The following is a 72,089-nucleotide window of genomic DNA, read 5'->3' as shown; positions in this document are numbered from 1 at the left end:
GATAGAACAGTTTTACACTCAATTCTCGACATCAATACAGTTTGTGCGTACACCTTTTATTTTCAGAGTATTACCAGCGCAAGAGCGTTTATACTTGAAAGGCTATGTTCTCATATTTAGTACTTACTTCCTTATTCCTGTCAACATGTTAACATGTAAAAGTATAAAGAGCAATGGAAGCGAGGCCTCACTTTAAAGCATTGCATTCAACCCGCGAGGTATATCGGGTCAATTCGCGGACATTCAGAGTTTATATACAGGTCATCACCGGAGTTGGCGGCCAGTAAAATAATCGTTATATAATAAAGACGCTATCCGTGAACTAGGTGACCTGGAATTTTCTTTAGACCAGAAATATGTTAAATGAAGATATTCAGCAATATAATTATGGTATGTAAATAATAGATTCTTAATGTGTTTTCAACAATACAATGATAAATATTATTGTTGATAAATTTAACAATAATTATTCGTCCATATTGCCTAATGTACTAAAGTGATATTATGAGCATGTAACAGTTTATAGGTGTCTATCGCAACCGTTGATTATTTTTGATGTTTCTACTTCATATACACTTATATTAATTAATGCAGCATCATCATACTAAAACAATATACCAGAAAGAGAAAAATAATGCATTTGAATATCAACCGTACTTTCGTTTGACAACTGATAATGCGTTTACGAGTTGAACCTAAATTTAGTTTTAGTGCAGATTTGTTCATACGACACAAAGACACGAAATTGTTTTACGGATCATTTCATCTTACAGGACTGGGTGGGTCACGTAAGAATATCGAATATAAAATATATTTTTATAAACAACTGGTAGCAAGGTGAGTTGCAGATAAATAATCAGTAACCACATTTTAACTAACTATTTTGACCTGTTAATTCTTTTCAGCTCAATTCAACAGTGCAAAATGCCCAAAATATCACTTTAAGCATTAGCCCGATGATAATTGATACTGTTAATAATCTAATCAAATAGCAATGCCCGACAGACCACTAAAACAGGTTTGTTCGAAGAACGCGCCTATAAATACGGATACTTCTCGCGTGGCCGGTTGACTCATATGTTTAAATTTCACTTCCATTCTTCTTTTGGTTTTCTGTTTTGTATCTATAGGTTTATGACCAGCAATATGTTATAATGTAAAATAAGCCGCGAAAACTCCCCGTAACATCCCGTACTGCGTGTGATGCAGCTAAGAACTGCACAGAAAAAGACATTCGCTATCCTTGATCTCATTCATTAAACTATTTACGCCGTATATCTTTTTTAAAGATATTTCTTGTTTATTTTGTTATTAGTTACCCGTTGTTTATTATAATGCATACACATACTAAATCAATAAAAACCTTCCGGCAAAACGTCTTCTTTAAAAAAAGATAGTTCGACTGTGTACATAGTCATATGACGTTTTGTCGGAAGGTTTTAATTGATTTAGTATGGAATGAGTGATGTATTGGACGTCATCATTGATGACGTTCATTCGAACGAATGATAAAGGGGGCTAAGTTTCATTAAGTTGGTGCATATAGCCGCGATTTGAGGCGCTTGAAAACTGGTCGGCAACTTTTGCTGAAATTTGAAATGTACATGAAGAAGAATGCGATCTACCTGTTGGCGTAGGCGTTATACCTGGCAAAAATCAAGTTTTTGATTAAATCACGAAAAAGTTTCGCAAGTTTGACAAAACCGGAAATATAAAATGCGGTATGTGGATATACCGAATCCCTACCGAAATTCCCGAAATCAAACTTTGATAAAAACAATGTTTCATTAGTGATTTCAGTGTATTTCGCAACAATCTATAAAATTAAAATACGCAGTTTTTCGATAAATAATCAATATTAATGGGGATTTCGTGGGATCTCGGGGATTCCTGGGGATTTTGGTAATTGCGGGAATGTCGGTATTTTTTCACACCCGTCAAAATGGCCGTCGGGCAGGTATAAAACCCGGAACTATCCGGAAATCTTTATGGTAAAACCCGGAACCGATATAAATGGTTATAACTTCATTATTATTCGTCCGATATTAATTATAATGGTACCGTTGTAAAGAAGATCCTCTACAGATTCTAACCATATCAAAATATTTTATGGCAGGGTCGTAGTCGGCCTGTAAATCGCGGACAAAGTCGGCCTGTTTTAACGTTTTTTTTTACACACGCAAATGCCGAAAAGAAAACCCGGAACCGATATAAATGGTTATAACTTCATTATTATTCGTCCGATATTAATTATAATGGTACCGTTGTAAAGAAGATCCTCTACAGATTCTAACCATATCAAAATATTTTATGGCAGGGTCGTAGTCGGCCTGCAAATCGCGGACAAAGTCGGCCTGTTTTAACGTTTTTTTTTAACACGCAAATGCCGAGAAGAAAACCCGGAACCGATATAAATGGTTATAACTTCATTATTATTCGTCCGATATTAATTATAATGGTACCGTTGTAAAGAAGATCCTCTACAAATTCTAACCATATCAAAATATTTTATGGCAGGGTCGTAGTCGGCCTGTAAATCGCGGACAAAGTCGGCCTGTTTTAACGTTTTTTTTTACACACGCAAATGCCGAAAAGAAAACCCGGAACCGATATAAATGGTTATAACTTCATTATTATTCGTCCGATATTAATTATAATGGTACCGTTGTAAAAAAGATCCTCTACAGATTCTAACCATATCAAAATATTTTATGGCAGGGTCGTAGTCGGCCTGCAAATCGCGGACAAAGTCGGCCTGTTTTAACGTTTTTTTTTACACGCGCAAATGCCGAGAAGAAAACCCGGAACCGATATAAATGGTTATAACTTCATTATTATTCGTCCGATATTAATTATAATGGTACCGTTGTAAAGAAGATCCTCTACAGATTCTAACCATATCAAAATATTTTATGGCAGGGTCGTAGTCGGCCTGTAAATCGCGGACAAAGTCGGCCTGTTTTAACGGTTTTTTTTACACACGCAAATGCCGAAAAGAAAACCCGGAACCGATACAAATGGTTATAACTTCATTATTATTCGTCCGATATTAATTATAATGGTACCGTTGTAAAGAAGATCCTCTACAGATTCTAACCATATCAAAATATTTTATGGCAGGGTCGTAGTCGGCCTGCAAATCGCGGACAAAGTCGGCCTGTTTTAACGTTTTTTTTTACACACGCAAATGCCGAGAAGAAAACCCGGAACCGATATAAATGGTTATAACTTCATTATTATTCGTCCGATATTAATTATAATGGTACCGTTGTAAAGAAGATCCTCTACAGATTCTAACCATATCAAAATATTTTATGGCAGGGTCGTAGTCGGCCTGTAAATCGCGGACAAAGTCGGCCTGTTTTAACGGTTTTTTTTACACACGCAAATGCCGAGAAGAAAACCCGGAACCGATATAAATGGTTATAACTTCATTATTATTCGTCCGATATTAATTATAATGGTACCGTTGTAAAGAAGATCCTCTACAGATTCTTACCATATCAAAATATTTTATGGCAGGGTCGTAGTCGGCCTGTAAATTGCGGACAAAGTCGGCCTGTTTTAACGGTTTTTTTACACACGCAAATGCCGTAAAGAAAACCCGGAACCGATATAAATGGTTATAACTTCATTATTATTCGTCCGATATTAATTATAATGGTACCGTTGTAAAGAAGATCCTCTACAGTTTCTAATATTATATAAAATAGTTTAAGGCAGGGTCAGAGTCGGCCTGTAAATCGCGGACAAAGTCGGCCTGTTTTAACGGGGTTTTTTTACACACGCAAATGCCGTAAAGAAAACCCGGAACCAATATAAATGGTTATAAATGCATTATTATTCGTCCGATATTAATTATAATGGTACCGTTGCAAAGAAGGACCTCCACAGTTTCTAATGATGTTAAAATATTTTATGGCAGGGACAGTGTCAACCTGTAAATCGCTGTGCGGTAAAAGTTGACCGAAAAATACCGTGTTTTTTTACACAGAACAATGTCTTGATGAAAACACGGAAAAGCTAAAAGGGGTTATAAAAGCATCCTTTTCCCAACCGACCATACATTTTTGGTACCGTTGTTACGGTATTCTTCCACTGTTTCTAAATATGTAAACAAATATTGTGAGAAAGCATAATATGAAATAAGGCGAAGCATCAAAGCGAAAATGGTTATAAATGCATTATTATTCGTTCGATATTAATTATAGTGGTACCGTTGTAAAGAAGATACTCCACAGTTATTAACCATGTCAAAATAATTTATGGCAGGGTCAGAGTCCGCCTGTATATCCCGGTCAAAGTCAGCCTGTTTTAACGGGTTTTTTTTGCTTTAGATTCACATGTTTGTTTTTTTAAGATATGAAAGATGCAAATGTGTCTAACTTATATTGTTTTCTGGTCTTTAAGCTATCTTATATATGTGACTACGTGCTATTTTGTTGGAGAAATGAAAGATTCAAATTTGTCTTATTTATATTTTATCCATGTATCGTGTGTATTCAGTGTCATGCGAAAATATATCTTATTTCTTAATTTCCACCTTCACACTTTATTAGCGCCGTCTTTAATTAGTTCATTAAATTAATTAATTTAATATAATGTGCAACGGTGAGGTGGATCAATGCTCGTTGTTAATTTAAATTACACACCACTTCAGCAATAAATGAAATCAGTTATTTTGGCTGTAAATCCATTTTTTTCCGTACAGTAGCCATGTTCCTGTGTATTGAGCTGATAAGATCACCACAGCAAGTTGCTAATACACAGTGTAGACTTAAACGAAATTGGTTATTTTGACTGTAAATCCAATTTTTCCAGTACAGTAGCCATTATGGCCATGTTCCTGTGTATTGAGCTGATACGATAACCACAGCAGGTTGCTAATACACAGTGTAGACTTCCCCTGTTTTATTATAGTATTTGTTATTTACCTGCTTGGAATAAATGACGTGTATTCATTCGGGTCTGATGGCGTTTTGTTAAAGGTCATTTAATGCAGAAAAGCTGGTTTTCTGACATAACTTTTCAATCATTTAAATTAAAAATAAAAATAAAACAATGAATGTGTAATTTAATTCTCAACTCTCGCTTAACTCAACGTTCAATGGGACGCGCATAGTTCTTTTTATAAATTATGTACAAATATAATATGCTATACATTGTTGTTTATTTACTCAAGAAGTACCAGAAAGAAGCATTGTTATGTATAAAGCGCTTTACTATTTCAAAATTCTACATTAAATAAAGAAATATCGTATTTTTTTGTTAAGTGTACGTGCTTGATATATATTCATAAAATAGCAGTTTTTTTAAACAATCGGTCTTTAACCTTTAATTTGATGCAATGAAAAGAAGAACTGCCTTTTTTATGTTTAAACTTAAATCAATATTTTACGAAGTCATTATTGACTAAATAAATATGTACATTTTTTCACTCCATTAAAATCGGCCCTTATAGTTTACTTTCATGTATATATAGAATAATTGAGTGCTTTTCGGTGATTCTATGCTGGCGCGATAGTGCTTTTCGGTTGCAAATAAAAATACTATTGTGCGTAATCTTTAAACTTAAATCAATATTTAACGAAGTCATTAATGACTTAATTAATACGTACATGTTTTCAATCCATTATAAACGGCACTTATGGCTTACTTTCATGTAAATATGAAGAAATTGAGTGCTTTTCTGTGATTCTGTGCTGTCGCGGGAGTGCTTTTCGGTCTTCACATGAAGTGCTTTTCGGTCGGTATATTGCCGATATTTATCCAATTTTGGGCATTAATACATCATAATAAACACAAGGTAGTATAAATATGCATGAAATATAACCATTTTTATCTAATTTAGTCCATTTACACACAACAGAAACGCAATTTTTAATATATATTGCGAGAAATCGAGTGCTTTTCGGTCTTCACATGACGTGCTTTTCGGTCGGTATATTGCCGATATTTATCCAATTTGGGGCATTAATACATCATAATAAACACAAGGTAGTATAAATATGCATGAAATATAACCATTTATAACTAATTTAGTCCGTTTACACACAATAGAAACGCCAGTTTTCATATATATATAGCGAGAAATTGAGTGCTTTTCGGTCGTCACATGAAGTGCTTTTCGGGCGGTATATTGCCGATATTTATCCAATTTTGGGCATTAATACATCATAATAAACAAAAGGTAGTATAAGTATGCATAAAATATAACCATTTATAACTCATTTAATCCGTTACACACAATAGAAACGCAATTTTTCATTTATATAGCGAGAAATTGATTGCTTTTCGGTCTTCACATGAATTGCTATTCGGTCGGTATATTGCCGATATTTATCCAATTTTGGGCAAAATACATTCATATAACCATTAATAACTAATTAAACCCGTTAACACACGCTAGAAACGATATATTGCATATATAGAGAGAGAAATTGAGTGTTTTTCGGTGCTTTTCGGTGATTGTATGGACCGACTTAAATACCAATAGAGCGTGACACAAACACAGAATAATTGTTTATTTCGGCAAACATTGTGATATTATTTGCTTTTAAACATAGCTTTTAATGACCATTGATAGATGAATAATGTTATACTATTATTTGTAATTTCAAAACATGTTACTTGGTGATGTTATTCACGTTCAATACATACATCAGTTATTCTTATTAACCTGATGCCTGTTGTCTGCTACTGTTACAATACGACGCTTAAAAATGTGGATTGCATAAAGTTAAAGGTCAAATTCCGTTTGCACTATAATACTTGTAATAATGCATTATAAATATGTCAAGCATGTTCACTTTAACAAATACGATACTTCTTTATGTAATGTAGAATTTTGCAAAGGTAAAGCGCTATATATATGACAATGTTTTATTTTTTCTTGTTGATTAAAAACAAAAACAAAATATACCAATACATATAATATGTGTACATACTTTTTTAAACAAATATAATGAATCACGTGATGTTTTTATAATTTTGTTAAGCGTGCGTGACATTGAACGTTGATTTAAGCGAGTTATGCGATTTAAAAACTGATACCACTCAGCTTGATTTATAATTCATGTTCCAACGCGCCAATGTATTTAATTAAATGGTTTCATGAAATTGTGTTCAAAAGCATAACGATTGAAAGTATGTAAGAAACACAGTTTTGCACATAAAATGATCGCCAACAGACCCGAATTAATACACTTCATAAATGCCAATCAGATAAAAAACAATTCCAATAATAAAACAGGGGAAGTCTACACTGTGTATTAGCCACCCGCTGTGGTTATCCCTATTTATCAGCTCTATCTCAGGCACCTGGCTACTGTTATGAACAAATTGGATTTACTGAAAATAACTGATGTCATTTATTGCCAAATTGTTATGTACATTTAAAATAAACAACGAGAGTGGACCCACATCATTGTTGCACATTAGTATAAACGTCACTGTAATTTAGGCGCCCCGTAATCTGTTCTTTAAATAGACATAGCCTTTATAAAGACGGCGCTAATTAAGTTGGATATTAAGAAATAAGATCCATTTTCGCATGACTCTGGCAGTATAGCATGTAGTATTATATCAATAAGACACATTTGAATCTTTCATTTATTCGAAAAAATAAGCACGTAGTCACAGGTAAAAAAGCTACATTAAGCGCACTGAAAAAGATGAATTGGACACATTTGCATCTTTCATTTATTACAAAGCATGTGAATATGTACAATACTTTTATTACTGACACATTATTCTTAAAGTCGACGGACAACTTAAGAGGGAACCACAATCAAATAAGATCCATTTTCGCAGGATAGTGGTTTTTTAGAAAGTATTCACATATTAATTTTATCTTGCATTAGTTACAATAATAAGTGCGCGTGCCATTGAACGTTGAGTTAAGCGAAAGGTGCGAATTAAAATCTGAAACTATTATGTCATCTGTACTAACAGCATTAACAAAATGGTGTCAAATCCTCTATAGTCAATTAAAGGGACATTTTCATTTTTTGAAGTAGTTAAAAACCAACTTGTAGTGAGTGATATTTTGATGCAACCAATTGAAACTTTTGACTTTAAATGACGAAAAATCGGATATGGGTGCATTGTGTGTGCTATGTATAAAACATGACAGTCACTACAAAATCGTATATATAATATACTCTGTAAGAGACGTTACATATTATGACATTTCAATTTTGAACCACAAAATTGACAACTATCCAAAGAGATATCATTCATTTTAGTGAAGGAATGATATATTATAATAACCATGAAAAGTTTTTCCGTTTGACTATGCCTTTTACGGAATAATTTTTCATAATAATATATATAAAATAAACGAGATTAATGATACCTTCCTTTCATGTATAGTGTACATGTAAGACAAACAGATTCTTTCAATTCATCGCTGTCATTACATCAATCTATTAGCATCTCATTCGCAATGAAATAATTTGCATTTCACGTGTGCAGAAAATGATTCATATTTTGGTATTGATGGAATCTGTGATAAACGCACGCTTAAAAATCTCACGCTTCTCCGAAAAAATAGCAAACCGCGTGTTGCCAAAAAAAACGGGACAAAAGAAACCGAAAAAAGCCGACTTCGAAATTAACCCAGCACCCGATTCAATACTCATGACACCAACTGAAAAATCTTGCGACACATCGCTGAAACAAAAGCTCGCCAATTTAATAGCATCAGCCCCCAAAACACCAACGTCTAAAAAAAGAAGCCGGAACACCAACAATTCATTCACTTCTTGTAAACAAATAAAGTTTGACAACAATTTAAGTTCAATTGCAGAAGACGTTCTCGAAGAAGAAAACCATTTAAATATAAGCAGCGATGATTCATTTACCAGTGGACAGACGTGTTTTAATCAAATGACCATTGATGACGCGGAAGACGATAATGTAGAAATTGCAAATATATCTACAATAGATTTAGAGCTAGTTAAAAATCCATCTGGGTGGCTGAACAACCCAATAAAAAACAAATGTCAGCAAATGCTAAAAGAACAATTCGCGCTTGACAGTGGGATGCAGAACACACTTCTTGCTCCGTACTTTAATCATGATTTAGGTACCTGGGATATAAATAAACGTTTAACGAAACAAAATCCCCCGTCCGCCCAAATACATTACAACGCCAGTAATCACTGGGTATTACCATACCAGTCACAGAAAGATCGACATGTTATTGTGGTGGACAGTTTAAAATCTCCAAGAACTCTAAACAGTAGTATTTCAATTCAAATCGCTCAAATCTATGAAAATGGAGAGCGCAGTGTACAAGTACAAATACCCGACGTACAACGTCAACCTAATTACACAGATTGTGGTGTTTTTGCTATTGCAAATCTTACTGAGGTGTTACACAACAATTATGATGTAGATTTTTCAATTATCAGATATGATATACCAAGAATGAGAGCACATTTATTAGAATGTATTACTAAACAACAGTTTACAACATTTCCAAAAATAGAAAAAATGCCAAAAATGCCGTGTAAAGTAGCAAAAAGTTGTTCTATTAAGTTGTTTTTCTAAGCAAGTTAATCATGCTATTCAACAGAATTGCAGTTTACCCATATATTTTTCAAAAGGTCAGAATAGCTTAATTGGTAGAGCAACCCAGGCCGGAATCATATCTTATTTAGATGGCTAATGGGTGGTTTCGGGTTCGAATCCCGATCTGACCTTCGTAGGTAAATTGTGGTTGCAAGGATGGCAACGAATAGGATGACAATCTGTTTTGGGCGGGGTTTTTGGGCTAACAGTTCAGTTCATTAGGTCACATGAAACCCTTTAATATGGCCCGTTTGTTGTTGAATTGCTGATTAAAGTAATAATTGAAAGTTCATTTCCTTACTTTTTAATAAAAGTCTTTACGAACTCCAGGTTCTTCTGCTAGAAGTGCCTTTAATGATTTAATTCAAATATTTTCTGTATATAAGTTGTGAGTTAGTTTCTTCACGGTGCGTATATTGTATATTGTCATCTAGAGTCCGTGGTTTCTTCTATTACAGATTAATTGAGCTCGCTTTGATGCATCGCCTTATTTCATATTATGCTTTCTCACAATTTTTTTTACATATTTAGAAACAGTGGAAGAAAACCATAACAACGGTACCAAAAATGTATGGTCGGTTAGAAAAAGGATGCTTTTATAGCCCCTTTTAGCTTTTACGTGTTTTCCTCAAGACATTGTTTTGTGAACAAAAACAAAACGGTATTTTTCGGTCAATTTTGACCGCGATTTACAGGTTGGCACTGACCCTGCCATAAAATATTTTAACATGGTTAGAAACTGTGGAGGTTCTTCTTTGCAACGATACCATTATAATTAATATCGAATTAATAATAATGTTTTTATAATTCCCTTTTTCCTTTTCAGGGTTTTCTTTACGGCATTTGCGTGTGTAAAAAACCCCCGTTAAAACAGGCCGACTTTGTCCGCGATTTACAGGCCGACTCTGACCCTGCCATAAACTATTTTATATATTATTAGAAACTGTAGAGGAACTTCTTTACAACGGTACCATTACAATTAATATCGGACGAATAATAATGCATTTATAACCATTTATATCGGTTCCTGGTTTTCTTTACGGCATTTGCGTGTGTAAAAAAACCGTTAAAACAGGCCGACTTTGTCCGCGATTTACAGGCCGACTACGATCCTGCCATAAAATATTTTCATATGGTTAGAAAATGTAGAGGATCTTCTTTACAACGGTACCATTATAATATCGGACGAATAATAATGCATTTATAACCATTTATATCGGTTCCGGGTTTTCTTTACGGCATTTGCGTGTGTAAAAAAACCCGTTAAAACAGGCCGACTTTGTCCGCGATTTACAGGCAGACTACGACCCTGCCATAAAATATTTTGATATGGTAAGAATCTGTAGAGGATCTTCTTTACAACGGTACCATTATAATTAATATCGGACGAATAATAATGAAGTTATAACCATTTATATCGGTTCCGGGTTTTCTTCTCGGCATTTGCGTGTGTAAAAAAAACCGTTAAAACAGGCCGACTTTGTCCGCGATTTACAGGCCGACTACGACCCTGCCATAAAATATTTTGATATGGTTAGAATCTGTAGAGGATCTTCTTTACAACGGTACCATTATAATTAATATCGGACGAATAATAATGAAGTTATAACCATTTATATCGGTTCCGGGTTTTCTTCTCGGCATTTGCGTGTGTAAAAAAAAACGTTAAAACAGGCCGACTTTGTCCGCGATTTGCAGGCCGACTACGACCCTGCCATAAAATATTTTGATATGGTTAGAATCTGTAGAGGATCTTCTTTACAACGGTACCATTATAATTAATATCGGACGAATAATAATGAAGTTATAACCATTTATATCGGTTCCGGGTTTTCTTTTCGGCATTTGCGTGTGTAAAAAAAACCGTTAAAACAGGCCGACTTTGTCCGCGATTTACAGGCAGACTACGACCCTGCCATAAAATATTTTGATATGGTTAGAATCTGTAGAGGATCTTCTTTACAACGGTACCATTATAATTAATATCGAACGAATAATAATGAAGTTATAACCATTTATATCGGTTCCGGGTTTTCTTCTCGGCATTTGCGCGTGTAAAAAAAAACGTTAAAACAGGCCGACTTTGTCCGCGATTTGCAGGCCGACTACGACCCTGCCATAAAATATTTTGATATGGTTAGAATCTGTAGAGGATCTTCTTTACAACGGTACCATTATAATTAATATCGGACGAATAATAATGAAGTTATAACCATTTATATCGGTTCCGGGTTTTCTTTTCGGCATTTGCGTGTGTAAAAAAAAACGTTAAAACAGGCCAACTTTGTCCGCGATTTGCAGGCCGACTACGACCCTGCCATAAAATATTTTGATATGGTTAGAATTTGTAGAGGATCTTCTTTACAACGGTACGATTATAATTAATATCGGACGAATAATAATGAAGTTATAACCATTTATATCGGTTCCGGGTTTTCTTTTCGGCATTTGCGTGTGTAAAAAAAAACGTTAAAACAGGCCGACTTTGTCCGCGATTTACAGGCCGACTACGACCCTGCCATAAAATATTTTGATATGGTTAGAATCTGTAGAGGATCTTCTTTACAACGGTACCATTATAATTAATATCGGACGAATAATAATGAAGTTATAACCATTTATATCGGTTCCGGGTTTTCTTTTCGGCATTTGCGTGTGTAAAAAAAAACGTTAAAACAGGCCAACTTTGTCCGCGATTTACAGGCCGACTACGACTCTGCCATAAAATATTTTGATATGGTTAGAATCTGTAGAGGATCTTCTTTACAACGGTACCATTATAATTAATATCGGACGAATAATAATGAAGTTATAACCATTTATATCGGTTCCGGGTTTTACCATAAAGATTTCCGGATAGTTCCGGGTTTTATACCTCGCCTGGCCGTCTTCGACATAAAGAACGCTTAAAAGTATTTACAAAATAACATCATCACAAACGATGTAAAGTGAACGCTACTTATCCGTGTTGTAGATAAGTATACGATCAATTGGAAAACACTAGCATTTGACATAAAAAAACGCCAGTGGATATGGAAATCTTCATCGTTGGAAATAGCAGACGGCGTCGACCAATGGCTGTCAATACAAGTTCGAAAAGAACGCGAGAAAGTATTAACAAAATAACATAGATGATGTAAAGTGAACGCTAATTCGCTGTTTTGTAGATAAGTATACGATCTATTGAAAAACCATAACATTTGACACAAAAACACCCGTGGATATGGAAATCTTCAGCGTAACGAAATAGCAGACATCGCACGGCGTCTCATCTGGGTCTACGCTGTTTGCCAAGGCCGATTATATAATGAATGGAAATGCACAAACTCAGTAACTGGCAAGCACATATGCATTAGTAGGTTGTTTCGTGATTATTCAGAAACGACTACATAATTCTTTTGGTTCAGCCAGTGCAACTTAACAGAAATAAGTATAAAACGTTTCTACATCTGACAACAATGTGCCAACTTAATACAAGGTAAGTTGTTTACATTATTTAAAATATTGCAAGCTTACAGTACTCAACAATAAACAGCTGGTACAATGTAATATCATCGTTTTAATTTTAATAAGCCCTTGGTTAATTACCCTTTTTAATGTTATGGATCAATGCATCTCTAACACCTTCAATTGACTTGTTCATGAAAAATATACACCCTCAGTGCATGTTATCCCATACACCATCAATCACTTACGAAGGCTCGATTGGTCATTCTCGGCTCGGGTACTACTTACCGGTACATGTACCCCGGGTACTCTTAACTTTACTTACATGTTCCCTGGGTACGGTAAATAAACTTAAACATACCCGCAAATATTAGATTGTATCCGAGTTGTATATCCGCCAAAAATCCGATGTCGTTAAACATGCTACCGATAACGTAAAACAATATTGTTAACCTTAAACAACCTTCTCTTTTAAAAAATCTGCATCAACATGCTTTTTAGTTTGAGTGTTGAGAGGACGTCGTAGGAATAAGCAAGTAATCAAGAATACGTCTCTGTTTCTGCTTTTATTTCCTTCATGTATAATGATGATAAGGATTGACGACTAACATTGACGACAATGATCACAAGCATTTACGACTAACACTGACGACAAGCATTGTTAAATTAACGATTTAATTTGAATAATAAGATTATAGTACAACAGATATGCTTTTCAAAGTATAATATAATAGCATACACTCATTAGAATAAGAGGTTTCATAAATAACATATGAAACATTTTCAATCAATATCGAAATATCTTATTCAATATTTATTATACAGCATGAATTAATTGTTAAAACATAATATAAATACCGAATATGGTGTTCCCCATTTAACGGACCTTGCAAACCAAAAAATGTTTCTTTAAAAAAAATCTATGATGGTAAAAAGTGAGCGTGCGATGTCGCGGAAAATATTATACTTGACGACGTCATACAATGACGCGACTTTAAACAATTTAAGATTTAAAATTAAATCACATCATTGATTTTAACAATGAGTTTTGATAATATAAATGCCATTGAACAGAAAATTGACATAAATGTAAACATAATTAATTTTTACAAAATACCCGACAACAACCGATATAGTGTTTAAATTCCCAGGTACGTTTTAGTATATTTACCGTACCCAAGGTACGAGCCTTACTAACTGTATTATTATTATATCTCACCGACTATAAGGTACCTTTACCTTGTTGTGTTTATCAACCTGGAATTTATGTAAAGTCCGGCTTTCTTTACTTTTTTTTTTCATTCATTTGATTACGCAATTGTTGACGTACCTCGTGGAAAATTATTTGAATCTTTGGATTTTAATGGCGACAAGCTGGAAGTGTCAATTTATTTTAAAAACGAATCTAAGATTTTAAGTATTGTGTGTTTTTCATGCATAATTCAGTGTTTTCCAGAAAATTGAGTACCAGTTATATGGCCGGCAACTATGCAGTAAAAGAAAAGCATTTATGACATTTACTTGATATATTTGGGAAAAAAAGCAGTCATGTAAATGTAAGAGTAAATGTAACCGGCAGAATCGCTGGCTGCCGGTATTTAAAGAGAACACTGATAATAGTAAACTAAATCTCTACGACACGATTACAGCGTTGTAAAATTGTGTTTTGGGTGATAATGGTTAGTAATTCATACAAATGTTATTAAAAAATATTGTGCTTTAAAATTAATTTTGAGAATGGGATGGAAGAACAGAAAATGAAGAGCATACAGGGATGGAAATAAGTGGTTTCCCATGAGCCCGGGGCAAGTAGATTTTGGCCTGGGCAACTCAATTTCAAAAGTTGGTAAACTTGTTTTTTTTTTAATCTTAAAACAATTCAGTGCAATAAAAATTGAAAAACAATTGATCACCATGGATCAATACTAGTTAAATAACATTCATTATATAGGAATAGGACATGATTCAATTCAGGCTCATAATAATACATCATGCATTGAACATGTGTATTGTCAGCAAATGTATATAATTATCTATTATTTTATTAAAAAAATATAATAATATTCACATGTTCATATTTCTGGGCTCGTTATTCTTTATCTGGGCAACCAAAATACTAAAGATGGTTGCCCACAATAGTAAAAAGTTAGTTTCAATCCCTGGCATATCATTGTAACTTTATTGTTTAACTGCATTGCATTAAAATTGTGATTGAGGTAAGCTTGTTGTTTATAGTATATTTACTTTTGAGCTCGACTATTATATATGAAATATATATAGTGTAGCTATCCTACTCACCCCGGCGTAGGTGCGCGCATTGGAATGTTTGCGTACCACCTCGAATATATTTCCTATGTCCATTGACATATTGCTTTCATACATGTATTTTGCTTCTTAACCAACATGACCCCAATGTATAAACAAAAGCAGATAACTGTATCAAGCATTTTGTAACAATTATGGCCTTTTTTTCACTAAGAATAAGCATATAATTGATAAATCTATTTTAAAGTTTGCGTACCACCTTTAAATTGCCACAACTTTTTTATTATGCTCTCCCCAAATTTTTTAAGGGGGGAGCATATAGTCGCCGCTTCGTCTGTCCGTCCATGCACAATTTTTGTCCGGACTATTTCTCAGCAACTAATGACTGGAATTCAATTTAACTTAATGGGAAGCTTCACTACCAAGAGGAGACATGCATATTATCAGCCGGTTCTGGTCAGATGATTTTTCACAGAGTTACAATGTATGGCCCTATGAAATTTTCCATTAACTGTACATATAACGCGATCTACCTGTTGGCGTATTCGCTATTACTGGGAAAAATCTAGTTTTTGATTAAATCACGAAAAAGTGGTGTTTTTTATTGCACAATCGCTATAAACATGTGGCTTGGCCGGAAGTACATGTAGCCTTAATAGCAACCCCAAGACAATTCACCCCCAGGAGACAATTGACGGGCTAGACAATTCAAATTAGATTTTTCATACCCCAATTTTTCGATTTTCGTAATCATTTTTGTCGTACCCAAATGTTTTTCGTACCCAAATTTGTTCGTACCTAAAAAAAAATTCGTGCCCATTATTTTCGTACCCAAATGTTTTTCGTACCCAAATTTTACGTACCCAATTTTTTTCGTACCCCTTTTTTTTTCGTGCCCAATTTTTTTCGTACCCATTTTTTTCGTACCTAAATTTTTGTTCGTACCAAATTTTTTCCGTAACAATTTTTTTTTTCGTACCCATTTTTTTCGTACCCAAATGTTTTTTGTTCCTAATTGTTTTCGTACCCAATTTTTTTTTCGTACCCATTTTTTTCGTACCGAAATGTTTTTCGTACCCAAATTTGTTCGTACCCATTTTTTTTCGTACCAATCTTTTTCGTACCCAAATTTGTTCGTACCCAATTTTTTTTTCATACCCATTTTTTTCATACCCAAATAAAAAAATCGTACCCATTTTTTTAGTACCCAAATTTGTTTCGTACCCAAATTTTTATTTGTACACATTTTTTTCGTACACAAATAGTTTTCGTACCCTATTTTTTTTTGTTTCCTTTATTTTTTTGTACTCTAATTTGTTTTCGTAACCAAATTAGTTTTTTTTCCTGCCCATATTATGTTCGTACCCATCATTTCTTCGTACACAAATTTGTTCGTACCCAAATTTTTTCGTACCCATATGTCGTACTCAAATTTTTTTCGTACACAAATTTGTTCGTACCTAATTTTTTATTCGTACCCATTTTTTTCGTACCCAAATAGTTTTTCGTACCTTTATTTTGTTCGTACCCTTTTTTTTTCGTACTCAAATTTGTTTTCGTACCAAAATTATTTTTTTTTCGTACCCACTGCCCACATATTTTTTCGTACCCAAATTTTTGTCGAAATAATCGGCTTTCAATTTGATTTGATCTCCCCACTCATTCCATCCCGCGAAACCCTTAAGGTGTCGCAACTCTAGTATGTGTATGCATTATAATAAACAACGGGTAACTAAAAACAAAATAAAAATAAATAAAACATTATCATTGACATCGAGCGCCTATGGTTTTCAGATGATTTTGTAGATGTTTGATAATAGAAGGAGCCCGGAAAAGCACGAGTTTAGAAAAAACCCACTAATCATCCCGGTACAAACATTGCTGGTCCATTATATCAACCAATGATAGCTTCCTTTAAATAATAACGGTTTATACGGTGTGTGATTTTGAAAGGATTACAAATGGGTCATGTTTATTTGTACCAGCAGATTTGTGGGGTTTTCCAAAAAGTTGCTTTTTCCGTGATACATATATTAGTAGTTTCGTTGTTGTCATTTCTTGCTGTTTTATTATTTTTACTTGTGCTTTTTTGACGAGATGTGGATTGTTGTGCACTTTCGGATAAGTCAACAGTTTCTTTACATTCTGTTAGTTCATGGCACGTGCCTGACCTAGTTTCCGGATTGTTTACATTTGTGTGGGCGGGTCTTGTCTGTGATGATGCGTTGTTGTCCTGAATAAAGACGCTGCTTTCGATAGATAGATAGATAGATAGATAGATAGATAGATAGATAGATAGATAGATAGATAGATAGATAGATAGATAGATAGATAGATAGATAGATAGATAGATAGATAGATAGATAGATAGATAGATAGATAGATAGATAGATAGATAGATAGATAGATAGATAGATAGATAGATAGATAGATAGATAGATAGATAGATAGATAGATAGATAGATAGATAGATAGATAGATAGATAGATAGATAGATAGATAGATAGATAGATAGATAGATAGATAGATAGATAGATAGATAGATAGATAGATAGATAGATAGATAGATAGATAGATAGATAGATAGATAAGATAGATAGATAGATAGATAGATAGATAGATAGATAGATAGATAGATAGATAGATAGATAGATAGATAGATAGATAGATAGATAGATAGATAGATAGATAGATAGATTCGTGCATACGGCTTCTTCTTTTGTTAACTTCGTATTAAATCCGACTAGTCTATTTGTCCCTAGCACGTTGAACCAGTCAGGAAACTTTTTTACGCACCTGCCGTCAATAAATAATCTGGCTGGGTAACGTATCTGGACATTTCTTCTGCTCGATCTGGCATCCACTGCTTCTTTTGACTTGTACAGTGCCGATCTTGCTGTATAGATTTCTTTTGGGTATTGTCTATCACTTTTCGCATAATCACTTCAGTGTCATTATAGTCTCTAGACCTTGCAATGAAAGGACGCTTCTGGTCACTTCCATCTCTGTATAATTGCGGGGACGTTCGTCCTAATCGATGTGCCCTCTCAATTACTATATCTTCTGTGTTTATGTCTAACTCATTTTCCAAAAAACGAAGTACTAAGTGTTTATCTCCGAATTTGTTCGTAAACTTTTCCGTTACTCCATAAAATATCAGATTGTTTCTCATGCTCCGTGCCTCAATGTCTATTGATCTATAGCACAGTACCATTGACATATGCTCCTGTCTCTCACATATTTGTCCCATTTTGATAATTTTGTTTTCAAGTTCGCTACAGTACTTGTTCACATTTTGAATGTCCCTCCTGCACGCGTTTTCTACATCACTTATCTTTTCAAAGTTTTTGTTTAACTGCGCGAATATACTGTTTAGTTTCTCATCAGTAGACAAGTTGGCAAAACTTTCTCTGCTACTACTACTTTTCCTTTTCTTTGTCACGACTTGCCATTTCCCGCCATTTTCTTCATTGTCCGAAATCACAAAACGATTTTTAAGCGATATATCCTCACAAACGTCAAAATCCTCGTCACCACTACTGACACCACTATATTCCTCACAAGAGCTTTCCATTTTATGCTAAATTTCACGAAAATAAACACTTTAAATCACTCGAAAATATATTTTCTTCCGCTATATATTTTCACGTCCTGACCACCTGACCACTCATGTACATGATATGACATATTAACAAAAGTCACCAATCATAAATAAAGCGACAAAAAGGTCGAATTAAGCATGCGTGCAGTTATCTGTTAAGACAATCCCTTTGGTTAAACATTTAGAACATACAATACTTTAACAGCGATAATGAGAGGTTTTTTTTTTTTTTTTTTTTTTTATTTACAAGTGTTTTATATTTTTTTACTTTTTCATAAGTTTTTTCCTTTTTTTTCTTAACTCTCTGAAGGTTTTTACCGCTCGCATACATCGGACCTATTCCTGGGCAGAACCAGTACTTGGTGTCCTTGGGGGAGATCTACAGAACGCTCCCACGGTGAGATCGATCTCGTGACCTCCGGGTCGCTAGGCGGACACCTTATCCATTACACCATGGCGACCCTACTGTATCATGAAGCCATTTCTTGTATATATACGCTGTGAAATGGTGGTTGGCTTCTTCTACTTAGCCTGTTAAATCGTAGTCACTGTACCGTTTTGTTTAAATATTTTTAATACTTTAAAATCTTTGTTTTTTACTTTTATTGGCTTTCGTTGTTATCGTTATGTATAATGTTTTTATCAAAGAAACCTGATAAAACTGTGTATCCAAATGTTGCCGTTACGGTTTTGAAGACAAATAGCAATATACACAAATCTCAAAGGGATATAATTCACATTAATTGATTTCACTCGTGATACATCGACTATCTCCGGACTCCTCCGCAAAATAGATCTCGTGTCTATTTAGAGCCATCTTTTTTTTTAACTAGAGCCAACCTTTCTACCGAAATTTCGATGAAAATAACACTGTAAACGGTAATTTCTTGTGCATTTCTAATCCAAACGATTTACTTTTATAATATTATTTCACCACATTATAATCCACGTTTGAAAATGAATTGACGGTGATTACAAAAAAATCCAAACCGAAAGTGAAACTGGATTCATAATATTTCGCTATGTAAACAATATTTGTTCAGTTTGAAGAAGAGAATCGAATAAAAACAATGGAGTTTTTATGCAATCAAGACTATCATTGTCGATCATAGTACTGGCTTAAATGACCCAAGATAACAGGTAATATATAAAAATTGTTTTAATTGTTGTTTTTAATAATTGGTTATATGTATGTGTATTTATCGCGATACTTTCAATACTAACAGTAATTCATAAATTAAAATTTTGTTTAATAACTACAACAACAATAATAATAATAATAACATAGAGACAGGTAAAGGTACACGAGAGGTATGTTGTTGGGGCAGCGATTTGAAAACGCTCAATAATCTAAAATGGATTTTCAACTGACTTTCTCATGTATCTTTTTCTTAAAATGTCGTCTCTTCTTTTTTCAACAGATTTTTAAAATGCAAAATTCTTACATGGTTTAAAAATCAAATAAGATTGCTATTAAAGCGTTTGAAAACAGTTGAAGGAGTTACTATATCTAAGGCCTTACTTGAGAAATTTGTTTTTGGTTAATACATCTGATATCTAAATACACTTTATCGTTTTGCTGAAATATACATCAAATAATATCAAAAAAGCTTTTGCATGTACATTAGGTAGCACCAATTACATTATTTAAAAATATTATACGAGATTCACTATTAATAGTATCTACTATGGTGATTATAATCACCCATGCTTGGTTATACTTAAACAATATAAGCAAAGTATGCCTTAAAAAGACATAGTAAAATGTAAAATACGGCCAAAAGCCTATGTGGGCGTTGACCACTTATACGTATCAGTTTTTGACATACCAATAGACATACCTATGCAAACACAAATTTCTTGCCGCGTGTTTCAACTTGTTTAAAGCAAAAAAATACACTGCGGAGAATCACGTGATCAAAAATTCACGTTATACCAATTTATTTTATGACATCAATATTTTATCTTCACAAAAATAATTATATATCGATTACCACAAATATGTAATGCAGACTAACATTTACATTTAATATTATATACTACATATATTATTGAAGCTTGACAAAATCACCGCATGCTCAGAGGTGCCACTGTTTCGAGCCGAGCATAATATTTTTAATAAGTTCTCACATGCGCCAAGTATGTAAAAAGAAATGTCGCATGCGCCAAGTATGTAAAAAGAAATGTTATGTTCAGTTTTACTGCAAACTACATTTGGTCTTTTTAAATATAAATATGTGAAAAGCCAAGGATCTTACGTCCAAATGACATACCTCGCATTACATTATTTTCATGCCTTTATTTATATAAATAACAACCTTTTTCGAGCGTGACTTGTATTTAATTAAATTAATTTAATTGAATAAAATTAAACACTATGTAAACATGTAAAATAACACAGGATTTTGTGTTTTCTGATCACAGAACGGAACGTCATTTGGACGAAAAATCGCTTGGCTGATCACAGATGTTATTACAATTTTATTATGATAAACATCGCATTAAAAATAAAAACAAGATCAGTTCAGATGATGTACTCAAAACCGTTCAGACGATGTACTCAAACAAAAACACGTTGAGACGATGTACTTTTTTCCAAATACCTCGCCACAGATCTAAAAAAGCTTAAAGGGGCCTTTTCACAGATTTTGGCATTTTTTAACTTATTCATTAAATGCTTTATATCGATAAATGTAAACATTGGATCGTAAAAGCTCCAGTAAAAAATCAAGAATAAAATTAAAAAAAGGAAAAGAACATTGCCCGGACCAGGTTTCGAACCAGTGACCCCTGCAGTCCTGCCAGAGTCCTGAAGTAAAAACGCTTTAGCCTACTGAGCTATTCCGCCGTGTACATATACATAATGCATTTTATACGTTATATAAGCAATCTTCGTAGTTTCACAAAATTTAACGACAAAAACAGAACTCTCCAAATTATTCAATCGTTTCGCGTTGCAACGCTTTATAATTTTTAGGTTTTAAAATCGTCAAAAGATGCATATAATGGCTATATTAGACCATGGTAAATGTTCAGTATTACTGTTTCCTCACAAATATCATAACTATAACGAAAATTTGCGAATCTGAAACAACTTTTTTCAATTTTGTCAATTTACCAAAGCGTGAAAAGATCCCTTTAAACAACGTGCAAAACCTTGTACAAAATATTCTATGCATGTTATCAAGCAAAAAAATTCTGTATTTATTTCGTTGTTTGTCTTCTTGAGTACATAAGGCGACTAAGCGGGTACTCTGCGCATAGTTATCATTTATTTTGACAATATAAAATATGAGAATACATTGATTTTCGTCATTAAGCGAGTGCTTTTTCCGCCATTTTGTGCGTACGATGTACTTTTATGATCACGTGATTCCCCGCAGTGAAATTATTTCGACAAAAGCTTTATCATGTGTATATACATACCTAAATAAAAAAGAAACACTGGACTTTATAATCATGTGGCGCATTCTACATAATATTTTCGCATTACGTTTTTTCTCCGCTAAAATACGCTTTTCCGCCATTTTCTTAAGCTTCCTGTTACCCTCCCTTCATGTGCGTATAAGACATGAGTTATTTATCACACTAATCACCACATGTCGTGATGATTTTTTTTTCAAACATAATGTTAGTACAAAATAGCCCGTTTTAAATGTTCATGTATTTCGTAAAATCGGATGCATACATCAAATGAGATTAGTATCGAATTAATTTTCATCGATCAATTCAATATCTTATGGTTATTAATATCCTCATAAATAAATACGCCATTGTTTAAAATGTTTAATTTTTCCAAACCATTAACCGCTGTATTGATTATGAACTCTTTTCTCCAATGAGACTCAATTACACCGAAATCCAGCATCCGGTATTTATTCCCTAAATCCGGTTGTAACTTGCTCATTATATAATAATGGAAAAAACGATGGGTTATTCAAACAAGAAAATGAAAATATTGCATTGTGTATTATGAATTATCAAACAGAACAACTACTTTCGTAATCAACTACAGGTTACAAATAATTTTTTTGCCGATTTTAAGTTAAATGCTCTCCAATCGCTGCAGTCGAACTAATAAAAGAATAACAGTTTTACTAACGTTTTGTAATATTCAAATACATGTTTTGCTACTACGAAATGCAATGACTTATGAAGATCAATACTTAATAATAATTCGTTTCTTCCTGCAGTACACCGAAAATGGAAAACCTTACAGGACGATGTTTAAACATGAAAAACCTACCGTCATGAAAATTTGTGAGTTAAGCAAAAGTTCCCTAAAACTATCATTTAAACCTAAAAAATTGTAAATTTTTAATGATCTGCATTTTTACACACATTAATTCGGTTACAATCAGTGCAAAGTGATGATGTATTTTTGAAAAGAAAAATACTAGCGCATTTACTCTAAGTTTTGAGCCTCTCTAAATTTTCGGACAACCCCGTTTTGAGCAAAAATATTTTATTTTCGTGCATCTAAATTTACGGACATTACGATTTTTGTCCATAACAAAATACTCTAAATTTTTCGACGCTCAATTTGACAGCGCTATTTTACCAGATTTCAGCCCTGATTTCGCTTATCGGGTGACCCTTCGATCATGTGCTGATACTCGGGATGATACTCAGGGACGAAATTATTGCAACACCCTTAAGAGATGAGTTGATCTGCTATGTTGACTTCAATGTATATAATATTACCACACAAAAAGAAGAAGCAAGTTACTCAATTAACATTTAACACGAAGTAAATTAAATAATCAGATTTTACAGTAATTTTGCAATCTCTACGCACAGTTGTCGTTCCTTGCTCTCACATACAATCTCTGCAAAAATAGGAAAATCCTATCAGATTTGGTAGGATTTTGTGTTAGCTTATTTTATGAAAAGAAGTATCATTTTCTTTTACATCTTGAAAATAGTGTATACATTTAGGTTCATAATAATAAAAAAAAGCACACGAAAAGGCACCGGATCATATCAGAAATATATTGCTTGTTTTGAGGTAAGTGGGTTTTTTATTTCAATATTCTCTTTTTTACGTTAACATTTTTTACGTTAATATTTTTCACCAAACCAATATTCCACGGAACAACTAAGACATTAATTCAGTAAATTATATACTCGTGCTCAGTAACAAAAACGTCATTATGCAATGGAAACCTATATTATCCAACAGTTTATGCACAAAACCGGTTCCCCCTTGTAATGAAGACAGATACAATGTTGAGTCTGAAGTGGGTAATTTATTGTTTGAGATGGACTGCAACAATCATGAAGATGAAAGAGCCACTGAGCAACCATTAGATAGCTGTTAACATGTAGAATGTTCAGTTGTAATTGTTGTCGACAATAATAATTATTGAAGTTTTTGTAAAGTAATGAACTTTTGGTATAAACCACGCAAGCATGAATGAACCAAAAACATTGTACTGAATAAATTATTACAGTGTCAAGCATAGTTCGTTCTATTCCGTGTTGAACAGTTTGGTCTCCTAATGTGGTAGTTGCAGGTTCGAACACTGACTCAACCTTATTAAGTTAGCTTCAATGTCTCTTTTTAGGTTGACAGAATAAAATGTACACTATCCTATCGTCCTGCAGTGTTATGCCTAGACGAGTGGTTGGCGGCAGAATCTTCGATTCATCACATTGCGGTGGCAGCGAATTACGAACAGCCCCTTGCGACTTCATTCGGTTTACTTATATCGGACCGTTTAGATTGTCGTTGCCGCTTTCCGTGCTTCGAAGGTGAATCAAATGCATGATTTCTGTAAACAAAGAAATATACACCCAAACAAATTACCTTAATGCAGCCATCTCCTAAAAATCCAAGTAAAATGTAAATGAATCTAGCGGTTAATTGGAATTTAAATATACGACAGGTGAAACTAGTGAAATGACATTTCATGGATGCTTTAATGTCTTTTGCGCATTACCTGGAAGTTAAGATCATAAGCTTTTCTTACAAGAAATAATACGCGTAACAAATATCTGCGTTTAATGATTACGGTACGATTTTTGTCTCCCACAATCTAGAAACCTATATACGCATGTCATTATGGATATCTTTCAGTTACAAGCACATGGCTGGACATTGCAGCCATACCGGTAGTTCAAAATTCCTCACCAACTTCAAGTACTATAATAAACATTGAACATACGATGTGAACATGTTGTTTATAAAACATGCTGAAAAGCACGTAATAATCTGTACATGTATCAATCGGGTTCGTGTATTATACAGCGTTGTGTTTCCGGACTTTATCCGGTGCCAGTACTTTGTGGTTTCGTGTGTTATCAGGTGCCCGTGAAATCAATATGCGATCCTTTTCAAACGCAAATACTCACGTTTTTAAAGTTGCAAGTAATTTCCTACAATTTCATTATAATTCTGAATGATTACAACAACAATGTATAGTAGTATTATTATATGTTTTTTCTCTTCAGTTACAAAAAGCAAGTATTATAAACTATTTCATGACTATGAGGTAGGTGTGGTTCATTTGTTTTCGTTCGTTTTGATAAAATGTTTTATTTACATAACGAATTTTGAAGTAAACCATTAGCTGAAATACCATAATGTTCCGTGAGCAATAGTATTTGGCATTTTAACGCGGTTTTGTGGCCAATTTCACTTCCAATACTAGGCGCCTGCTGCATTTTACATTGTTTATTTTCCGATATGATCCGTTGCCGTTTCGCGTAGTATCCGGAAAAGTACAAATGTTTCCAGTATTATCCGTATTAGTTAGGAAAACTTAATCAGTTTTTAAGTGATCGGACATAAATTGTATCAGAATAATAACAAACAATATACAAAAACACCTCTCATAAATGGTAATAGAACAAAAAGGCGGCGGATTCGAGGATCCAGGATTGGCTATAGTCTCGATTATAGCGATGAAATCCTGCTATCCTGCTGTAATCGACAACTTCGAAACATACCGCCTACAACTTACCACCTCTCTTAGAAGATGCAAACCTTAACCAAGAGAAATATAAAAAAAACTACTCAACAGCAGATTGGCTTAAAATTAAAACAAACCTACAACAAACCCAAATTAAATTATCGAATCAAACATACGCTGACCAAGACACTATTTGGAATACATTTAAAGAAGACATACAAAAACATTTAAAAAACATTCCAACTTAACTAATAACAAAGCAACAAAAAACTTACTCGGCTATCTAAAGAACTGAAAACACGCAAATATCTCATATCTAAACAACTAAACCATAAAAACCTAAAAAGCCAAATCAAAAAAGAGCAGCGCCATGCATATTTGCAATAAATTAGAAACCTCATATTTGACATCCCAATTTCAAAAGATAACCAAGCCCACTCTAAAATTAACAAAACAAACATTCTCATACATCAAAACAAAATAATGAAAACCATACCTCCTGTTCCTGTTATGAAAAATGGTTTCATTGAATCGGAACCACAAAACAAAGTGTATGTCCTCAACAGACAATTCCAAGATGCCTTCATAAATTCACATCTGAAGCTATCCAAGCCCCCATCCATCCATGCCAGACGTTCACATCAAAGAAAATGACAAAACAAAAACAAAACACCTTAGAACCCATAAAGATTCAGGTCCAGATAAAAAACCTGCACCGTAATAAAAGAATGCAGTACAGAAATATCTCCAATACTGACTTTAATCTTTAAAAAGTTCCTGTCTCTTGGTAAAATCCCATCTGATTCGAAACATGAAAATGTATGCCAAGTTTATGATAAAGGAGACAAACAATATTCTATAAATTACAGACCAATATCGCTTACATGCATTTGCTGTAAAATACTTGAACATGTCATTGCTAGCTGTATCATGTCCCACCTGGATAAAAATAATATTTTGTATGACCTCTAACACGGCTTTAGACCTTCCCGTTCTTACGAAACACAACTGATATCATTATTGCAAAACCTAACCCAATTAAATAATCAAGGTATAAAAACTGACATCATCATTATGTCATTTGCTAAAGCATTCGATAAAGTACTCCACCAGCACATCTTATGCAAACTATAATACTATGAAAATAATTCAAATGCTTTCATTTTCTGGATATCTTCATAAAAATAGAACCCAGACAGTTGTCCTGGAGGAGACAATGTCAGACAAGGTATCCGTAACCTCCGGAGTCCCACAGGTCACTGTCCTGGGTCCTATCTTATTTCTGATCTATATACATTATTTTGCTGATTATATAAAACATAGCACTGTAATACATTTTGCAGATTAAAGCATCATCTACAAAATATTAACAACCTCTTCTACGCCCATAACCTCCAGCTAGATAGTGAAGCTGTTGGTCAATGGGAGCAGGACTGGGTAATGAAATTCCTCCCTGAAAATGCAACATCATCAGCATTACTCAAAACAAATTCTATAATCTTCTCATTTAAACTACATTATAACATCCTTGAACAAGTAAATCACGCCAAATATTTAGTTCTTACACTATAAAGAAACATTAAATGGAATAAACGTTTTAACTCAATCACTTATCATTCAAACCAGGCACTAGGATTTCTTCGTCGCAACCCAAAAACTAGCTCATCAAAAGCTTACGATCATGCTAACAAATCAATAGTTACCCGGTAGGCCGAAATTAGATTACTCCTCGGCTGTCTGGGACCACACACACACACACACACACACACAAAATACTGGAAAAAGTGCAAAGACGTGCAGCCAGATTCGTAACAAACCGATATCACACTACAAGCTCAGTATCTTTTATAATAGACACCCTGAATTGGCCTATTCTTGAAACACGCAGAACAAAAACCCGTCTTACCATGCTACTAGTATATAAAATTATCCACAATAGTTGCCATCACTCCATCAGATTATCTCCTTGTTCCAGTCAACCGCCCATCCAGACTCTGCAGAAACGATTGCATAATTTATTGCAGAATAACCCACACTTGATATCCTTCTTTGTCTATTCTATACATAGATGGTGACGTCACTACGTTATTGTCACCTCTATACTTAGACGCATCACGCACCTCCATTTGGAGGCATTTATGACTACGACACAAAGAAGTCCGCGGATGAATGAAGAATTTGCTTTATAAGTAAACATTCATGTTATGATTTAAAAGTTAAGTATTATTTTGTTCAGTCTTACGGTCTTATGTTAGCATCAATTAAAATTTTCGTTAGTTTTCAACAATTTCGCTCTTTATTTTATTTTTTTTAAACTGTACTTTCACTTTCGGTTGTATAACAACGTGTATCCTTTATTGACGAAAGTTTGAATGAAATAGCGTTTTCAAAACCGCTTAAAAAGTTGCAGAAGGTGTGTCTGATGCATGTTTTGAATAGACACAATGTCATAGCTATATTGCCGACTAGTATGGGAACAATTTGATATTTCAAGTGGCTCCATTTGCATTGCAAGAGAAGTTCAAATTGACTTGTTCAGTTTGTTAAATTTTGACACCCTAATTATATGTTTTTTTTAATAAGTGCCTGATAGATTTTTTTCTTTAAATAAATGAGATCAATGAAAAATTTAGTTAAAGCACAGCATTGATGTTCTATGATGGTCATTTTTAGTGGAATAGTATGTTACAATAAAACAATTATTACTATTGTATTAATGGATTTAGATTAGGTGTCATCTTTAAATGGGGTAGTAATTCATTATATATGATTAGCACATTATATAGTTGAAAAATAAATAACACTTTAATGACTTACCATTGTAAAATAAAGTAGCATAGAATATGTTGCAGGTCATAAAATGTAAAATTGAAATTGAAGAAGCTTTACAAATATTTTACACTGACAACACTGTTGGTTTTCCAAAAAAACAACCTTCCTATCTACCTGCCCTAGTTTTTTGGGGAAATTTAAATATTAAAATATCAATATGTTTTGATTACATTAGCTTATTTTATTATTATATTATTAATAATGAAATACTTTGCAAGGAAAGTCCAATTCTGTTTTAATTAGTCGTAATAAGCTATTAGTAAAATTGAAATTATCAGTGACATCCAATACTTGGATTATATGCGTATGAATGCATATTTTCTTTGACGGTTACATAGTACCCTATTTAATTGGATTAAAAACAACAAATAACTATAGTTCCACAACCCAGCCCAAGTTGACTCAAACTGAATTAATTCATCAATTGATCCTATTTAATTATATAAAAAACAACATGTGTAAGATTTTGAGAATATCCCATGTATTCCTCTAGTATTCCTCTAGTACACCAACATGCACGTCTTACAAATGATTTACATGCACTCCTTAAACAGTTTAACAAAAATAATGAATGATTAATCCAAAGAAAACAACAAACAAGCTGCTTCATATAAAAAGTTAATTACATAAGATTACATAAGCAAAATAATCATTTTGATAATAAATCAAGATTATACTTCAACCAAACCATTATAAATTTATTGTGGGGTGGGGGGAGGTAATGAAAGCACTAAAACTAAAATGGGGGAAATGTCTGGGGAGGGAACATCTTAGGAGGGGGGGGGGCGTCCGGAATTCCTGCGACAGTGTTTTTAATGTGTCTTTAGAAGAAAAAACTGAAGGAAAGTACTCATTGGTGTATGCCCATCCAGAAGCATTTCTGAGCATATCAATTGGAACAGCAATATTGAGTGCATTTGAAAGAGATATAACTGTTTCATGCATTGCTTTTGATGAAGCCCACATGGTCCTGTAATGGTAGCTTTCCTATTAGGAATTTTATACTTTCTTTTACTCTACAATCTAGCTATTTTGTCATAAAATGAGAAGTTTTATTATCCAACAGGTTTTGTGTTTGAACCTCACAAATTTTATAATACCGACGTCCCATCATATAATCATCATCACATTTGCAGCATTATCATATTCATCATCATCATCATCGTTAGCTGCAACATCATTGTGTTGTATTATCAGAATTCAATACAAATACAGACACAACCATTACAACTCTTACTACTACTACTACTAATTAATTAATTATATACTACTACAACAAGAACAACAACTACGACTACTACTACTACTACTGATATAACTTCTACTAATACTAGTCTACTACAACTACTACTGCTGCTGCTGCTCCTACTGCTGCTACTACTACTACTACTACTGCCACCACCACCACCACCACCACTACTACTACTACTACTTGGTACACCAGTACTTGTTGTCCATGGAGACGATAATGAGAACTCTCCCAGAGTATTGATCGAACCCACGCCCAGCGGACAACATTCTCTACACCATAGCGACCATGAATTAATTTTTGACGCCATGTGTAAAATAATTCACCTTATAACAAAAAACATGGAATTCACAAAATGACTGAAAATGCTTTAAAATAAATGCAAATTTGAAATTTGAAACAAAACAACCTAAGCAATACATAATAAGAAACACTACATTATTGAAACACTGATACCATGAACATTTTAGGGTGTAACACCTTATGTACATGTACCAGACCTTTTATTTACTACCGGTACATTGAAACTTTACGTACCACCTACATAAAATATAGGTGTTATTGTCCATTCATTCATAGCAGTCCTAATGAATTAAGGTCATTCTCTCAACATGATTAAAGTCTAAAGAAGGAAATAGTTTGATTTTTTTACAGTTTGAACATTAAGGTCATTCTCTCTTCTCTTCAAAGTATCACATTTCAATTATACAATATAATACAAACATTTTAGACTTTATAATCCTTAGTCAGGATAAGATAAGAGACAAATGAATTTTTATAATTTACTTCAATTTCAGGTAAGACTAATAAATCATTTATTAAGTACTACATGTACTTGGGCTAATAAGTTAAACAAAGACACTCAGTGACACTTAGACAATCTGACAAAAAATAAAATCTATGGCCATGAATATATAAGTCTAAAATCATAAATACTATCACACAAAATACATTTCATCAATAACACACATTCATATTAAATTAGCTATCTCTATATATTATAAATATGGTGCATAAAGTGTCAGATCAGTGGGTTTTTTTTTCACTTATAGGGGAATGGTGGCAGGGCCCGTCCAAAGGGGAAAAAATGCGTTCTTTTTTAGGAAAAGGGGAAAAAATTCACTCTTTTATATGTAATGATATTTATTATATGAATACACAAAGTCATGTTTGTATGAATATAATATTCACAGCAGAATGTCTCTGTCCTTTTTCTGAAATATATATCAATGATTTTTTCAACATTAGATTCAGACAGTTCAGCCTTCATGCACAGTCTCAGTTTTCTTAGCCATTTTGAGTCTAATTGAGTTTTTTAAAACGTTTCAATGGCAAATTTGAGCATTTTTTTATCAATAAAATGGACCAAATTGGAATGTTTTTATCAACAAAAAATATTGACACAATATAGATACATCAGGCCTTTTCCTGGCCATTTTGGGAGAAAAATGCAATTCATGTGAAAAGTCCACTGATTTGGGAAAATCTAATCTAATTTAATATAACACTTTATAATAATAAAAAATCATATGAATTATAGTTGTATACTTTGTTATTTATTTATGAAATAAATTTGAGATATATTTATCATGATTATGAAACAGTTCTTTCTAAAAAAAAAAAAAAATTAATATCTGGAGGGGATTTTTTTACAAAATGGGGGAAAAATATATACTCTTTTTTGAGGGGAATGGGGCCGAATATCGGCCCCGAAATTGCCATAAAAAAACCCACTGGTCAGATAGTGGTACATAAAGTGTCGGTACATAAACAGACTGGTACGTAAGGTGTGACATTCAACATTTTAAAAATCAGTTAACAATATAATTATGGACTTCATTGTTTTGCATATACTCAATCAAAGCATATTTATTAAAAATTAAAACACACTGTTCATGGCTGTATCTTTTTATTTATACATGCATCAACTATTCTGGTTATTAATACATTTTTAAAATTATATATTAACAAGAGCACCACATAATGGGTGCCAAGCTAGGCTGCGGAGCAGTTTTGAATAAATGAAATTTATTTAATTTTTTTTTTTAGAGGTTAGTGACCTTGACCTTGAAACGAGTGACCCCAAAATGGGTGTGGTGTGTAGAAATCAGCAAGGTGCATATACATGTGAGGTTTCAATGTTATAGGTGGAAGCACTTTGATTTTAGAGCCGATGTTAAGGTTTAAGCACGACGCGGACTTCTGACGACGAGCGGTCTTTGACAATACCTAGGGTTTTCCCCGAAAACAGCCAGGCTGAAATTGAGCGCCATATAAATTAACTGGAAAACATACAATATTATGTTAAGAAAAATAAAGCTGTAAAAATCTCACCTGCTCGTCTTTGATGTTGCAATTAGCACATTCAGCATTTTCAGTATCTACTAAATAAATATAAGAAAGTGCCAAATGTCCAAGATACCATGACGTCCTCCTCAAAATGTTAGATCCTTCGAACTCCATTTATTTTATCCCTGATTAATCCTCTCACACATTAGGCCTACATGTAAGATTCCTTGTTATGTTCACAGCGTTTATTTTAATTCGTTTACGTTCTCAAATTTCAGCAGGTATTTAATTATAAATATTTATTTGTGATTTAGATTTATTTACCATTTCGAAGATACAGGCTTGCAACGTGTTTAGTTAGTCTAAGTTACGTGTTTAGTGATTCTTACAAACAATAGACTGACATGAAAAGTGGCTCTTTTTGAAGCACAAACTGCAGCCAAATATATATAATAGCTGGCCCGGTTTGATGGGGCCTGTTCTTGATAATAATTAATTACCATTTTTCACTTCCGTGTTTATTATGTTTACCAACGCCATGATGGAAAAAAGTCCGTTTCCCACAATGCTTAGCGCGCATTCACACAAGTCAGTAAGACCGGTGTGACACAATGTTCTTTGTCTATAAAGAAAATAAGTCGCATTTCTTTTAGAGCGGGTTTTAGCACGTGCATTTTACTGCATCATTTTATTTATTTATTCGAAACTATTTTCGAAACATTTAGCTCCGCCCATATATTTTTGCAGATTCTAACTGAATCCGTGTTAGAATCTGCAAAAATATATGGGCGGAGCTAAATGTTTCGAAAATAGTTTCGAATAAATAAATAAAATGATGCAGTAAAATGCACGTGCTAAAACCCGCTCTAAAAGAAATGTAATAAATGTAGTATGTATATAAATGTAATGAAACAACAAATTGTATATTTGGTGATAAGTTGCATAACCACGCCTACAAAGAATGTTACTAGTATTTGTTAGGAAACGTGATTAAGAAAACATTTACCAGGTATGGCATGTCAGCTTTTCAGTAGCATCAATAAACGTAATGTCATTTAATTTCTACGATTTTTGTTCACAATGAAAGTGGCGTCATTTGCAAAATATTTATGAGTGAAAACACGGATTCTAGATTACACGGATAAGAAACGGGACCGTTACGCCAAATATCTTGTTGTGTCTAAGTCACGTGACCGTGTCGTAACTATCGATCTTTTATCGAAGCGCCGAGGTTATAAATTTGATGTACCCACTCACGTATTTTGTTAAATTATAGTTTCATTTCTCGGCCGATTTTGACAAATTATATATCATTAGAAAGCTTACGTAACGTAGTTTTCAGATATATCAATATATATTAAGTTTTTCTTCTGATTTTGGCAGCCCGGCGAGTTATAACTTTAACTTTTGCAAATAACATACCGTTTTGGAGTTTTAGAATCTAGATTTACGGTTGACATGTTCGTACTTTATACCGATTTGTAGCGATTATATAAGGAGATCAGTTTTAAAAATAACATCTTGCTTAGGAGAATAGAATTCTGTATACGATAGAAAAAAAAATTGTTTAAAAACGAAAGTAATTAAGGAATGAAGGCGGGAAAATGTAGCGCGCGTTCCTAACGCACTGAACTGATGCTACGGTCTTGGCGATTATGCTTTTGTTTAGATACCGGCCATTGAATTTCCTTTGCCATGATTATTATATTTTTTATGAAATATATTGAAATATTTTGATCTAGAGACATATCCATAAAGCTAAGTATTAATGAAGCTTAATAAATTTACGATTTCAGCTCTTGATTATAACACAGAAAGGGTGTTAATTTTATGATGAAACAGCGTATACAAATGTAAAGCGGACCCTCTTGATATTTTTCGGCTTTGCATACTTCAAATATAATGGGTGTCAAAACATTCATCGTTTGTTGTTTATTATCAAAAAGGTAATTATGTAAAACTATATGAAAGGTTATTAACCACAAATTATCAATTAATTAAAATTATTTAAAGATTCTTGAAAATCACGGTCAACTGTCTATGCATGTATATTGAAATATCTTTATAAGTTAACAGAGTTATAAATATATAGAATTCTAAATTAAAACTCTGTATTATTTGTATTTTTCGGAAAGATTATTTAACCCCGTTGTGTTCAAATGAGAATGCTGTTTTTAATTATGTTGTTCCGTACACTACCATACACTCTTTATAGGACTACGAAATGACGGAGTTTTTTTACCGGTACCCGCTAAATACGTTAAATGTTAAGTATTAGATTTTTTAAATGTTTAAAATGTACATGTATAGGTATTAAGCACTTATATTTATTGTGATTTAGCTGGCTGACATCTATACAGTATTAAGTTTATGGCAATCTGTATGGGCAGATGACTATAAATGTTTTCAATACGCTACATATCTTATAAACGCACAATTGAGTATTTGGCGTTACATTAATCCAAGAAATGACCACTAATACCACGAGAAGACATGGAGGTATCATAAAAAGTGTAATCTGACCAGACATTTCCACATGTGGTTAGGGACCAATATACAAGTATAGGTCCCTGCTGTGGCGTATGACACCATAGTGTTATTTAGTATTGGTCGGCACAGTATCTGATCATAACGAGATAATTGGTTTGTGCTGAACACAGGGGCAATAAAACCACAGATCTATCAATAAACAAGATTATTGAGATATCTTTTTTTGAACACCGCGATAAAAATGCTCAAACCATGGACTCTAGATTACACGGATAAGAAACATGGCAACATTCTCAGAATCATCACTGCTATATGTGTAATCACCTAACAATTCGTCTAAAAATAATTTATATATTTGAGTTGAAGACGATGTACTGTTGTTTAAGTCTGAATAAACTATCTGTCTGCCTGTCTAAATCCAAGCCGTCATCGTCCCGGTGAAAAACATCTGATTTTCAATAGTTGGACATGATGCCCTGATGTGAAAATACGAAATGACCCGCGTAACACGGACCGTGATTTTCAAGAATCTTTAATAAATTGATAATTTAAGGTAAATAACATTTCAAATAATTATACATAATTACCTTGTTGATAATAAACAGCAAACGATGAATGTTTTTGACACCCATTTTATTTCAAGTATGCATGCAAAGCCGAATAATATCGAGAGGGTCCGCTATATACGCTGTTTCATCATAAATTTTACACCCTTTCTGTGTTATAAACAAGAGCTGAAATCATTAATTTATTAAGATTCATTTATAATAAGCTTTATTGATATGTTTCGTGAACAAAATACTACAATATATTCCATAAAAAATATAATAAGATGGCAAAAGAAATTCAATGGCCGGTTCCTAAACAAAAGCATAATCGCCAAGACCGTAGCATCAGTTCAGTGCGTTAGGAACGCGCGCTACATTTTCCCGCCTTCATTCCTTAATTACTTTCGTTTTTAAACAAATTTTTTTTTCTATCGTATACAGAATTCTATTCTCCTAAGCAAGATGTAATTTTTAAAACTGAACTCCAAATATAAACGCTACAAATTGGTATTAAGTACGAACATGTCAACCGTAAATCTAGATTCTAAAACTCCAAAACGGTATGATATTTGCAAAAGTTAAAGTTATAACTCGCCGGGCTGTCGAAATCAGAAGAAAAACTTAATATATACTGATATATCTGTTTACTACGTAACGTAAGCTTTCTAATGATATATAATTTTTCAAAATCGGCCGAGAAATGAAACTATAATTTAACAAAAGACGTGAGTGGGTACATCAAAATGTATAACCTCGGCGCTTCGCTGTACGCTAATCGTAAAAGATCGATAGCCACAACACGTTAAAACGCGCGGTGGTAAAACATAAAATGTGTATTTCTTGTGTTTAACTCGCTATAAATCCATTAATAACAACGGGAATATACTAAAAGTTATATTTTTTTTTAAAGAGGAATTAATAAGCAACAAGATAACGTATAAACCAATAAAATCGGATGAATAGTTTTTGCATAAGATTGAATTTACTACAGTAAGGGTCAAATACTCGATTCATCTCCTGTCAATATACACTCCGTGGTGAAAACAACGTCATATGTTTGTACAATTCAATGACGTCACTAAATAGTGAACTTTGTACTAAGAAGGGCGGGGTATTGAAAGATATAGGTCACGTCCTAAAGCTTGAACCCCCGGCTTGAACCAAATCAATCGCACTCGTGATTTCATTCATACGCATCTACACTCCTTATTGTGGGTTATTCGACAACAAACCATGATAGAAAAATAGTATTTCTTAAATAATCATTGGTATTTACAGCGATAATACGATCAATATTATTATAAACAAATATATGCGGAATATTACGCTAGTCAATTGTTCCAAGAGTTTGTATCAATCGAGTGGCTTGTGTGATGGCGTATCACACGAGAGGCGGAGCCTCGAGTGTGATGCGAAATAGCACAAGCCACGAGAGTGATACAAACTCTTGGAACAATTGACTAGCGTAATATTCCTTTTATTATATACAACAACTAACGAAAACAGTTAACAATTTTATTTTTTACTTTAACAAAACTGACAAAACAATGGCTAAAACGGTACGCCATAGTTTATTTAAGACGCGTATGAATACAGTTTATGTAAATTAACGTGTAACCGTTCGAACCGGGAAAACACAGGTTCTGACACGCTTACCTTAATGCTACTCCTATAAATATGAGGTCGATTTACATCGACCTCATATCGTTTAACGTTATTTTGCAATAGCATCGTTCCGACATGAATTCATGTCGGAAGCTTTAACGGTATCAAATTCATATAACAGCACAGAATAATCATGCAATAAATTATTAAACATAAAATATAAACATTATTTTACTAATTGCATTAGAAAAATGTTTATACAAACTTACAAGTAATGATAGTCCAGACCTTAAAACACTACCACTGTTCAAATTCCATATTGTTGCCATATAGCACTGTGTAAATTGAAAGTTGCATAATGTTACCTCATTGGTCGGTTATAAATACATTGTTTCTCTATGTATAGTATTCGATTTAGACGAAAATAATAATTTACGTGGAATGTCATATTAGTTTTCCATTAAAACTTTGATCTTGCTGTGTGTGTTTATGGACGTTATTAATTATGTTATACTTATTTTTGTATTTCATTAAGAATTAGAACGTGTAGCCTTTTTTGTTAACTGTTTTTAGCAAACGATTCGCGGCTTAATAAGACACGGAAAATAGTTAAAGCGACACTTTCATTTAAAGGTTTAATGTGAACAATATTAAATGAAACCTTTTTTTGGTATTAATATATTTTATTGACATGTTAAATTCGATACTTGAAAAGGTGTTTAGTCTTTAAAAAGATGTCGCTGATATTGTTAATTTCAATAACTGTTAATATGCTTAATGTTGTGTAAGAAATTGAATAGTTTCACTGAGTTTTATTCCCGCCTAAAATCCGATATCGTAAAACGCGCAACGGTTAAGAATAAGGTCTAAATAAGTTTAAGTATTCAGATCTGAATATCAGCAGCTGTGCCAGCTGGGAGCCCCGTTTTGGCTTTAACAACCGCAAGCGAAACAACATACTTTTTTAAGTCTCGCACTTAGACTCCATGATCACAAGTATAGGTCCCTGCTGTGGCGTATGACATCATAGTGTTATTTAGTATTGGTCGGCACAGTATCTGATCATAACGAGACAATTGGTTTGTGCTGAACACAGGGGCAATAAAACCACAGATCTATCAATAAACAAGATTATTGAGATATCTTTTATTGAACACCGCGATAAAAATGCTCAAACCACGGACTCTAGATTACACGGATAAGAAACATGGCAACATTCTCAGAATCATCACTGCTATATGTGTAATCACCTAACAATTCGTCTAAAAATAATTTATATATTTGAGTTGAAGACGATGTACTGTTGTATAAGTCTGAATAAACTATCTGTCTGCCTGTCTAAATCAAAGCCGTCATCGTCCCAGTGAAAAAAAATCTGATTTTGAATAGTTGAACATGATGCCCTAATGTCAAAAAACGAAATGACCCGCGTAACACCGACCGTGATTTTCAAGAATCTTTAATAAATTGATAATTTAAGGTAAATAACATTTCATATAATTATACATAATTCCCTCGTTGATAATTAACAGCAAACGATGAATGTTTTAGACACCCATTTTATTTCAAGTATGCATGCAAAGCCGAATAAAATCGAGAGGGTCCGCTATATACGCTGTTTCATCATAAATTTAACACCCTTTCTGTGTTATAAACAAGAGCTGAAATAGTTAATTTATTCAGATTTATTTATAATAAGCTTTATTGATATGTTTCGTGAATAAAATACTACAATATATCATAAAAAATATAATAATCATGGCAAAGGAAATTCAATGGCCGGTTTCTAAACAAAAGCATAATCGCCAAGACCGTAGCATCAGTTCAGTGCGTTAGGAACGCGCGCTACTTTCTTCCGCCTTCATTCCTTAATTACTTTCGTTTTTAAACATTTTTTTTCTATCGTATACAGAATTCTATTCTCCTAAGCAAGATGTAATTTTTAAAACTGAACTCCAAATATAAACGCTACAAATTGGTATTAAGTACGAACATGTCAACCGTAAATCTAGATTCTAAAACTCCAAAACGGTATGATATTTGCAAAAGTTAAAGTTATAACTCACCGGGCTGTCGAAATCAGAAGAACGCTACAAATTGGTATTAAGTACGAACATGTCAACCGTAAATCTAGATTCTAAAACTCCAAAACGGTATGATATTTGCAAAAGTTAAAGTTATAACTCGACGGGCTGTCGAAATCAGAAGAACGCTACAAATTGGTATTAAGTACGAACATGTCAACCGTAAATCTAGATTCTAAAACTCCAAAACGGTATGATATTTGAAAAAGTTAAAGTTATAACTCGCCGGGCTGTCGAAATCAGAAGAAAAACTTAATATATATTTATATATCTGTTTACTACGTAACGTAAGCTTTCTAATGATATATAATTTGTCAAAATCGGCCGAGAAATGAAACTATAATTCAACAAAAGACGTGAGTGGGTACATCAAAATGTATAACCTCGGCGCTTCGCTGTACGCTAATTGTACAAAATCGATAGCCACAATACGGCAAAACGCGCGGTGGTAAAACATAAAATGTGTATTTCTTGTGTTTATCTCGCTATAAATACATTAATAACAACGGGAATATACTAAAACGTATATTTTTGAAAGAGGAATTAATAAGCAACAAGATAACGTATAAACCAATAAAATCGGATGAATAGTTTTTGCATAAGATTGAATTTACTACAGTAAGGGTCAAATACTCGATTCATATCCTAACAATATACACTCCGTGATACAACTGGTAGTTTTAACACACACATATAGGTTCCATTTAATTAAAGAGTACAGAAAGCTAAAAAGTGATGTGGCTTGTTGTACAACAACAATTGGTTATGTGTAACCTATTCAAAAAATAATTTCGTTCAAGATAATTCAATGTAATTCTATAAACGACAAACACACGAAGTGTGTTGTGTATGTTTATTTTTAAAAATGTACATGAGTGGTTTAAAAGCACAATTTTTACACATTTAAGAGGTAATCGCTCACATATATGTCTAATTAATGATAATTTTATGCATTAGCAAAGATTTAACGAGAAAAACTGAAGTTTTAGTTGAACTCAATTTGCTATAGGAAAACGACGGTAGCCGTTTAGACGTAAGCGGGGTAGCTTACGTCTAATTATTTGGACTAACCTTAATGCCATCGTTAATCCAATGTTTATAACAATTAAGTTGACAACTTTAAATTTTAATCCGATGTTTATAACAAAAGCGTTGAAACGATATGCACTTCACCTTCTATCTTCCATGTCTTTATCGAAACTAGTTTAAATTACACTATTTTATTGTATTCATATCGAAATATACATTTATGAATGATAAACACACACTCCAAAATACGTTTTGAATTCGTTCTATGTTTTTAACAAATTGTTTACTGTTTAAAACACAACGTCCGACATGTCCTTAAATTCAAGAGTTTAGATAAAACCTTTGTGTTTCGTCACAAAAATGACGATGTACTAGGCAATATATTTCGTAATATAAATTATTTCTTTTTTCGGTGCGCGTAATGTGACGTCATTAAATGGGTCGAAGTAGTCCGTCTAGTATGGTAATACGGAATTGGAAACAGCGAGTAGCGTAATACGGGATTTTTTATTTCAACGATTGATACAACCTGTATTTTGTAAAATGCATTAAACAGGCATATAATAAATGTACAAAACATTTAGCCATATAAATAGCTTACGAGTCACTGAGTTGACATGTTATCGGTGAAGTCATAAAATCACATCATAATAGTGCAGGGAAGATCACGATAATAAAAAGAGATAAATTGTTTATAATATTTATATTATATGATAATATAGCGTTTCTGCCATCATCGGCATCATTTAAAATACATAACTGCCTACTACAGCATCAATTTTTTTTCGACGGGGTCAGTTTAGACGCCTGTGACATGTTTATGAACAACTCAAAGGGCGGATATTTGGCTTACGTATCCCCAAGTGATAAATGCATAAGTATATATATATCACGAAATTTATCCAGTCATTTATTTCAAACTTGAGATATTTTTAACAAAAATCAGTCATTTTCAATGATGTTTCGGAAACTGTCACTTTAAACTCATTCACATTTCTTTAAAAACTTGAACGAGTCCAAAATTACCTGGTGGCGACCTCAGTCAATGGAGAATATGTTCGTGACAATGAATTTGACCTTACTTGCGTGATATAGTTATACCGACCGAATTTATAACCTACCTGTTGTTCGAGGTCGAGTCCAACTGTCTGTCTTCGACGGAACCCTATGTCATCGACGTGACGCGTAATACGGTGTGCGGTTGTTTTACAGTTTTGAACGCAATTATTTCACAAACGTATAGACGTGTTAATATTGTGTTCATTGATATTTCAAATCATCTTGCTATCTCTGTTATGTTACTAGTTCTTTATCGTGTTGTGATATTGGATGTTATATTGGATATTTCTCTATGTTAATCGTAAATAAATTAATAAAAAATTGTGCCGTTGTTAGTGCTTGTGATTGAGTATTTGTTATGGAGGACGCGTGCATACTTCGAGAGAAGGCCGTTCGCTCGTTGCAGCATGACTTCACGTGTGACGACAGATGGCAGCATCGAACATAATTTGCATTTTTTTTTGTCAGCGGACACCTAGATTTTCCCCTTAACATTTTTACTTACGATTGTTTTTTATCTAATTTTTAATCTACATATTTTCATTAATCCGGTGACACATACAACATGTATTTAACAACCTCATAAAGGTCATACAACCTGGCATAGGTTTCACTCGATAATGAATGACGGAGTCGGAGTTAAACACCAAGTCTGCAAAATGCATTAACGATCCGTTTCACATCAGGAACAAGGGTATGCTGTCAATTAGAAACAAACGTGTTACTTCAATAGCTTATGGGAATTTATTGATAATTGCATATGAAAAAAATACGAGTTTCAGTCGTGTCAATTCAGATACAAATTATATACAGATTCCCTTATTTTTATGTTTTATGGCGATATTTTCGAACACGTTTCACGCATTTTCGATCGCTTATTTATCATTTGTGTGATGTGCTCAGTTGTTTTCTGTTGTTTTAAGTTCTTTCTATATGAAAAAAAACAACATCTTATTGATATTATAAATAAAATGAGCAAAATTTAAACATAAAATAAAATGTATGCCATTTAGTACGATGTTTGTGTGAGTATGAGTGTGTGTGTGTGTATGAGAGACCGAACTGTTAGCCAAATGTACATATAGTTGTGTGTGCGTTACGATACTGTATTGTATTGTTAAGACGTGAGTATTCCTTATTGTTATCCAAATACATTTAATAGAAATAAATATGTAGTTTGTTTTATTTCAAAGCCGTCTCAAGCATTGTAATGCATCGTTTCGACAACGACATACCTGAAGTAAAAGACAAAATAAACGTTTTTCAAATGGAATTAACTTTAATAAAGATCATATAATACGGTAGTTAACAGTTTCCCCTGGTTATAAAGATAATCTACCAACATATTTACAACGATGTATCCAAATTATAAATGGGGCCGAAAAAGCCTGGTACTTGGGCAGAATAAGCCTGATATTAGGGCCGAATGAGCCTGAAATAAAGCTTCGAAACGGACGGACCTCAATTATTTTTGTATACTAGAACATGTATACGAATATAACATCAAATTATCATTAGGTTTTTAAACAAAATTAAATGAGTAGCAAATACAATGAGCAAATAGTTCAGTGCGAATACATGCCAGCAAGAAAACAATAACAGAAAACAGTTAATAATATTTTATAAAATTCCATTTCATAACAATTGCATTTAATTAAATTCCTATAACATGTGCGCCACACATTAGGAAGTTAATTATAAAATTGTTATATTTGATAAAATTATAGGTCTATTATGTCCTGTTATATACAAGCAACTATATAACGTATCAATTTAGAAAACATAGCAACTGTGTTTTGGACAAAATACTTTTCAAATTATGTTTCTTCTGAACACACCTATCATGCATGAATACAAACAAAATACAGTAATCAATTTTTACAAATGCTCAACTTTTAAGTTCAAATAGTTTCATCAACTATTGACCAATTAAAAAATCTCGTATTTGTTGAGCTTTTAACAATATGAAAACATGCGCGGTTATGACAATCCACTTTAAAAAGTCGCGGGGCCGGATGTTCACGCCACGACACCGTCGATCTTTAACGCAATCACTTCTTCGTCACTGAGGCTCAATAGCGACTGCAGCACCTCGCGCGTGTGTTGCCCCAGGGTGGGAGGGGGGTGTTTCAACACAGTAGGGGTCTCGCTATACCGTACCGCTGGACCTGTAATGTCATTGATGGGCTTTTGAGTGTTTGTTGGTCGTGTGGCGTTGGGATAGGTTCCCAACAATTAATATACATGTACATGTATAAGCATATATACAACTACTTTGTTGTATCAGAAGTGCTATAGCTTACTGCAACTAATATGGTGTTGTGGTTATGGTTGTTTTGGTTTTTATTTTCTAACATTCCTATTACAATTGCGCCTCGTTCTGTGGAAACTGTGCTTATCGTGTGTGCGGAAAGATTCGTTCTAGATAAGCCTGTTCAGTCCGCTCAGGCTAATCAAGGGCGACACTTTCCTTCTAGACCTTACTTCTATAATATACTTTGTTTTAACAAATTATTCCATGAAAGCGGAAAGTGTCGTCCCTGATAAGCCTGAGCTGGGTGCACAGGCTAATCAGGGACGACACTTTACTCACATGCATTAAGCATTACCACTGCGAGGAGCGCATGCCTGTCAGTGACGTATCTAGTGTTCACTCACCCGCCACGCGCACTGTCCCGGCCGTAGGGTGAGTCATCTCCTGTAGCAGCTCATTATTTACCACCTGTGACGTGCAAAAACACTCAAACACGTGAGGACTACTATATATTAAATAATAAGGCGATTTAATTAATGTTCAAAATTCGTGTTGTCGAAATCGAGTTAATTATCACTTTAGTCGTGTTCAGAAAAAAATGGGCCTTATTCATGTGCAAAACATTTCGTCCTAGATAAGCCTGTGCTTTACGTTCTATGGAAATTTCCTTTAAAAGAAAATCCGATTTACACAGGCTTATCTGGGACGACGCTTGACGCACATGCATAAAGCCCCGTTTTCCAAGAGCGCGATTCATATATTCACAGCCTTATATTGGCGGCCCATACCTGAGGATCAGAAAAGACCTGTGCCATATTGTTAATAGGTCCGTATGGACAATGGGAGCCACGCAAGGTGTCAAGCCACTCTGAAGTTGATTTACTTCTAAACCTGAAAAACTCATTTCAGTCAGTAACGAAAATACCCCACGCTGAAATATAACTACCGTAGTAATCAGTGCACGAGATAATCTCTAGCGCAAGCCAAATGCAGACAACACGGACATTTATTTAAATACATGTAATCACAGCTTGTTTTTGTTTCTTGTGATATTACTCTCGCAGTGATAATATAGAAAGATCACAAATAGAATTTTGCAAATATGTCTTAGGCGTCGGTTCGACGGTTAATAACAGCATGGTCTTAGGGGAGTGTGGTAGATTACCACTTTGTTGTGTGTATTATCTGAAATGCATAAAATACTGGTGTCATTTACTTCATATGCCTAATCGTAGATATCCAGTTAATTGTTACAAAATGCTGAAGTCATTAGACGACATTGGAAGGAAAAATTGGGCAACATATGTGAAGGAACTCTTATTTAAATATGGTTTTGGTTTTGTTTGGGTTGCCCAGGACGTAGGCGATATGACTATATTTTTACAATATTTTAAACAGCGTATACAAGACTGTAAAACCCAAGACTGGCACAATGAGATAAATGCATCTCCGCGCTGCGACACTTACAAACTTTTTAAATCACTTTTAACTCCGGAGAAATATTTAACTATAGATGGACCCTTTAAGTCACGTCGCGCATATGCTCGTTTTAGGTGTTCCAATCATAAATTGAACATTGAGCTTGGAAGGCATTTTAACGTACAGCGCGAAAACCGAACATGCTTATTTTGTTTAACAAGATTTGACGTACATGTATTGGAGAACGAATTCCATGCTTTCTTTGAGTGCCCCCAGTACACAGATATAAGAAAAAGTTATTTGTATAATTGGTATAACGGCCAAAGAAACGAAACGTCATTTAATATTCTAATGAGCAGCACTGATATCACTGTTATAAAACAATTAACTTTCTATGTTACGAAATTAATGAATGTCATTGGGAATATAAATTTACCTTGATTACAAACTTTTTGTTTTTGTTATATTTTCTGTTGTATAATATTGTGTATATTGTTGAAACACAAGTGTAAAATCACAATGTATACAAGGTGGCATTTATCATTGTATTATGTTATTGTAAATGAATGCTGTATTTTGGGCCGGAGGCCTTTATTTACATGTTATCTAATAAATCTATCATAATCTATCATACTTTCATGGACAGTTTTATTCAATTCTGAGTGATGGGGAGAACAACATAGGACGAAGACGCTATGTGCGATGGTAAGATGACAATGCTACAATAATAAGTAACCATAGTGTTACCGTCGCTTGTACTTGATTATTCCTTTTTAATAAAAAGCGTTCATGCTTAAACAATGAAAAACAGCTGATTAGAAAAAGCATTTCGATAGGTAAATTACGATGTTACATTAGATCGAGCAAGAACTTACGATAGCGCGATGGTTTATCAGGATTAGATAAATTTTCAAAACTAAAATGTTAACAACGGAACACCGTAAAACGTACGCCTGATGGCATCTGATTTATACTTGTCTGAAAATATGGCGACTAGCTTCACACGATTTTCTACCCGCTTCTGGTTTGTTTTGTAGTCTGGTACAGATGTAAGCTCCTCCAAACCGACGCGCTGAAATGGAAATATCATCATCATCATAATCATCATCAGCAGCAGCAGCAGCGTCGGTAACATCAATTTTATCATTATCATCATCAACAGCAGCAGCAATTTCATCATCTTTCTCCTTCTCCTACTGATCATCATCAGCAACAACGTCATCATCGTCTACGTCATAGAAAGCATCACTATAATCAATATCTTCCTCAAAATCATTATCAATAGCAACAAAAACAACAGTGACAAGAACAGTATTATCAACTTAATAAGTAAATCTAAACTAATGAAGACGGTAATAAGGAGTTTTATTAATATTATTATGATGGAAGCGACGATTGTATATAATTATACCTTACAAAGGTCCACAAACTGTCCGTCATTGCCGGCTCCCACCAAAACATACCCGTCAGAAGTTTTGAACGCCTAAAAAAAGGGTTAAAGACGTGAAACAAGCAGCGTCATGAATTTGACGCTATTGTAGGCGACAACTAGGTCACCAAAATGAGCGTATAAGCAAATAATGTGTTGGTGTTCTTACTTTCTGATTAACTACGGTCAAAAAAGGTGATGATCGCTTTATGGAAAATAATTGTTTTAAAATACATGTACTCGTTTTTGCTAAAACACGTCCTAAACTGTTCCTTAGACCTACACTCTGTATTACCTGATACGGGACAATACTGGCGTGGGCGGTACCCCATCTCTTCGCTTCCTGACCAGCATTGAGGAAGTTACTGGCGATATTCACTAACGAAGCTACCTGCAGAAAATTTGATCCGCATTATTAAACAAGAGCTGTCAGAGAACAGCGCGCTCGACTATTCGAGTGCTTGACAGTATAACGTAAGCCATCATTGAGAAGAGGGTATAATGTGGGTGTGTGGTCATTTAATAGATGATCTTTCAAAAAAAGAAGAAAAAGATGGGAAAAAAATTTGGATGCTGGGGTGGGGCATGGGGGATAGTTTGGGTGGAGTCCATTGTGGTATGTCAGGTAAGTATTGTTTTGTCAAAGTATGAATCAAATCTGATCTTAAATAAAGAAGTAATGGCAATTAAAGCAAAATTTATTAATCTGACTTCGAGAGTCAAGGTCATTCAAAGATCAAGGTCAAATTCAACTTGCCAGGTACAGTAACATCATGATGGTAAGAATGTATTTGAAGTTTGAAAGCAACAGCCTTCATACTTAAGAAGTAAAGTGGATCTAAAAACAAAATTGAACAAAATATTCAAAGTTACAAAGACAAATAAGGGCCATAATTCCTACAAAATGCTTGATACAGTTGTCTGCTCTTGTTTATAGGTTGGGATCATGTTGGTAAAGATGAATGCAAAATATAAAAGCAATATGTCAAGGGACATAGACAATATTTGAGGTGGTACGCAAACTTTAACATAGAAAATCTAAGTGAAAAAAGGGCCATAATTCTTACAAAATGCTTGATACAGTTGTCTGCTCTTGTTTATAGGTTGGGGTCATGTTGGTAAAGAAGTATGCAAAATATAAAAGCAATATGTAGGGGGACATTGAAAATATTTGAGATGGTACGCAAACTTTAACATAGAGTTATCAATAATATGCATATTCTAAGTGGAAACAAGGGACAAAATTGTCAAAAAACCAGGTTTTCATTGTGAAAAAAAATCTGATAAAGGGAGAAAACTCAAACTGAACTTTTGAAATGAACAAACAAAATTAACCCCCTTTGTAAGTTTGTTTTTAAAAAAAATCTATTTTTAGTCGTGGAGACCTTGACATTGGAGATATTGACGTGATTCTTTCGTGTGACACACCGTCCCATGATGGTGAACAAATGTGCCAAATGATTTTAAAATCTCACAATGAATGACATAGTTATGGCCAGAACAAGCTCATTTATGGCCATTTTTGACCTTTGAACTCAAAGTGTGACCTTGACCTTGGAGATATCGACGTAATTATTTCGCGCGACACACCGTCCAATGATGGTGAACAAATGTGCCAAATGATTTTAAAATCTGACAATGAACGACATAGTTATGGCCCGGACAAGCTTGTTCCGCCCGCCTGCCAGCCCGCCAGCCCGCCAGCCAGCCAGCCAGCCCGCCCGCATTCGCCAATCTAATAACCAGTTTTTTCCTTCGGAAAACCTGGTTAAAAAGGAAATAATTCTTACAAAATGCTTGATACAGTTGTCTGCTCTTGTTTATAGGTTGGGATCATGTTGGTAAAGAAGTATGCAAAATATGAAAGCAATATGTCAAGGGACATAGGAAATATTTGGGGTGGTATGCAAACTTTAACATATGTTCGCTCACGCTAACGCCGACGCCGGGTTGAGTAGGATAGCTCCACTATATATATTTTATAGATAATAGTCAGGCTAAAAATGGGTCTTATGCCGTATTCGACCAGCACGATCAAGTGATCAAGCAGACAGAACATGTACATACACTTGATAAATCTACGGATAGCACATGGTTTTGCACGCGACACATCTTCTTGAAATGATTAACATTTGTGTCAATTTATTTCAAAAGAAAACAATGCACGAAATAGTTATTCGCCGAACAAAAATGTCCTTCACATACAAACACAAAAACATACAAACATACATTCCCACACGCACATACGAAGAGGGGTAACACTTCCTTTCCGCAATTATCATGGCGGGGGCATAACTAAAAGTCACCTGGGTAGACAGTAGGTTGCAATCAATGTGCTGGCCTCTGCCAGTTTTCCGGCGGTGCAGTAGCGCGGCTAGGATGGCTCCGTGCGCGTACAGCCCCGTGGACAGATCCGTCATGGCCACACCCACCTTACATGGCTCACCGTCCTTTGGGGTCGATAAGATAATGAATAATTGAGCCTTGCTCTGGGTAATCAGGGTTAAACGCATGGGAGTAAAGTGTCGTCGCAGATTAGCATGTGTTGTCCGCACAGGCTTATCAGGGACGACACTTTCCGAGCATTTATTAATTCCAGTTTTCTTAAAATGCGGCTCAAATATTTTAGTTATTTTGTGGGCCTTTTAGAGAATGTCAAAATTATTGCACATGAGAAAAGGATATATTGACTAAAAATAAGGATTGACGTTTCTTATAGACTTTGTGTCACAACAAGGAGAGGTTTAAATCAATGCATTCCCTGCCCAACTACTATAATACAGTGCATTTAAAGTTTATGAAACAAGCATATTGTGTTTATTGTTTAATTACCTTTTTACTAAATAAACAAAGAAAGACGTTACAAACTGTAAACAATTATTACAATTATTAATATTAATTTATTTAAATTAGTTGTAAATTAAGAACGTTTAACTTACTTCCGGTCCCGTTATGTGCGTCAATCCCGCTGTGGCAGCGACGATAACGTCATAACCGGGTCTTGACGCGTCCGGGCCTCCATGTCCGTAACCTGTTAAAAAATAGTATAAATAAAGAAATTAGAAACAAGAGATGTGTTTGTCAGAAACATAATGCCCCCTATTGCGACGCTTTGAAATAAAATTTCAATATATCATTTGTTAGGTTTAGAAATTATCTCCCTTTCAAAGCTAATTACTACCCTTGGATTGTATTTTTTTTACTTTTGACCTTGAAGGATGACCTTGACCTTTCACCACTCAAAATGTGCAGCTTCATGAGATACACATGCATGCCAAATATCAAGTTGCTATCTTCAATATTGCAAAAGTTATGGCCAATGTTAAAGTTTTCGGACCGACACACAGACACAGACAGACGGACTGACAGTTTAACTGCTATATGCCACCCTACCGGGAGGCATAAAAAACCTATTTCGAGAGAAAATATGTGATTTTAAAGTAAACAGGTGATTTCACTGTTAATATGTGATTTGCGATTTAGCTTTTCATCCTTCACAAGTATGTATTTATGTTATGCATCAGCCGTCATTTATTCCATATATATAATTTTTTTATAAAACTATAAAATAAAGTCGCAATCTGGCAAATGGGGTTTAATGCATGTGCGTGATGTGTCGTCCAGGATTAGCCTGTGAAATTCACGCAGGGTAATCAGGGACGATACTTTCCGTCTGTACTTGATTTTCGCTAAGAAAAGCCGTCATTTAAATGAACAAGAGGGCCTGAAAGGCCCAAAAGTCGCTCTCCTGAGATAACAAGATAATATTGGGAAAAATCTTCTGACCAAGTTTCATGAAGATCGGAAAATAAATGTGGCCTCTAGAGTGTTAACAAGGTTTTACTATAGCCATATAAGGAAAAATGTCCCGTCCCTTGGAAGCCATGTGTTTCAAGCAAACATAATTATTTTCATACTAATCCAAGATATCATTCAAACCAATCTTCTGGCTAAATTTCATGAAGACTGGACAATAAATGAGGCCTCTAGAGTGTTAACAAGGTTTTACTATAGCCATATAATAGCCATATAAGAAAAAATTCCCCGCCCCCAGGTGGCCATGTTTTTAAAGCAACCAAAACCATTTTCGAACTCATCCAAGATATCATTGGGACAAATCTTCTGACAAGTTTCATGATGATCCGAAAATAAATGTGACCTCTAGAGTGTTAACAAGGTTTTACTATAGCCATATAACAAAAAACGCCCCGCCCCCGTGGTGGCCATGTTTTTCAACCAGCCGGCATCATTTTTTGAACTCGTCCAAGATATTATTGGGATAAAACTTCTGACCAAGCTTCATGAAGATCGGACTATAAATGTGGCCTCTAGAGTGTTAACAAGATTTTACTATAGCCATATATAGCCTTATAAGGAAGAATGCCCCGCCCGTTGGCAGCCATGTTTTTCAATCAAACGTAACTATTTTTGAACTCATCCAAAATATCAATAAGACAAATCTTCTGACCAAATTTCATGAAATTGGACAATCAATGTGGCCTCTGGAGTGTTAACAAGGTTTTACTATAGCCATGTACGGTAAAATGCCCCGCCCCCTGGCGGCCATTTTTTTTCAACCAACTGGCATCATTTTCGAACTCGTCCAAGATATTATTGGGATGAATCTTCTGACCAAGTTTCATGAAGATTGGACAATAAATGTGGCCTCTAGAGTGTTAACAAGATTTTACTATAGCCATATAAGGAAAAATGCCCCGCCCCTTGGCAGCCATGTTTTTCAAGCAAAGGTTACCATTTTTTAACTAATCCAAGATATCATTGGGACAAATCTTCTGAGCAATTTTCATGAAGATTGGAATATAAATTTGTCCTCTATAGTGTTAACAAGGTTTTACAATAGCCATATAAGGAAAAATGCCCCGCCCCTTGGCGACCATGTTTTTCAACCAACCATTATCATTTTCGAACTCATCCAATATATTATTTGGATGCATCTTCTGACCAAGTTTCATGAAGATCAGACAATAAATGTGGCCTCTAGATTGTTAAAAAGATTTTACTATAGCCATATATAGCCATATAAGGAAAAATGCCCCGCCCTTCGCAGCCATGTTTTTCAAGCAAACGTAACCATTTTCGAACTCATCCAAGATATCACTGAGACCAATCTTCTGACCAAATTTCATGAAGATTGGACAATAAATGTGCCCTCTAGAGAGTTAACAAGGCAAATGTTGACGCCGCACAATTCACAACGCACAAACGCAAGACGCACAACGGACGACGAACAAAAGGCAATCACAAAACCTCACCATGAGCACGTTGTACTCAGGTGAGCTAAATATACCATTAAAGCGTAAAGTGTCATCCCTGATAAGCCTGAACATGGTTATCTGGAACGCCAATTTACAAACATGCATTAAACACCGTTTTCCCAGTGCGGACATTGTTAAACCATCAGCCTTACCCGTGATTGAGCAATACACGAGATGAGGCGCAATCCGACTCATCTGTTCAAACCCCAGCCCCATGTCTGTTAGCTTCCCGGGGACAAAGTTCTCTATGAGAACATCGCTCTTCTTTGCCAGCTGCAATATAAATGAGCCGCGTTATGGGGAAATGTGGTTTAATGCGCGTGCGTAAATTAGCCTGTGCAATCCGCAAAAGCAAATCAGGTACCATACGTTTCACCTCAACTGGATAAAAAGCGGAAAGTGTCCTCCCTCATTAATCTGTACGTGTTGCACCGGTTAATTCGGTACAACACTTAACGCAGGTACAAAATTAATCCTGATAACGTGAGACTGTTGGCATCGGTAAAAACTCGTACTTAACAAGAGCACCGCCTTGCGGGTGCAGACCGCTCATCTATTTTCTTTTTAAAGGTGAAGGGACTCTCATTTTCAATCACAAAGGAGGGAGGGGTGGAGTGAAGAGGGGTGTATAGTGTGGGGGTGTGTACATTTATTACATTATTTTCCAAAAATGCGAACAAAAAATTTAAAAAATCGGGGGAGGGGGGGGGGGGGGGAAGGTGTGGGGGGGATTCTTGTGTGCGATGGTTGGACGGTTTTTCAAACATAAAATAATAAAAAAAAATATTTGTGTTTTTTAACCGTTTAAAAAAAAAAATTGGGGGGTGGGGGGGGGTGGGGGGGTAATAGTGTGAGGGTGTGGTGGTAATTTGTGAGATGATCTTAAAAAAAAAAAAATTAGGGGGGATTCGGGTGGGGGGAGGGGGGTGGGTGGGATTCTTGGGTGCGATGGTTGAATGGTATTTCAAACATAAAATAATAAAAATAAATATTTGTGTTTTTTAACCGTTTCAAAAAAAAATTGGGGGGGGGGTGGGGTGGGGGGGTATAGTGTGAGGGTGTGGTGGTAATTTGTGAGATGATCTTTAAAAAAAGGGGGGAGGGGGGGAGGGGGGAAGGGGGGAGGGGGGGAGGGCACGGGGAATGGTTTGGGTGGAGTCTATTGTGGTATGTCAGGTTAGAGTAGTTTTGTCAAAGTATCAATCAAATCTAATCATAAATAAAGAAGTAATGGCAATTTTAGCAAAATTTTATAATTTGACCTTGAGAGTCAAGGTCATTCAAAGGTCAAGGTAAAATTCAACTTGCCAGGTACAGTAACCTCATGATAGCATGAAAGTATTTGAAGTTTGAAAGCAATAGCCTTGATACTTAAGAAGTAAAGTGGATCGAAACACAAAATTTAACCATATATTCAAAGTTACTAAGTCAAAAAAGGGCCATAATTCCGTAGAAATGACAACCAGAGTTATACAACTTGTCCTTTTACTGTACCCTTATGATAGTTTGCCAGTGTTCCAAGTATGAAAGCAATATCTATGATACTTTAGGGGTAAAGTGGACCAAAACACAAAACTTAACCAAATTTTCAATTTTCTAAGTATAAAGGGCCCATAATTCCGTCCAAATGCCAGTCAGAGTTACATGACTTTGCCTGCACAGTCCCCTTATGATAGTTAATAAGTGTTGCAAGAATGAAAGCAATAGCTTTGATACTGTAGGAATAAAGTGGACCTAAACACAAAACTTAACCAAATTTTCAATTTTCTAAGTATAAAAAGGGCACATAATTCTGTCAAAATGCCAGTCAGAGTTACATTACTTTGCCTGCACAGTCCCCTTATGATAGTTAGTAAGTGTTGCAAGTATGAAAGCAATAGCTTTGATACTTAAGGAATAAAATGGACCTAAACACAAAACTTAACCAAAATTTTCAATTTTCTAAGTATAAAAAGGGCATATAATTCTGTCAAAATGCACGCCAGAGATATCTAACTTTGCCTGCCCAGTCCCCTCATGATAGTAAGTAAGTGTACCAAGTTTGAATGCAATAGCATTGATACTTTCTGAGAAAAGTGGACCTAAACGCAAAACTTAACCAAAATTTTAAATTTTCTAAGTATAAAAAGGGCACATAATTCTGTCAAAATGCACGCCAGAGTTATCTAACTGTACCTGCCCAGTCCCCTCATGATAGTAAGTAAGTGTACCAAGTTTGAATGCAATAGCATTGATACTTTCTGAGAAAAGTGGACCTAAACGCAAAACTTAACCGGACGCCAACGCCGACGCCAAGGTGATGACAATAGCTCATAATTTTTTTTCAAAAAATAGATGAGCTAAAAATGCTTTCTTTTTTCCAATTCGTATGCATATATCCCTTAGCAGCAAGCGAGTGATTACAACTTCCCCGTTCTGTGAACCTCCTCAAAACATAGTCCCATTTAACTAACGCAATATGAGCCTTGCCATACGAAAACGGTTCTTGTGTCACATGCGGACACCGTAGCTCAAGAGCAGCCTGCGAACTCGCGCAGTCGGGTTCGATCAGGTGCTAAGCAGTCCGCTACAAAAGTAACGCAAGGTTTCGTTATCTTATCAGAGGAAACGGACGCTCCCGTCCAGACTAAGCAGATGTGCGGATCATACTGAATGTTTCATTCTGAAGGGCAAAAAGTTCAAGGACACACAACTCTGCAAAAAATATAGCGACCAACACAAAAATTACTTCCTCTACAAATTATTAACAACATATCTATCAAGTTTCAAGTTGAAAACTGAGAGACAAAATCGCGACACAAATTACACATGAGACAAGCCTGGAGATTCCAGTCGTTTGCGGACAACTCTTGCAGTAGGTAATAATGTTTCTCACCAGCTTTAGATAAAAAAAAAAACGGTTTATTAATAATCTTGAAAGAAAACCCAATTACACATATATTAGACACGCTCTAGGAAAACATGTGCGTTAAGTCTCATATTAGCCTGTGAAATACGCAAAGGCTAATCAGTGACGTTACTTACTGCCTTTACTGGATTTTCATTTAGAAAAGACTTACGTTAAACAAACATGACATAAAAGCAAAAGGTGTCGTCCCTGATTAGCCTATGCGGACTTTACCGGCTCATTAGTGACGACAATTCACGCACATTTATTAAGTCAAGTTTTCCCAGAATGCGGCTCAATTTTATGAGTACTTTTTTATCATACCCCAAATTTAAAAATGTCCCTTTAAAATCACTTTGGTCTCTTACCTCTTTAATAATATCTTGACCTTCGGGCCGTTTTAAATCTACGCAGATGCTCTGAAAGGAAACATGATAATCCTAATGTTTAATCAAACCCACGTAAATGTATGTGTTCTTAAAAATTAGTGAAACCAAAACATACTCATTTTTTGTATTCAATTGTTAGAGCGGAGTTCTTTGTTATAGAATATACATACATGTATAGATAAAAAAAAGCAGCGTAAAAACTTTGTTTAAGCGTTTATCTACAAAACCCAACACGCTTTTGTCACAAAGCTACGCCGCATCAGTAAAAATAATCAGGTACAGATTCAACAAAGTCTTAATGGATTCATCTTATTTTACCTCTGATTTTACCTTGACATAGGACCTGGGGACTTGGTTAGATTAGGCCACTTAGTATGCTTATGACAATTGCAAAATCTTTTCAAAATCCTTAATTTGCTAAGGACTGTCCTGACCTTTGATCTCGATGTATGCCGTTGACCTCAGACTTTGTGACATGGTTATTAAATAGGACACTCCCCATCATTCACTTATTTGACCTGAAATTGTTGTCTTGACCTTTGACCCTAGGGCCTACTTTCGTGTGAGAAACTTCGTCTGATGATGAAGATCACCTTTTAAGTTTACTAAAATACCTATATCCAACTTTTGACCTTTTCGTGCGACACAACGTCTCATCATGTGGATCTCTTTTTAAACGTTTATTGAAAATACATTAGCTTGACTTTTGACCTTGAATTGTGATCTTTTCCTTGACCTAGGGACGAAGTTGATGCGCGCAACACACTGTCCGTTCACACTTATATATATATATAGGATCTGGCACTCGTTGTCATATCATACCATATTTTATTAAACGAGTTCAGGAATTTTGTTAGTAAGCGAGCCTTTAATAGGCTCGCTTACTAACGAATCTCCTGGACGAGTTTAATAAAATATGGTATGACATGACAACGAGTGTCAGATCTTTTTTATCGCATGCTTTTTAATGAGCAAATTAAATAAATATTTACGCAAACATAATGATAAATCCCAAATGTTGTTTACATTTCGTGACGTCATTTGATGTTGCAAAGTCATTTCAGCAGAATAACAAAATGCGATTGGTCAATAAACGAAAACTAAGCCAATGAAAAATCTTAAAAATGTTGTATTACACATGTGTAATAAAAAAAATATGTAATGGTTGTATTACATGGGAAACAGGGTATAGCATGTGATAAAAGAGTAAACGGCATTGTACCAAGTAATTCGAAAATTCATTCATGCTGGAAAATGCTATGCTACAGAAAAACTGCCCAGCACGCATTTCCTTAATTTGATCTTTGACATAAGATAGTGACATTGACCTTGAAGGAGTAATTAAAAACATGCGTATAAAAATGTTGCCCATGTGTTTACATTTGAATATGAGAGATCGCGGGTAAAATGTCCACCTATCGATCGCGATGTCCCGGATTCGATCCAAACTCGCACAACAAACTCAAGATATTTCGAAAGACACACAGTTATGGTTTTTCACAAAATTGACACGAGTCTGTCTCAATTAGCGAAATATTTTCGATACAATCGGGCTAACAAAAATATGAGCCGTTCTCTTGCTAGACGGGGCTAAATGCTCGTGCGTAAAGTGTCGTGAAAGATCCGCACAGGCTAATCTGGTTAGACACCTGCTTTTATGGTGTTTATTTTTGTTCAAAACATATTCCTTCTTAGCATTTAACCCTGTTGTACCAGAGCGAACCATATATGTTGAAACTTACACAAGCAGGTGGACGCTTACCTTCTTGTTCCGGTTCACGGACAGGAAGTAGGCGCTCTCCGTACCGCAGAATGGCGGGCCCCAGGAACGTGTATCGTCACCAACTCCTGGAGAAAGGATCAAGCTTTAGAAAGGGGTTGTAGTGGAGTTGAAAAGCAATGTGTCAAACAGCAGTTAATATAACTTAATAAGCCGCGCCATGTGAAAACGCGGCTTATTGCATGTGCGTAAAGCTTCGTCCCATAGCTGTGAAGTCCGCACACGCTAATCAAGGACGGCAAATTTCGCTTTTCTTGAAAGTTTCGTTTAAAGGAAGTCTGTTTTTAGCCTGCGTGGACTGCACAAGTTTACCTTAGACGACAACTTAACGCACATGGATTAAGGCCATTTTCCAAAAACGAGTCTCAAATAATATAATAATAAATAAATAGGCGACTTAGTATTGCAAAATATATTAACCCATTTGTATTCAATTACTTGAATAAAGTCGAGCTTGCTAAATTGCTATCAAAAGCATTGATGAATGGATATCTATCAAAAGCATTGATGAATGGATATATGAAACGATGCAGAAGACTCAAACGTTATGCTAAAAACATTTTAAAAACATGTAGTTATGCGCTGAATACGTTACCCGGCTTTTCTATTTTTATCACTTCCGCTCCTAAATCCCCTAATAGCATTGAGCAATAGGGGCCAGCGAGGATCCTGCAAACATACGTAACACGTTAGAGCACGCGGTAACGAACCATTATGTGATATAGATCGTAGACAATCGTGGTGACGTAGTTGTTACGATCGGGATGTCTAGAGTTCGATCCTCACTATGTAATGGGGGCGTTCTCAATATCTGCTCCATATCCGAAAGTACTGTATTTACTTAAAGGAAACGCACTCGCTACTGTGCAAAGTGTGCACTAGAGGTACAATCGGGGCTTGCAATATTTATTATGTTTTTACTTGCGAAAACATGCAAGCAGCTTTAATTCCAACTAGCAAAATCACAAACCGTCTTGAACATGTGTCTGGAAATATAAAAATCAAGTTTGGACATAAGTAGTTTATACCAATTTAAGGATTACAGAACATTCATATATCATTCATGCAATCATACAATACAGTGTGACGTTATTTCCTTATACCATGGGACCTCACTGTATCGCGATACTTGTCGAAAAACAATTACTAATTTGCAAAAACGCCGATTAATTACCAACGGTAATGATTCAATCCATAAACAAATCATTATTTCACAATACAAACATATGTACTTCATTTTGAGAAGTAAATTAAAAACGTATAAGCAGAAAGGTTACCTGTCAAAACGTCCGTAAAATCTAGGTCACTCCAATGTATCGCTCTTTTTTGTACAAACAGAAAAATGTTCAAGTATGGTTCTCAAATACACGTATTGCCATAAATATTTTGACATTGTACATAATATTTTATTTTATCGATATTAAGAATTTAAAACAATATTTTATCAAAAAAGAGAATATTATTCAGTTTATGTATTCAGTATACAATTTTAGACAGAGAATTAATCTGTGTTTTCAATCGTAATTCTGTGAACATATTCATTTGCAGTGTGGACACAGAGATTCAGTGTCTCGTCGGATAACTCTGAAAAGTGAGCACAATTTCAAATGGCATGACTGTCAAACTAAACAGACGATTGAAAACTTTTTTAAGTGTTTAAAGTAAACTGTACACTTTTTTAAGTGTAATGCAACAAAATTATGAAATCAATTAGAAAATCACTTCCAATGGATAAATAAAGTATCTTACCACGACCCGGAATATGTTATCGCTGGAAATTTGACGACACGATAACGAAAATGAGGAGTTACGAACGTAAACAACCGGTAGGTGGCAGTGGTATCGAAATATTTAGAGTTTTAGAAATAGCGCGATACAATGAAAGCCACTATACAGTGAGGTCCGAGTATACTTTAAAGGCCAAAATCAGGTCTCTTAGCATTCTTTCCACTTAGGCATAAACTCTGGGCTTGCAGGGACTTTCAAGTCGCAGTGGAGTAACGGATATGGTGTCCGCCTAGCGACCGGGAGGTCACGGGTTCGGTCCCCACTGTGGGAGCGTTCTTTGATTCCCCCTCCCCATAGACACCGAGTCTAGGCATAGAAAACGGACTCGAGAGCGTTTCAAATAAGCCTAAGGCTTCCGATGCAATATAGCTTAATTAAATAAGTTTAAACTAACTCTGGACTGCCTTCCTTGGATGAACCAATTCATCTTTCTCATTAGCTGAACCATTAGCTTACTACTAAGTGAACACCATGAATTATTCTTCAAGTGTTCGAAAAATTATTTAAAATGGTATTAAAAATGTACACTATCGCGTAGCTGCTTTTCGTTCTAAAGTAAGGTGCGAAAACAAAATCCATCACATAATGCACTGTTTGAAATGATCTCACCCGAGGATCTCTCGCTAAAAAGGTAATGGACCCATTTCTAACAGGTGAAAAATGCTTGTAACAAACCCCTGGAAATATCTGTCCTACCTGCTAAGGTCAAGGACCCTGACCCGATTTAGGGGCACATCCTTCTCGTCAACTGTTGTTGAATACAAGCGGGGCTTGGCCAAGTATTGTCGTCGACAAAGGCGACTTCCTGTAATGCATAAACATGTCGTTTTTAGGATCAGGCTAATACAATACAAAGTGACATTAACATTTGATCGGATTACTTAAATCCTAAATGACATCAACATATGATCAGGTTACTAAACTCCTAAAGGACATTTACATTTGATCGCGCTACTACAATATCAAGTGCCATTGATATATTATTGCTCTTTTTAAAAGTGACATTTCGTATGATCGAAATACTAAAATACCAAGTGACATGTACAATTATATGATCGTGATCGTAGGCCGAGGTGGCTTACTACAAAACAACGCGTGAGTCTTACCGACTACATTTTACGCCCTCATGTATCCCTTAAACTAAAGCTGGTTTTCCTTTGCCTCGTAAGGGCAAATGCGTTGGGGTTTTTTTTGCCGCCGGTCCCATCTACGATGCCGTGTTGAAAACATTTTAGCATGCATACGTCGCCACCAGTAACACGGTTTCAATCAAGAACAATTGGGGTTTTTTCACCTATAGGGGAATGGTGGCGGGGCCCGTCCAAAGGGGAAAAAACGCGTTCTTTTTTAGGAAAAGGGGAAAATTAAAAATTCACTCTTTTATACGTAATGACATTTATTATATGAATACAAATGTATGTATGAATGTAATATTCACAGCTGAATGTCTCTGTTCTTTTTCTTAAATATATATTAATGATATTTTCAACATAAGTTTCAGACAGTTCAACCGTCATGCATAATCTTAGTTTTCCTAGCCAATTTGAGTCTAATTAGGATTTTTTAAATCGATAATTGGGCAAATTTGAGCATTTTTTATCAATATAAAGGACCAATCTGGAATGTTTTATCAACAAATATTGACACAACATAGACACATCCGGTCTTTTCCTGGCCATTTTGGGAAAAAATGCAATTCATGTGAAAAGTCCACTGATTTGGGAAAAAATAATTTAATATAACTCTTTATAATAATTCAAAATCATGCTAATTATAGTTATATATTTTGTTAGTTGTTTATGGAATAAATTGAGATATATTGTTCATTAAGACAGTTCTTTCTAAAAAAAAAATAAAAAAAATTTGGAACTTCTGGAGAGGATTTTTTCTACAAAATATATACTCTTTTTTGAGGGGAATGGGACCGAATATCGGCCCCGAAATTGCCATAAAAAACACTGAAGACCGTTTTATTACCACGTGTACTTTGATAATAAACAACAATCTTAATCTTCGAAAACCAGAAGCATTTAACAAGTGCGTTCTTGGCAAACTGATTAATTGATTAAACAGGATTCAAGTCAGCCGCGCAAATAAAAAATGCATTCGTACGTTTAAATCAAGGTTGGTCGGCAATGAGGCCTTTGTCAAGAATTAATGAAGGAATGGATTTATGAATGAATCAGTTAAACATTCTGTTCACTATAAAGCCTTCTGCCTGGGGTATGTGGCTATGCATAGATCACATTTCATAACAAGTAGCACATTTATCTGCTTAGGTTAAATCTTACAATACAGCAGATTGCACTAGCACACTAAGAAGCCCGTTATCCGCGGTGCTATTACTATCACTTGTAAACATATTTTCACAAAATTTATAGCACGTACGCATGTTGCGTTGTAAATCTGGAAATGTCTGAATAAAATGTATGGTCGACGGAAGTCACCCATTTTAAATAGTTTCAATGACGAATATAATAGAAACTATTTAACATGTTTGATAGTTACATGTACGAGATGTAACTTTCCATTTAAATTATGTTTATTTAAGTCGTTTATGAAAGTGTTATTGAAATGCTTGCTAATGTTGGTTGTTAATGAATAATTTATATTACGTAAATTCTATACGTACATGAATTCGCTAACTCGCTCTGGGGGGGGGGGGGGGCTAAATACACGTGCGTCAAGCGTCCCCACAGATCAGCATTGCAGTCTGGGACAATTCTATTACTTTCTGCTTTTATGAATGTTTCGTTCAAAGAATGTCTCATCTTAAAAATCCAGTCTAGGCAGAAAGTGCCATATTAGATTAGCCTGTGAAATCCGCACAGGCTGATTGGAGATGACACTTCCTGCCTTTATTTTATGTTTTTGTTTAAAGGAAGCGTTCTTCTTACCGTAAATCAAGTTAATGCAGAAAGTGACTAATCAGAGACAACACTTCACTCACATGCATTATGCCCCATGCTTTTACAACGAGGCTCATACTTTATATCAGTAATGATTGTATTCGATACACGCGTTTTTATTCAGTGAAAACATCATCTGTCATAATACACAATAATCGAAATTAATACATAGAACATATACTATAACGTAGCACTTGAAAATACAACCAATACCTGCGAAGTTAAGTGGATGATTGTGAAGAAGTTCTTTATTTCAGAGCTTGTATGCTTTAAAAATGTAATCGCGCAATAAGGTCGTGATATAAATAAAACAAAAAACACACACTTGGTGTAAGTTTTATTCCAAAACCTATTATTAAAGGAATAAGATAAATAGATACAAACCGTGTCCGTTGTTTGAACACAAAGCACACTTTCTAACATGTTGCAAAAGATGTCCGAAACATGGACGAGGCATGTTAATTTATAAACTCCAATCGAAACTGTATCATAATAGTTCGATGGTCTCCCTTGACCTGGTTTATTTGTTTACATTCCGATACACATCGTCCTTGACACGTACATATTTCCTTTCTTCTCAGTCGCGTATTATTTTAGGCACATTGGATTTATATTGCATATACGGCGTTAAGAATTATGTGCTTATATTTGATAACTGTTTTGCACATGAGTTAAATTTACTTGATAACAACACCGAGGCTGCAATATCTGTAGTTGTGAACTGCGACCTTTTACAATGGCGTGAAAGTTGGAAAGGGAGATAAATCACGGTACTCTATTTGATAAATCGCCAATCTGAACGCGTCGCATTCTATACATAGATGGTGACGCATTCTATACAAATATGGTGATGTCAATAGACGAGTTAATTGTTATTGTTTACATTCGGGATTTTTCGCGCATGCGCACTGACTGGTTGGCAAAAACACTGGTTACAGTAACGTAAAACATGTATAAAGGGCTTTTGTTTAGTCAATTAAACGATAAAAAATCCGAAATAAACATTACAACTCTTATACAATAGTGCAAATATATCATATTTAGTACCAATAAATAAATGTATCATCGTATGTATAATTTCCTCTTTATAAAAATACAAATTAGTTATTAGCATCAGAGTAAACGTGGTCGGAAGACTAAATACTGACAATACCACACAACAAAACAATAAATTAGCCGTATTCTTTTTTATAGTAAGACTTTAAAAAATGATATTTAAAAACTTATAAAACATATATTAATTTGATTATAACTATAAACGGTGTGGATATTGTTATTGCTCATCAGCGATCGAAAGTGTATTATAAGAGGCGCATTTGATCAATTATAAAACAAAGCCATTAAAAACGGAATACATTACAATCGTTAAATGTTGTGGTAATTTTCTTTTCCATAGAATGAATTTTCGTTTCGTTTCCATTGAATTACAATATTAATAAATTTTAATATACAAATGAAAATAAAACCTGCATCTTGTGCAAATTGAACTGTCTTTGCATGTATATTGAAATCTCTTAACAAGTAATAAGGAGTGATACATTTAACAATCTAGCATTTTATGATAAATATATATATTAATTTAATTTATTTTACACAAATATTGTTTATCCATTGTGATTGCTTGGTTTCATGATGGTGTTACGTGCAATGCAAGAACGTACAATCTTTACACTAAATTGACGAGTTTACATTTGCCGGTACCCGCGGTAAATACAGTAGCAGTAATATTGAACAATATTTTAAATTTAAAGTTATAAAGCACTGTATTATTATGATTAAACTGGCTTACATATAAATACGCATGTTCTTGTTAATCCGTTTCAGACAAATATCTTCTTTTTTTAATATGTTAAATTATTTATTAAAGCAAATGTTACGTATTTTGGCTTTAATATTTGGCTTGCTCAATATGACTGCTCAATATGCCAAGAGATGGCATGGAGGTATCATAAAGTCTGCCACATGTGGTCTATGCAGGGACCCAATTAAAGTATTGGTCACTATGTTTATGACACCGGCATGTTTTCTGTGTAATTGTCTGGGCAGTCTCCGATCATAACGAGATAATAGTGTCAAAATTGGTGTGCACAATTAAATAAAACAATGAGATTTATTAATTTATTTGTTGTGTAACAAGGTAAGTCTGTACAGATCTATTAAGATTAAAATCAGTTACTATATGTTGCGCACAAAAAGCGATCTATTTGATGTTTGTTTTTATCCTTATTTGTGTTTTTTCATTAAATTTAATTTATTCTAAAATAATTTCCATTTTTGAAATTTTGTATCTAAAATGGACGTGAAGATGCGTTTAGTAGAGATTTTTGTGGTAACCACATAACGAGCTCGTAGATAGTGTACGTTCCACTCCATAGCTCGTTTTTAGCACGTAATTGATGTAATCTAGAGTCCGTGTTTTTAGTAAACACAAATAATAACAACAATATAATCGTTCCAAAAATGAAATTCACGCATGCTTATGTTTTATTCAGACATAAATAGTAAAATTATATTTGATACAGTTCATGAGTATCAATAAAAACGATGATAATGTCAACCTTCTCTATATGCGCTTATAAGAATTCCACCTCTTTTTGCCAACCAGTGGGCGGAGTCTAAACTTTGCAGGTGCGTGTGACGTCACGCGTTAACTCGTCTATACGTTATTGTCACCTCTTAATCTGGTTCCCAGCTTCTATTGTAAACAAAGGGACAGGTAATCCAGACTAGTCACCTCTATAAGACGCACCACATTCCCCTGGTTTAGGAAATTATGCTTCCGCCAAAGTAGTTCTGCGTTGGAATGAAAATGTTAATAATGAAAGAAAAATCGTTTTTATTGTGTGTTTAAAACCGAATGTTGTTTAAAGAAATGTTATTAAATTATGTTTAAATGTGATTTTGAATATCTATTAAGACTGATGGCGATTATTAGAAGCAAGATTACCTGACCTACTTTCGCTTTCACTTTTCACTCGTAAAAGAAGTGCTACTCACAATTCCTTTCGCATTAGTACACAGGTCAGTAAGACCGGTGTGTACACAATGGAACACTTCGGACAGTGGGCTACACCAGACGATCGCCGGTATGGCGAAATTGTCCGAGGATTCCCGATTGCATAAACCGCCTCACAGAATTGTCGTCCCATGCTCTCAAGGGTACTAAATAAATGTAATGTGACCGTCATGCACGGGATTTCTATTTGACGGTATATCGTTCTCTCGGAACAGGACTTTAAGCACTAGAAGTAATGTCTACAGCCGTCCATAACCATTCATAAAAAACATGTTTAAAGGGACCTTTTCACAGATTTTGGCATGTATTGAAGGTTGTCATGTAATGCTTTATTTTGATAAATGTAAACATTGGATCTAAAAAGTTCCAATGAAAAAAAAAACAATAATAAAATATAAAAAAATGTAAACACCAACTGGGCTCGAACCACTGACTCCTGGAGTAAAAGTCTTACGCTTAGACCACTCGTCCATCCTTCCTCATGCAATCAGTGGTGTATTTTATACTGTATATAAGCAATCCTCTAAGTATCGCAAAATATAACGACCACAACAGAACTCTCCAAATTATTCAATGTTTTGCGTTGCAATGCTTTACAATTTTCATGTTGTTCAATCGTCAAAAGATGCATATAATGTTTTTTTAGAGCTTGATAAATGTGCAGTATTACTGTTTCCTTACAAATATCCTAACTAAAACGAAAATGTAAATTTGCGAATCTGAAACCATTTTTTTTTTATTTGGTCAATTTACCAAAACGTGAAAAGGCCCCTTTAAAGTAACAACATATTCTTTGAAGGGGTTACCTGCTGATCTAAAAACCCTATTAGTATAGCATGCACGTAATTATATTCGTTTACTCTCAATTTCTTTCTTTCGCATGGTCATTATCAATGAATCTGTGCTTATAAGATAGGTTTCGTAATAAAGTCGGCTGATGTTTGCTGTCTGATGCCAGGTTACGTGAAACCTTGAACTATATTGTCGTATAGAGATTAGATAACTGTATTTCTGCAAAAGAACGAAAACAATATATTCGAAATTTCTCATTGATTGTCATGTCACGAAAATACTTTATTTGCGGTCTTCTCGATTTAAAAGCATTAACCAGCCGCCCGTTGAACATTATCTCCTTTTTAAATGCATTTGACATATATTTGCTATAACTAGCCTTTGCGAGTTGTTGAAGAAGGCCTGTTTTGTGAACATGGCATACTGCAAATTTTAGTACAAGATGGGTTCCAGGCTATAAGTAACACGCGGATTGTTAGACGATCCGCTGAATAGCGCGATAAGACTAGGGACGTTGATGATACGAAAAATTGATATTACTTTTTATGTCCCCCAGTATATACTGGGGGACATATTGTTTTTGCCCTGTCTGTTGATTTGTTTGTTGGTTTGTTGGTTTGCGTCAAACTTTTAACATTTGCCATAACTTTTGCAGTATTGAAGATAGCAACTTGATATTTGACATGCATGTGTATCTCATGGAGCTGCACATTTTGTGTGGTGAAAGGTCAAGGTTATCATTCAATGTCATAGGTCAAATATATGGGTCAAAATCACTAAACTTTAACATTTGTCATATCTTTTGTAATATTGAACATAGAAACTTCATATTTGGCATGCATGTGTATCTCATGGAACTGCCCTTTTGAGTAGTGAAAGGTAAAGGTCAAAGTAATCCTTCAATGTCAAAGGTCAAATATATGGGTCAAAATCGCTCATTTACTATACACTATAACATCGTAACGACTTCTCAAATGCATATGGAAATGCACGTTTTAATTTGTACAATGTTAATGTCAAGGTTATCATGAAAGGTCAAAGGTGATTTACAAAGGTCAATTTTCATGTTAAATAATTATGCCAAAACGTCAGTACCACTTTATACAGATACTTTATATTTGACATGCATGTGTTAGTCAGACATGTCAAGGTCATCTTTCAAGGTCATATACTTAAAAATGCCTATGCCTTTTTAACTATTGTACATAGCGTGTCAATCATTTGCCATAACTTTTGCAATATTGAACATACCAACTTCATATTTGGCACGCATGTGTATCTCATGGAGCTGCACATTTTGAGTGGTGAAAGTTCATGGTCATTCTTCAAGGTCAAGGTCAACCTTCAAGGTCAAAGGTCAAATATATGGGTCAAATCGCTCATTTAATAAAGACTACATAGCAACTTCATATTTGGCATGCTGGGGGCATAGTGTTTCTCAAACACATCTTGTTGTACATGTTTTCAACAAAATTGCAGCATAATATGTTGACGAATGATATTAACGTCGATTTTAAAATTATTAATGTCAACAGAAAATACAAAGAATCGATGCGAATTGATTATAAGTATTTGTGTCGTGGTGTTTATCCAGTAATGAAGACATTCAAATTAATAAGATGTGCAAACAATAAAGACCAACACCAACTCGCTGAGGAAAGTTTCATAAGTGAAGAAACTGCCTACCCTGCTTTCAATGAAAGACTGGTTCACAATTCTCAAGTATTTTGTTTGTGTAACATTAATGTGGATTACGTTTTGTCCTTTTTTATTTAACCAAGAGACTGAATTACCAAGCCATTAAAGATGTACTTACATGATTTCACTGTAAAATGTGTAAGGTTTGTAAGAAAGGCGAGTATTCTCTATACTGATGTTCCGGTAATTGCGAATAATCACTTTGTTTGTTTTGGTATGTTGCAAATAAATGGATGAAATGCAGAGATTTAATGAAATATGTCCGTACCATTCTAAATAGCATCGTTGCGTTATATAAGGTCTCGGTTGTCATTTTAAACATGCTAGTTCGACAAATTTTAATACAGGAGTGTGTTGTCTTTTTTTTCTACTAAAGAGCGGCTAAGGACGATATGGCGGTATGACACATTCAATAAAAAATAACAGTTGAAAATAGGTTTATATTTGGGATTTGATTGTATCGGTCATGTAACATTAACAAACAGATTTTATGGCGCAATGTGTTTACGTCTATAGCCGCTCTAAATTTCAATGTCAAAACCCGTTTCATTTCTTATGTTCGACCAGAACTCATCTCCGAGCCCGCCTAATTTTTCCGGCATTTTTACTCCATAACTGACCCTCGTTCTCGGAAAACTGGGCTTAATACATGTCCATTAAGTGTCGGCCTAGAACGATAGCAAAAATGGGACGAGAGGTTTAGGTATCAGATGTTCAAGGGACGCAACTTCTGACTGTTGATTTGATTGTGCAATTGCAATTGCACGCCCTTCCTAGTCAAAATGGAAAATCCTATGTATCGTCCTTTAAAGAAATTACATACCGAAATGAAACGACACTTTCCGCTTTTTGGTATTGTTCGTTTAAAAAATATCTCTTCTAATCGTAAATCCAGTTAGGGCGTTGTGTTTCGTCACTGACTATCCTGTGCAGTCTGAACAGGCTTCTCTATGACGACACTTTACGCTCAAGCATTAAGCACAATTTTCCTAGAACGATGCTAAACCGATCTCGAGTACATGATTATTTCGGCAGTTACTGCAAGACAGAGAATCCGAGACTTTGCATGGGAACATGTGTGTTTTCGATGAAAAAGATCACGTCCAGTGTTCCACAATCTTTCAGCAATAGGCATGTAGTGCGCTTCATACCTTGCGTATATATAATACCTATACGAGGGTTATTTTTTCAAACTGTGTATTTTTGTCAATATTCGTTGTTGAAAAGTGAAACCATACACAATAGGTGTACATTTAACAATCTGGAATCCCTGGGGTAAACTCGGGGGGGGGGGGGGGGTAGGGTCCCGGGGGGGGGGCAAATTTATGATACTGCTGCCTGTGCGTATTTCGCCCGAAATATCCATGGTCAGAACCTGTGCTTATCAGATAGATTGCGTAATAAAGCCGGCTGATGTTACTCTCTGATGCCAGGTTACGTGAAACCCTGCAATGAATGGTCGTATTATAGATAAGAGCCCATCTGACCGCCTCATGAGAGATAAGTTTCATAACTCATGTGATAAGACCGACAGCGGTGTTAATTGTATTGTTGAAGTGTTAACTACGCAATGCAGCGGGTTTTAATGCATTTGGGTTAAGTGTCGACCGCAAAGGCTAATCAGGGACAAAACTTTCCGCTTGTATCAATTTTTCATTCAAAGGAAGTCTCTTCGGATTCAAAAATAAAGCTTAGGCGGAAATTGTTGTCTCTGATTAGCCTGTTTGGACTGAGAGGCTCTATTGTTGAAGTGTGAACCTCGCCAGGTAGAGCACAATGACGCAGCCTCAATTAAAATCGCTCCGAACATCTTGATTATCATTTTATATTGTCTGAACATCAGTATACATGTACATGTAAAAGTACATACATTTTCCTTTCATCTTCATTGCACATAGTAGATTTCAATTCGATCTTCAAGCTGACGCTTGTTCAAAGTTTGTCATGCCATTTCGTTTGTTTTGGCGTCTCTATGTTTACCGAGTGCAAACAATTTAGGACTACAGCGACCACATGATTTATGCCCTACTTCATCACCCTCAATCCTGTTACCCGCAATGTTCAAATTGGCTTGTTGTATCTCACAATCTCACTATTCAAAATGCGGGAAAATCTTGATGATCTTAAAGGGACTTGTTCACAGATTTTGACATGTATTGAAGTGTGTCATTGAATTTGAATGCTTAAAAGTTATACATGTAAAGAAATGGCATTAAATAACTTCAGTAGAAACAACAATTATAAAATGAAAGACATTTTACCATATAACATCTGGCAGGTTTACCTCTGGCATTTTTACCTATGGAATTTTTACCACTTCTGGCATTTTTACCTCTGGCATTTTTACCTCTGGCATTTTTACCTTTGGCATTTTTACCTATGGCATTTTCACCTCTGGCATTTTTACCTATGGCATTTTTACCTTTGGCATTTTTACCTTTGGCATTTTTACCTATGGCATTTTTATCTCTGGCATTTTTCCTATGGCATTTTTACCTATGGCATTTTTACCTATGGCATTTTTACCTATGGCATTTTTACCTATGGCATTTTTACCTATGGCATTTTTACCTGTGGTTTTTTTACCTATGGCATTTTTACCTATGGCATTTTTACCTATGGCATTTTTACCTTTGGCATTTTTACCTATGGCATTTTTACCTTAGGCATTTTTAACTTTGGCATTTTTACCTATGGCATTTTTACCTTTGGCATTTTTACCTCTGGCATTTTTACCTTTGGCATTTTTACCTATGGCATTTTTACCTCTGGCATTTTTACCTATGGCATTTTTACCTTTGGCATTTTTACCTTTAGCATTTTTACCTATGGCATTTTTACCTATGGCATTTTTACCTATGGCATGTTTACCTATGGCATTTTCACCTTCCGCATTTTTACCTATGGCATTTTTACCTTTGGCATTTTTACCTACATTCATTGGAGTTAACGTCAAGCACTTAAACCGCTCGGCCATCCGTACTCATATAGTAAGCAGTGTTTTATACTAGTAAGCAGTTTTTTATACTTTGTATAAGCAATCTTCGTTATGTCACACAATATAGCGCTAACAACAGAACTCTCCAAATTATTCAACAGTTTCGCATTTGTAATGCTTTATAATTTTCAGGTTTCTAAATCGTAAAACGATGTATATAATTGATATTTTGGAGCAAAGTAAATTTTCAGCATTACTGATTCCTCACAAATATCATAACAACAACGAAAAAATGCAAATCTTAACATATTTTTCACTTTTGTCAATTTACCAAGACGTGAAAAGGTCCCTTTAAAAGCGAATAAGGCAAAGATGCAGCACAATCAAGAAGTACAGCCGTATTAATACGCTAATCTGAACTAAACCTAAAAAATTATTCTCTTTATTACTTAATATAGTTTTGAAGGGATGAAATCAAAACAGTATTACTCTATTTCAATATTAAAAATACACAAATATATCTCAGGGACGAGTGTTTTACGGGTAGGTAAGGTAATTATCACCTGACACCACCATACCTGATCACGCTTTCGTTGTGATGACGGCGATATGTTCTCTTACAGCGAACGTTTATTGACATAAACGTTGTATATTTCGGTCTGTTTACCTACGGAAACGTATATGGTACACCACAATAATGTGGTCATGCCGGAATAATTTATGTCGACTTACTGTGAAATAACATGGTATGTCGACATAGTTTTATAGCTTTTCCCACCTTAATTCTACTCGTCATAACGACATTAAGTTGAAGTCTTTACGTAAATGTTTCCGGCTTTTCCCGAAAATAGATTTGGTCGACATGATCTAAGTCGACAAATCTACATACTTTTTGGCGTCATGCTCTTGTGAAAATGAATTGCCATCATAGTTTTAGTCGACACGATGAGTTATTTTTTACGCCATGACACCTTTTTCATATCATGTCGTCGTAGAATTTTGACATCATCACTTTATTGCAACATTGGTTCCGGCGTCGTACAGATTTTGAGTTTCTGGTATATTCTTTCGAATCACGCAAAACCTCAGACAGTCCATTTTTACAGCAGGAATGCTTGATATAAAGGTAAAAATAACATACACTGTTTGCAAAAAATAAATATTAATGTGTTCGTTGGGTTATATGAGCATTTAGAGAGCTTAAATCTCAATTGATTCATTTAGATATTTCTCTTCTACTAATACATGCAAAACGTGTGTTTAACGACTCACAACTTTTTTATATTGCAGATTTGTGTGTCAATGGCACTGATATATGTTTACTCATCGTTAGCTGTACTTTCAAATCAAGAAAGGGATGTTTTGATTTCGCGTTATCACATACAGGGCTATACGCGTCCGGATATATGTGGATTTTTGCTTTTCCTTCACAACACTGCTCTCAATTAGGGTCAACTGAAACGGCTACTGCGTAGGTTAGGGCTCAAAAGACGCAACGCGTCGTCTCCTCTTCCAGACGTTATACGAGCGATTCGTTCAGTATATGAAAGAGGGATGGCTGAATGTGGTTATAAAACTATATGGAAACTGGTCAACACAATCACAAATGTCAAAGTTACCCAAGAAACAACAAGATGTGTATTGAAGGTAATTGATCCTGAGGGTGGCGCTTTCAGGTCTGCACATTGACTGCGACGCAGAGTCTATACCAATAAAGGTCCTAATTTTACTATACACATTAATGGGTATGATAAGCTAAAGCCTTTTGGAATTGCTATACACGGGGTGGTTGATGGATTTTCCAGATGCATATAATGGCTGGAGGCATGTTATTCGAATAACGACCCTCGAATTATCGCGGGCTTCTTTGTTAACGTTTTGAAACGGATTGGTCGCGTTCCAAGTCTGGTTCGTGGCGATGCAGGGACAGAAAACGTTTGGGTACGGGCTATGCAGATAGCGTTTAGGTTTAATGACAGAGATAACATTTCTGGAATGAACAGTTACATGAATGGGAGATCCACTGGCAATCAAAGAATTGAACATTTTTGGGTGAATTTAAGAGTTAGTTTTACTGGAGGAACTATTTTAAGGATATGGTGGACAGCGGCTTGCTTCGGATTGATGATCCTGTGCATTTAGAATGCTTGAGATTCTGTTTCATACCATTAATACAACGTGATCTGAACTCTTTCACCCATCTATGGAATTCTCATCGGATTTGGCAGCAAAGACATGTGGAAGCACCAAATGGGATACCGATGGTAATATACTACCAGCCTGAGGCGTATGTAACCCGAAATTTTTCATTTCGGCTTCCTTGCGAATTGGAACCCATTGATCGTATTCAAGAGAAATACATTGTAAAGAAACCGCAGTTTGGGTGTAAAGATGACTTCATACCCGTCCTAGAACATGTGTGTGAAATGCAGCGGGAGCAACTGCCAATTTCTGAATCGATTAAAAGTGCGACTTCTTTGTTCTTGGCCTTGACTGAAATATTGGATGGTTACTAATAACATATGG

General features: G+C 34.8%; 1 protein-coding gene across 1 annotated transcript; it reads right to left on the bottom strand.

Annotated features, from left to right (window-relative positions):
• Positions 1–42,829: 42,829 nt before the first annotated feature.
• LOC127877258 (succinate--hydroxymethylglutarate CoA-transferase-like) lies at positions 42,830–61,794 on the bottom strand. The gene is made up of 14 exons (XM_052422938.1): positions 61,504–61,794; positions 58,907–59,015; positions 57,018–57,091; positions 56,405–56,490; positions 54,622–54,672; positions 51,519–51,639; positions 49,030–49,121; positions 48,397–48,540; positions 46,386–46,481; positions 46,073–46,144; positions 45,636–45,733; positions 44,031–44,133; positions 43,647–43,710; positions 42,830–43,156 (listed from the first exon to the last, which is right to left on the bottom strand). Exons 1-14 carry the CDS (start codon positions 61,574–61,576, stop codon positions 43,008–43,010), a joined length of 1,332 nt encoding a protein of 443 aa, XP_052278898.1. The 5' UTR covers positions 61,577–61,794; the 3' UTR covers positions 42,830–43,007.
• Positions 61,795–72,089: the final 10,295 nt, after the last annotated feature.

This window comes from Dreissena polymorpha, chromosome 4, assembly GCF_020536995.1.
Source record: "Dreissena polymorpha isolate Duluth1 chromosome 4, UMN_Dpol_1.0, whole genome shotgun sequence".
In the NCBI taxonomy this organism is placed as follows: Eukaryota; Metazoa; Mollusca; class Bivalvia; order Myida; family Dreissenidae; genus Dreissena; species Dreissena polymorpha.
The sequence above is the reverse complement of the archived record's forward strand: the minus strand, read 5'-3'. Positions and strand labels throughout refer to the sequence as shown.

Excerpts from the sequence above, each read along its gene's own strand:
- LOC127877258 (XM_052422938.1), bottom strand. The coding sequence starts at position 61,576 with ATGCCTCGTCCATGTTTCGGACATCTTTTGCAACATGTTAGAAAGTGT. Across the intron at positions 57,092-58,906 it reads AGGGTCCTTGACCTTAGCAG|GATCCTCGCTGGCCCCTATT; the intron begins GTAGGACAGATA and ends GTATGTTTGCAG. Across the intron at positions 43,711-44,030 it reads AGGTCTTTTCTGATCCTCAG|GTGGTAAATAATGAGCTGCT; the intron begins GTATGGGCCGCC and ends TGCACGTCACAG.